The sequence below is a fragment of the Rattus rattus genome, chromosome 9 (genome assembly GCF_011064425.1).
Source record: "Rattus rattus isolate New Zealand chromosome 9, Rrattus_CSIRO_v1, whole genome shotgun sequence".
Lineage (NCBI taxonomy): Eukaryota > Metazoa > Chordata > Mammalia > Rodentia > Muridae > Rattus > Rattus rattus.
The window spans coordinates 65,702,363-65,763,607 of record NC_046162.1 but is presented as its reverse complement, the minus strand read 5'-3'; the positions used below and the strand labels follow the sequence as shown (position 1 = coordinate 65,763,607).

Sequence of the window (61,245 nt, the reverse complement as noted above, 5' to 3'; positions counted from 1 at the left end):
GGGGGGGTAACTTAGAGTCAGAGTCAGTCGCTCAGTTGGCAGGTAATAAATTCCGTCTCCAGGCTGGGTGGTGGTGGCGCACTCCTTTAATCCCAGCACTCAGGAGGCAGAGGCAGGCAGATCTCTAAATTCAAGGCCAGCCTTGTCTATAGAGTAAGTTCCAGATAGCCAAGGTTACACAGAGAAGCCCTGTCTCAAAAAATAAAATAATTAAAAATAAATAAATTCAATCCCCAGATTACCCCACCAACCCTCTGGCACAGTAGTGTTATAGAAATTTAATGACTTCCCAGTGAGAAATCACTCTCACACTTAGAGATCAGTAAAGAAAATACTTTCACATGCCCAAGGAAGAGATGGTCTCGAACAGAGGAAGGTCTTACTTACCTATAGACATGGTAGGTTTGTGTATTGTGCATACATTGTCGCTCTTAAATCTCTTTTAGGTCCAGACCCCCAGATTACATTGAATAATTTAAATAGAGACGGAAAACTTAAGTCTGACCATTTGGGCAGATGGGAGATTCACTCAGCAAAGACACTGTCAGGATTGATTCCTTCCTTCCTCCCTTCTTTTCTTCCTTCCTTCCTTCCTTTATTCTTTTCATTTTAGTTTTTTTGAGACAGGGTTTTTCTGTGTGATCTTGGCTGTTCTGGAACTCACTCTGTAGCCCAGGCTGGCCTGGAAATCAGAGATCATCAGAAGTACATCGCTGTTGTCAAATAGTTGTTACCAGATTCATCTGGTCCATCTGGCAGAATGAATTATCATTATTATTATTATTATTATTATTATTATTATTATTATTTATTATTACCCAAGGAACCTAATGACAGACCATGTCTTAGTGGGAGCTGTGACCTTGCACTGCCCCCTTGAGCTTCTTGATAAAAACATGTTCTTTGGGGATGGCTGTGATGATTGGTCAATCCTGGTAAACATTTACGTCCAGGCTTAGTCGATTTTGTTTATTTCTTAGTGGTTGCACACTGCTTATCTTTGGAGTGCTTTGGAAGCAGCACAGGCTAGATTCTGCTTTGTGTGACTTAAAGTATCCTGAGCGAATCTATCGGTAAATCCTCTATAACATCAATCTGGATACCTGGAGCTTCTTCTACATATGTACTGTACACTTGTAATGAGGCAGGCAAGACCTCCAGTCCCCATGATCTCCTCCTGCCGTCCTTGGAGAATGGTGTGGGCAGACAGCCAAGGGTATGAATGGGAGCCACTTCACAGTCAATCAGGATTAAAATAAAGACAGATGGCCCACCTGCCACCAACAGTAATCCAGAATGGGGATGGCAAGCAGAGGGAACATCCCTGTGGCTGGCTGTCCAGCCAGCTTAACCTGTGTGTGGTAGGTTCAGGCCATTACAAAACCTTGTCTCTTTCTTTTTGTGGCATTTCTGGGGAATGACACCTGCGCTGATTTCTGGCCTCCACATTTATCCACACCCACACAAACACCAAGATTTGTTACAGTTGCTGAATTTATTATTAAGTAGCAAATACTGCAACCTACAAAAACAAAACTGTTCCGGTTTTTACAAATGAGAAATCCAAAAAGGAGCCCAGCACCAGGGCTGGTGAGGTGGCCTAGTAGGTAAAGGGACCAAACTGAGGCTCTGAGGTCAGAATCTGTTCAAGTAGTTCTGCCTTTCCACCCCACCCCATCTTTCAAACTTGGGCCAGTAACTGCCAAACTGGGTAGCTCGCCTTGAAAGCTCCCCTGAGCAGCTCAAACTTAACCATCTCCACCTTCTCTGAAGAGGCCATTCTGCCCTGTTGCTCATTTCAACTGCTGGGGCAACAGTGGTGAAATCTGCCCAGTTCCTTCAGCTGGTCTTCAGCTAGGTGAGGCGGTACCTCTATTATCCTTCCTCTCCCCTCTGGGGTCTAGCAGTGGCCGTGGCCACCGGTGGGTCTTCTCCTTAGACTCTAACACACCTGCCTCGATTCTCTCCCTCCAACTGAGACAGTGCTAATTTCCTGCTGTAGCTAGTTTCTGGGTTGTCCACTGTTCCCTAGCTGGCATCTCTGGCGTTCTTAGAGGGGACACGACCAGTTCCTGTGGTGATTATGTTTTGAAGGCTGATCACAGAGATGTTCTGGTTATTTTAATTGAGACCATACCGTTACAACCCTATACCTGCTACGGGCCCATGTCCTGAGCCTTCTTTCTCAGGTAAATCACCAGCCTGGTGTGAGCCAGCTCAGTTGATAGAGTGCTTGCCTAGCTTGCACAAAAGCTTGCATTTTGTCTTAGGGTTTCCGTTGCTGTGAAGAGACATGGCAACTCTTGCAAAGGAAAACATTTAATTGTGGCCAGCTTACCATCTTCACCAACATCAGTAGAGCTGCCAAACACATTGCTCAAGTGCCAAACAGAATCCCATATTTAAGCAGGGTGTGGTGGTTACAGATGACTTAATCCCAGCACTCAGGTCAAAGCGGGAGGATCAGGAGTTCAGGGTCGTCCTCAACTACATAGCTAATCCAAGGCCAGCCTGGTCTACACGAGACTCAATCTATGATAATAATAGCATTGATAGCTCACCCTTGACTGCATAGCCCCCCTGACTGAAACTGCTTCCTGCCCCTGGTGCTGACTAAGAAGCTGAGAGAGGGGGGCTGGAGAGATGGCTCAGTGGTTAAGAGCACTGACTGCTCTTCCTGAGGTCCTGAGTTCAAATCCCAGCAACCACATGGCGGCTCACAACCATCTGTAATAAGGATCTGGTGTGTCTGAAGACAGCTACAGTGTACTCGTATAAATAAAATAAATAAAACTTAAAAAAAAAAAAAAAGAAAAGAAAAGAAAAAGAAAAACAAGAAAACAACCCAAAACTTAAAAAAAAAAAAAAAAGAAGAAGAAGCTGAGAGTTTCTCATCTGCCCCCCCACACACACTCTCCTCCCCCCGCCTTGCAAGTTGACCTCAGCCTCAATCCAATTCTGGATTCTTCACAGCCAAATCCAAACTCTCCATCTTCGCCCCAGTCAGACATCCCTGCTCCAGGATCAAGCTGGTCTTTGACCAGGAATCCCCTTTCCCACCTGCTTCTCAACCCTCGACCCAGGCACTGCCCACTCCTAGAAGTCACCCTGAATTCTTTACTTCCTGGCCATTCTTTTGGAATATTCCATGGACTTCTCTTCTGTCCCTACCATGACTTGCAAGAGCCAAAAAGCACTGTGTCTCTGGAACTAGTGTGTTTCGGGAACACTGTGGATAAAATGTTTCGGAAGAGACAGAATTCAAAGCAAGATATTTCTAGGGGAGACAACTGAACACTCTATGAATCATAAAAGAAAGAACAGGAGAGATTTTGTAAAGGAAGGAACTAGCTTCGTCATCGTTGTTTTTCTCATCATGTAGCCCTGGCTGTCCTGGAACTTCTTCTGCAGACCAGGCTGGCCTCAAACTCACAGAGATCTGCCTGCTGGGATTGTAGCTGTAAGCCACCATGCCCAGGGGGACACGTTTGTTTTAAAGCTATACTCTGAATTTATGGAATTAGATTCAACTTGGGAAAAAGTTGAATTGATGGAGTAGTAATATTGCCATTATTTGGTCTCCTCCCTGCCTTGAAGGTCAGGTTGAAATGGACTCAGTCCCTCTCTCCAAATTCATGCACCCCGGATGTTGGAAGATGTCTCCAAACACCAAGACGGACTGGGGCAATGGCTTAGTGGATAAAGTCCCTGTTGGGTTAGCATGAGAACCTCATTGTAGATCCCCAAACCCCCATAGAAAAGCTAGATTCTGTGGAACACGTCTGTAACCCCAGCACTGGGGGAGGTGAAAGATCCCAGGTCTAACTGAAATGCAAGCCCCAGGTTCAGAGAGAGCCCTGGTCTCAAAATATAAGATAAACTACTAAGGAAGACAACCAGATGTCAACCTCTGGCCTTTACACACACATACACACACACACACACACACACACACACAAACACACACACACACACACCCCACAGAACACACACAGAGAGAGACCACACACACACAGACTACACACATACAGAGACTACACTCACAAAGTATATACATATACAGACACACACACAAAGTACACACACACACAGACCACACACACACAGAGACAACACACACACACACACACAGAGACCACACACATGCACATACACACACCATATCACACAAACCACACACACACACAAACACACACAAACACACACCACTCCACACCACACCAAAATAAATAAAAAATGCAAAACCTAGCACTCCCTGTGGTGGTTTTTAATGAGAATGACCCCTGTGGGCTCACATACTTGAAAGCCACAGCTCCATCCAGTTGGTAGAACTCTTTGGGAAAGTTTGGGAGGTGTGACTTTGTGTTGGAGACCTCAGAAGGCCATGCCATTCCCAGTTAGTGCTCTCTCTGCCTCCTGCTTGTGGACTAGATATAAACTCTCAGCTGCAGCCCCAGTACCATGCCTGCTTGCCTTGCAGCCATACACGGTAATGTATGTTTAGCCCCCGAGAACTGTGAGTTTCCAAATTAAATGCTTGCTTTTATAAGTTGCCTTGATTGTGGTGTCTCTTCATGGCAATAGAAAAGTAACTAAGACCCTCCCACCATCATAAACACTGCTGGTGTCTCTGCATGTGAGACGGCTGTGCCAAATTACATTAGCTCTGCCAGTTTAGCTTTAGACTCCCTGCAGCCCTAGCAAGCTAAGGGGTCACCTTGTCCCTGAGTTGCCATAGCAACTGACCCTCCCCTCAAGCAGAATCATCCGTGAGACCTTCCACTGCCTTGAAGTTTTCATTCATGGGCAATGGTACCAACCAGGCACAATGGCACAATGCATTCTGTGCTAAGAGTGGAACTCACCTCGCCTGAACCTGTGTTCCACCTGGAGTGCCACCCAAGCCCCACCCCATTCAGATGGGGTTTACAGCCCAGAGCCTTTTCCCTGTAGCACACATGCATCAGAGGGCATGGCATGTGCTGACAGCCTTGGCCCCTGGGCTCTGACCTAGAGCATCCTCACTGTCCTTAGGGACAACAGTGGTACATACCATCTTCCTTACCATTGTAGACAGGACCAGTGCAGGCGCAGACAGTAACAGGTTCCGGGTGGTGGTTGCCTATTAGTATTGTTCCAGAGACCTGTGGAAGGCAAATAAAAGCCCATACTGCTAGCTTCCATCACTCTGGGGAAAATGTTTCTTGTGCTACTGTTACTGATTGGGACCTGAAGTGGATACTTCACCCAGGCATTTGGCAATCTTGTAACAACCACCACCACCACCAACACCAACAACAAAGTACAGTAAACCTACTTTCCTAAATGGTAGTGTTTCTCAGCAAGGCAGGCAGAGGTCCTGGGCCCCTGAGGGCCTCAGCAAGCTCAAGGACTGCCGTGGAACTCTTCCACACAGCCAGGACAAAGTTCGTAGTTTTACATTATGCTAGCAATGTGTATTTATTTAATGTCTTCCCACCAGGGGGGTGGGAATCGAGCTTCATTCATTTGGGGCTCCCTTTCTCCTTGAGATACATCAGTGCACCTCTAGGGCTGAGTGAGGGTTCAAGCTGCTGATTCATTAGACAGGAACCCCCGGGGCTCCTAGATCCTTACATTTTGTCCCTTGGGACTCCCTCCCCCCACCCGCCTCTCCCCCTACCCACCCCGCACCCCCTGGCCAGCTTGGGCCCAGGCTGGTAGGGCCCTTTTCCCAAATGTGGCTGAGTAGGACCCACTCTCTCCGTAAGTAGCTGTCCCTAGGGATTGCTGACCTACACATGCACACCCCCGGACAGATGTCTGTACACATGCCGCACATCCACACAGTCTTCACTGCCATGTATTCCCTGCACTTGTTTAACTCAAGTCCATGCTCACACACACTCATGCCCACTCACACACTCACACACATTTCATCTCTCACGTGTTCAGCAACCTTTCTCATCATGGATATCATACAACCCAGTGACACTCATCTCCTTGTGCCCTCATATCTACCCTTTGCCCCTGCAACCTCCCCCCCAAATAACACACACACACACACATACACACACACACACACACACACACACACACACACACACGGAGGGGGGGAGAGAGAGACAGAGAGAGAGAGAGAGAGAGAGAGAGATAGAGAGAGAGAGAGTATATAGAAAAGTACTTATCATGGAAGCTGCAGTATGTCACACTGTGTCCCACAGCCTATTCCTCTGTCCATACATCTCACATCTTCACTTGCAAATGTTCGTTGCAATGAGTCATTGGTCTGGTTCGAGATCTCTGGCTTCTGTGACACCATCAATATTGGATCGTCACGAGGCCTCCTCTGGTTGTTCTGCTGTTGTCCAGTGTCATGGAGATCCTGCAGCTTCAAATCGGCAAAACAGGCTCTTCATGCTTCCCAACCATTTGCAGACGATAAAGATGTTGCGGTGGTCCAGTTCAGAGCCCGGGGTCTGGGTCTGGGTGATAGCTGAGCTGGTCAGTGTGCCGGCTCCCCGCTAATCCACAGCACCAGGGCAAGGCCCCCAGCTTTATTCTGGCTAGGCTACGCAAAGCCGCCATGGGAAGGAGGCAGGGTCAGCTCTCATGCTCATCCGCACACAGTGCTGCCCAGTCAAGATGTGTGGTCCATTCTTCCAGGAGCTGGAGCCTGGGAGGGGCGGGGCCAGCTCTCCCGCTCCCAACCCCCTCATAACCTCATAACCTCGGGGCTGGCTCACCTGTGCCTTAGCTCTCAGGGCCAGCTCCACTGTGTTCGCTAGGCGAGGTTCAGGGCCTGCTACAACCAGTGAGAAGGCAGGCCTAGCTCTTCTGCTCTCATGCCCTGGGTGCTAGCTGCCCCAACTACCAAAAGTGGCAAGAGGAGGGCACCAACCCCCACACCCAAGCTACCTCACGGCATATGCGACCAACTCTCCCACGATTCCACCCTCAGGCAGGCTCACCTGCGCCCCCACCAGGAGGGTCAGCTCTGCTGTGCTCTGCTGTGCTGTCCAGGTGAAGTGTAGGGTCGGCTCTCACTACACCTCTGTAGCTGGTGAGGGAGGGGTAGCTCTCTCGTACTCATGACCCTGTAGGCGGCTTTCCCAACCACCTAAGATGGTGTGGAGCAGGGATTAGCAGAGGGGCATCGTCTCTGCACACATACCACCCCACAACAGACAAGTGTGTGTGTGGGGGTCAGTTCTCATACAGCCTCAGAGCCAGCTCACCCATACCCTGCCACCAGGGCCAGCTCCACTGTGTTGCCTGAGTGAGGCTCAAGGCCCAATTGCTTGCTCTCCTGAATGCTGTTGCCTGTGAGAGGTGGGGACCGCTCTCCAGAGCACCAAAGCCAATGAGGGGCGGGGCCAGTCCTGCACAGCCCCTGAACATCCGCATGATACCCAGAGGCTGCCATGACCAGGGACATCCCCATGTTCTATAGTGCCAAGATGAGCCATGGACATCGACACCGAACGCTGCCATTGCATAGCATTGGACCCAGGCATGGCCCGCGGGGACAGCTCAGGCTAAGACATCTCCATGACCCCACGTAGCAGGGCTGGCCACTCACAACAGGCTAGCCCTCTCCAGCCTCCAGTCCCATCTCTCTTCATACTCATCCGGCTGCGTCATTTCTCTTTCTCTCCCATCTGTCCACCATATACTCACACACTGTGGTAGCTCCCACTGCAGGTTGGCCACACTGCTGGCAGACCCCTCGGTGACATCCTCCCGCAAGCGGGTGACTATGGCCCTCCTGTGCCATGTACTGGAGGCAGGTGTCTGTCTTCCTCTCCCCCTGAGCTGCTTGGTGGTAGGCAAGGCTCTGTGGGTTCTATGGCCCGCCCATGCTGTGGGGTGGAGGGCAGATCTGCGGGTGGTTTTCCCTGCCTGAATCATGTGGCATGGCAGAAACTAGGTCTCTCTCTGTCTTCCTTCTCTCATGCTGTGCTGCCTAGATTTGATTCCATTGGATTTTTATGTGTCCTAGGTATAAGACAGCTCTAGCCACACCATTAAGCGAGGATGAACAAAGGTACAAGAGCAACAACACCAACAAAGTATCTCTTTGCCCATTGCCGGTGGGTGTGGGGTGAGCATGGGGTGGGGATGTGGAGGGGAGGTGTGGGAGGGAGGTTGTATCACTCTTTCAGATAGAGTCTTGCTAGGTTGCACAGGTCAGTTTTGATTTTTTTTTTTTTTTAAGATTTGTTCATTTATAATATATAAGTACACTGTAGCTATCTTCAGATACACCAGAAGAGGGCATCGGATCTCTTTACAGATGGTTGTGAGCCACCATGTGGTTGCTGGGAATTGAACTCATGACCTCTGGACATGACCTCTGGAAGAGCAGTCGGGTGCTCTTAACCGCTGAGCCATCTCTCCAGCCCCGATTTTTTTTTTTTTATCCTTTTGCCTTTGCCTCCCAAATAGCTAGGGTTACATTCCTAGCCCAAGCCCTGTGCTCTTTAGCTCTTATACACCTGCAATATTCATCCTCAGTCGGACCTACAGACGCTATGGAAAGCTTGCTGAGAGGATCCCAACCCAGAGCTCAGGAGCCTCTGACATTAGCTTTCCCACTGTTCTGAGGTCACACCCCTTCCACCCATGGCCCTGCCCACCGCACTAAGCCTCACCTCTTCCAATAGCCCCACACACAGCACTAAGCCATACCCCTCCAAATGACCTCACCCACAGCACTAAGCCACACCCCCTCCAGTGGCCCCACCCACAACGCTAAGCCACAATCCTTCTAATGGCCCCACCCATGACACTTAGCCACACCCCTCCCAATAGCTCCACCCACAGCACTAAGCCACAGTCTTCCATTGGTTCCACTCACACCACTAATCACCTTTTTTTAATTTTCCACATTCCACGCCTGGTCACTCCTTCACCCTCCCCCACAGGACTTAAATGTATTCTAGCAACATGGGATGATTCAGGGCTCATAATGAGGTTTACAGGTGACAGCCACACCCCAGTCACCTCCTACAAGTGTGACACTTACCTTAAGAACCAGGTCAGGAATGTGAAGAGCAAGGGCCAGGAGTAGGAGAACAGGGAAGAGGGCTCCAGAAGGAGGCTGAATAGAGGACTACGGTCCAGGACAGGAGGGGCTAGCTCTTTCCAGGACTCGAAGTAAAGGTTATCTGGACATCAGCCAGCTAAGGCCGGTGTGTCTCCGCAGCTTGCTTGAGGTCCCCAGAATCCTTGACAAATGTGTATGGGAGACAGTCATGATTCATAACTTTTGATCTGATTCAGGTGTCTTGTATGTGTATGTGACATAGGTGCCGTGTGTGCATAAATGCTCACACCCGTGTCAGGGGCACCCTCTATCACTCTCTGCCTTCTTCCTTTAAAAAACACTTTATTTTTATTACCTATTTTACTTACATGTGTGCATCTTTGTAAGTGTGTGAGATGTGTATGCGGGCATCCATGGAGGCCAGAAGTTGTCCAATCCCCGGAGCTGGTCATGAGCCACGGTGTCTGTGCTGGACACTGAATCCAGGTCCCCTGGAAGAGCTGTGAGTGCTCTTAACTGCTGAGCCATCTCTCTAGCTACTGCATACGCCTCACTTATTTGAGGTAAAGCCTCCTCTGGATCTGGAGCTAGAGGGGTTTTTGTTTATTTGTTTGTTTGTTTGGTTGGCTTTTTGTTTTGTTTTTGTTTTTGTTTGTTTTTTGCTTTTTGCTACACTGGCAGCTAGCAAGCCACAGAGAGAGCATCCTGTCTCTTCCTGTGCAGCCCTGGGGTTACAGGGCTACACACAAGATCCCACCGGTTGTAAAATGAGTGTTGAGCGGTCCCCAGCTCCGAAAAAAAAATGAAAAAAAAATGAGTGTTGGGGTTTGAACTCATGTCCTTGCGGTTATGGAGTAAGTAAGCCCTTTCAACCACTGAGCCACTCTTGACTCTGGGTTTTGTTTGTTTTCTGGTTTCGAGACAGGATTTCATTATGCAGTCTTGGCTCGCTGGAACCTATTACACAAGCCAGGCTGGTCTTAAACTCAGAAATTCACCTGCCTCTGCCTCCTGAGTGCTGGGATTAAAGCATGGAATTAAACCACTGTAACCCAGTGGGTTTATTGTCTGAAGATAACTTCAAGATGAACTTATAACTGAATTTAGAAAGTAGGAGATATTTGCCGCACACTCTGGACAGCAGCTTTCCTGGCAGATGTATTACCTGCCAGGGTTTTGCAGGAGTGGGGGGGCTGTACATAGCTCATTGCTGGAGCACCAAGAATATACCACTGACTCCGTACAGGTATTTGCTCCGACAGACATATTCTGTCCTAGAGTTAGCAGGAGGCTTGGAAGCTTCAGTCACAAGATTCACAAGACCCCTCCGTCTTCGAGTTATATAAGAAGTAACCAATAGCTGGTGAGAAGAGAATCTGATGGTCCTGCCTTCAAACCAAGCAGGGATTTCTAAGGGTGTAGCATCAGCTAGGGTAGAGCACCCTTTCTGGTGATACAGCTGCCTTTGAGTCACCCACAATCCTGTAGATGACCTCAATAAACTCATTGGCTCATCCAGGAAGAGTGCTGGGTCACAGAGTCTTGAGTAGCCCAGGCTATCCCTAGGTAGCTGAGGATGGCTCTGAACTCCCGATCCTCATGCCAGGGTTGCGGTCATGCAGCACCACGCCCAGTGGATTCAGTCCTAGAGATCCTGTCCAGGGCTTCACACCTGCCCTGCGGGGCAAGCATTCTGCGGACTGAGGAGCACCTTCGGCTTCTGACTCCCCTGGTAGAGACTCCGCCCCCAATCCCTCAGCTTTAAAAAAAGAAAACAAAACACAACTGAAGAAAGAGCCAGGGAGTCAACCTTGTCTTTGATAATATGATTTATTGTCCATTGACAGAGCAAACTCATAAAAATAAAAGTAAAGGCTGACACAGAGCATCAGGCGCACTCGGCTTGTTGACTTTCAACAACTCTCATGTACGTATCGCCGGCGTGGGGCGTGGGGTGAGGGGGGTGGGGTTACGTCTCGGACTTCATATTCCAGCACAGACATGGTGTTCCACCCCCTCCCCTCCCCCCCAACCCCCGTAACCGAAAGTTCAAACAGAAACAAGATCAACAAAGCTTTAAATTAAGCAGCAAGCCCACAGATGTGTCTTAATACGCGTCAAGCAGCGGTTTGGAAACAACGACCGTGTAAACGTCATCTGAAATATCTCGAGTCGCTGGCGGGAGGGGAGTAAGGGCGGGAAACCCAGGGCTTAGAATGCAACAGGAGTGAAGCAACGCCTTAAACTGTATATGGCGACTGGTTTGCTCGCGAAGGCTTTTGAGTGGCTGTTGCTTAGCTGCCACCTGGCGCTTTGTCCCAATCGTTTGTTTGCTCGCTCTTCTGCCTGGTAAGGCTAGAGAACCCAGCAGGGGTGGGAAACAGAAAGGCCGTCTTTTCGAACTGACACACTCAGAGATATATACACTCTCCCTCATAATGATTTCGAACCAGACACAAAAGACAGGAGGCTGGAAAGGCAGATATTCAAAGAACTCAAAAAAAGACTAGAAAGGGTCCCTCGGTCCCAGGCCAGCTACCGTGTCATGGTTTCCACTCTGGGTCCAATGCTCCCTCAATGCCGAAACGATCTTTTTATTTCTGTTTTTTTTTTTTTTTTTTTTAAAGTGCAAAGTCTAATGCTACAAAAGGCATAAACACAGCACAAGAATGCTCACGCAAACATCAGAAACAAACCAGAACATGTCAAGAGGTCAGCAGAAACGGGCACTGTTACATGTGATACCACGGCACAGGAAGCAAACAGGCAGGGTGGAATAGACTGCAGGGTCTTGTGGGCTGGTCCAGGACAGCATCCTAGGGAGAACATCACTGAACAACATGAAAATGCCCTCAGGTGGGGCAGGCTGATTCCTGGGTGTCCTCCCAGTCTGTCTAAAAGGGCTGGCCAGGTCCTGGTGCGTGGGTGTGGGTAGGGAGAGTCTGAGGGGGGCGGTCCTTAACAGTTTCTTTGGGGTTTCTGATGGTTAGGACAGGGTTGGAGCGAAGAGGTTTTTGGAAGCATCTCACAAAAGGGCCATTCACAGGCCGCGCAGACATCGAGAGTCTGTGTCTGTGTGTGAGCATTTACGTGCATGTTTGGATAATACACACTTGTGTCCTTGGGACGGCTTATTGTTTTTAAGACACAGGCAGAAGGAAGAGTGACTGTCTCTATTGTAGGTGATAAAGTTCTGCCTGGCTTAACCCCCATCCTATTAGCATCAGGGAAAAAAAATCGTTTTAGGGAGCAAGTAGATGCCCCAGTTCTCTACAAGGGCCTTAAGTGACGTTAAGACACAGAAGCAGAGCTGTATACACATGCCCCTAAGCCATGGGTGAGAATTCACCTTTAGGGAAACAGGCCGCAGCATCCGTGGGGGCTTGGTAGGAAGAGCTGCCCGCCTCAAAGTCTCCCCTGCCACATGCTTAGTTAGTGACGCTTTACAGAAACCCACACGTCGTCGTAAGGACTGCCACGCTAGCAGGGAGCATTCACTAGACTTTCTCTAGGGGCCTAGGACTGGCCTTTTACCTCTTCAGTTTGTGCAACAAGAGGGGGTGCCGGAAGCAGCACCCCAACAGCGGGAGGGCATAACGCGACAGAGAGATGAGCTGTGCTGCTCACCCCGGGTGCCTGAAGCTTGGAAGGGGGTGAAGAAGCTTGGGAACCTTGAGAGTGATTACGAGGACAGCCAAGCACCCCTCACCACAGGTTCCTGCCCTCAGCATGAGACCTCACAGATCCCCACTGAGGGGGTGTGTAGAGACAGGGGAAGAGAAAGGAAGGAAGAAATATGACTGGGCTGAAGCCAGAAATATGGCTCAGGGAGGGCTTCCATTCACGGACGTCTGTGGGTTCGTGGGGCTGACTGGGACTCCTAGGCAAATGAACCACTGGTTGGAGGGCAATTCTTAGACCTGAGGGAGACCGGGTGCAGGAGGGATGGGTAGCATTTGCAAGGGCCTTGGGCCAGAGGGATGGCCACTGCAGAAAATGAGGGACATGCCCCTCTCAGGATGAAAAGGACCTGGTAGGCCGGCTACACAGTCTTATAACAACCTTCAAGAGTTTCTGCAAAATGCACGTTCCCAGGCTCTGCCCTAACGGTGCTAGGGGACCCTTAATGCTGCCTGTCTGCTGCACGCAACAGGGCCAGAGAGGCCTGGTAAAGCCTGTGCTCTACTCCTGCCTGTACCAAGGATCAAAGACTGAGACACACAGTGCTCAGGCCGGCAGAGGGAGGGGGTATGGCAGGGACCCTGGCCCGCCTGTCCCTCCAGACCCACTACCATGTTTAGGGAAAATGGGGGTGGGGGGGCAGAATCACACTAGCGTGAACCCACTTGGATGATTGATGTTTTATTCATGCTGTTTCCAGGAAGGGATGTCAAAGCTGGACCAGTCTGAACCCTCAGAGGCTTTTCAATTGGCCGCGGGGGCTCTGTCAGCCTGCTTACGGGTCCTCGATGTCAAGAAACTCCTGCTTCGGGGGTGCCGCCCCGCGGTACCACGCGCAAGAACCGTCACTTCTCTTGATGCAGGCAAAGAACTTGGCCTGGTGCCCATTGATGCTCTTCTCTGTGACCCAGTCCATCCAGAGGCACTCATCCGGGGAGGAGATGTAGCATGGGATCATGGGGCAGCGTGTGATCTGGGGGGACACATGCAGGAAGATTAAGTTTGGTCCAAGGAACAGGTGGGGCCGAGGGCACAACCTACTAAAGGTATTCAAGGACAGTAGTCTTGCTGAGTCCCTTGTCCCTGTACTATGGCTGAGGACAGGCCTAGGGGAAACCAGTGTACCTACCAACCTATGTAATTCCAGTATGATAGATGTGCCTCTGCTTTGGGCCATCTGGTCTACCTTATTTTTTTCTTTTTTCTTTTCTTTTTTTTTCAGAGCTGGGGACCGAACCCAGGGCCTTGCGCTTGCTAGGCAAGCGCTCTACCACTGAGCTAAATACCCAACCCCTCTGGTCTACCTTTTTAAATGGTTAGTTTCAGCTTAGGCCCTCCTGAAACTACAGCCACCATAAGGGGCTTACACTGGAGAGAGATTAGAACCAAATAATGCCCATACTTGTTCTAAGGCACCTGCTTGGATCAATGGCTCTAGCTCTAGCTTTTTAACAGAGGATTGTGGAGCTTCAAGAGTGTTCACCTCTAGCCACGCAGAGATGAAGAAAGCAGCTTGGGTTTGCTTTTTTTTGTTTTTTTTTTGTTTTTTTTTTCATGTTCGTTCTTGAGATATAGTCTTTTGTATCCCAGGCTGGCCTGGAAGTTGCTGTGTAGCAAAGGATAACCTGAGATCACCTGCTCTCACCTCCCAAACGTTGAGGTTAAAAGATGGGCCACCACAGCTGGTTTGCGTGGTGCTAGAGAGGGCTTCATGTGTGCTAGAAAGCACTCTGTCAATGGAGCTGCTTCCCAGTCTGTCTTTCTTCTTGTTTTCTAAGAAAGGATTTCACTCTGTAGCCCAATGTGGCAAGGAAATCACTCTATAGTTCAGGTTGGTTACCAACTCAAGCAATCCTTCTGTCTTGGCCTCCCAAATGGGGTGTATAACCATGCCCAACTAGTGTTTGCTTTTGAGGTGACAGGCGCAGTAGAGCCATGCTCACCCTGTACAGGGCTTGGCCACCTGGGCTTGGAGTCACACCTTTGATGACCAAGTGATGGGAAACACCAGCCAGAAAGGGGAGGAGGCACAGTCCTATGGCACAGGCTCTTAGGACACGACTCTACGACCAACTCCCAGTCCCAGACTCACTTCTGGTATCAAAAGGGGATGCTGGCTGTCCAGTGATGCATCCTGCACTGGGGAGGGAAAAAGCATCTGGGCCATGGACACAGTGGCTCCCTGTAGTTGACACAACCCCCAAATCTGGGAATGAATCCCACCCCTTTTTGGTCACATCTAAGCATGTGTGCATCTGCAGCGTTGCTCAGTGCCACCTCTGAGCAGATTCTGAGATGACAGGCAAATGCCCCCAGGATTCTCAACACCACATTTACAGAGTCTCATGAATGGAAGTTTAGAATGTTGGGAACATGCCTATGCTCTTGGACACACAATGTTTATGCCTGTACACGGTAGGAGACTATTTCCAGGACTGAATTCTCCCTCCACCCCACCCCCCCACGCACAAAATCTCCTTTCTCTGGGGTTTTTCTTCTTAGGAGTTTCCAGTCATGTAGACTGATTTATAAGCTCTGTCCCACCCCACAACCCCTTATCTTCCAAATATTCCTTGTCAGGGACAAAATTCAAGGCTCTCTGGGGACCTGGGACAAAAAGCTTTGTCTCTAGACAGATTGCCTCACTCCCTTACCTTCCGAGAGTTGGTTCCAAAACCAGGACTTGCTACCCTGAGGGGCTGGGAAGCCAAGGACCCATCCCCACTCCACTTGGATACCTCATGATGACCAGGGAGGGGTGAGGATGCACGGAAGGACAGGGACGAAGATCTTGCTCACCTTGCACTCGCAGCCCATCTGGTACCTGTGGTTTAGGCTCTTCTTCTGGGTGATGCTAAGCGTGTCCCAGGGCACAATAAAGTCACAGAGGGTAATGTGCATCTTGCCATCTCCTTCCGCCTTCCCTGTGGGGAGAGTCACCAGGTCAAAGTGAGCAACAAGTCTCCCGCTTCTGCCTTCCTCTTGCATCTGGTAAAGCTCCTTGTGTTGAGAATCAGCACTGATAATACCATGGTCAGACTACTCTGAAGTGTTTTTGTGACTGATTTTGGTTGGTTTTGGTTTTTGGAGACAGGGTTTTTCTGTGTGGTCCTGGCTGTCCTGGAACTCACTGGTTGGACTTGAACTCAGAGATCTGCCTGCCTCTGTCTCCCGAGTGCTGGGATTAAAGACTGCATGGCCACCGCCTAGCTACTCTGAGTTTTAAAACAACTCATGTTAGGGCTAGAGAGATGGCCAGTGATTAAAGGTGTTTGCTTTTCTTCCAGAGGACCTGAGTTCAGTTTCTAACACCCATGTGAGGCAGATTACAACTGCCTGTAACTCCAGCTTCAGAAGATATGACAACCTTGTCTAGCCTCTTCTGTGGGCACTGCATCTCCCCAGCATTTAATATTCTCTCTCTCTCTCTCTCCCTCCCCCCCTCTCTCTCTCTCTCTCTCTCTCTCTCTCTCTCTCTCTCTCTCTCTCTCCTCCTCCTCTTCTTCTTCTTCTTCTTCTTCTTTTTTCCTCTTCTTTTCCTTTTCTTCTTCTTCCTCTTCTTTTCCTCCTCCTCTTCCTCTTCCTCTTCCTCCTCCTCTTCCTCCTCCTCCTCTTCCTCTTCCTCTTCCTCCTCCTCCTCCTCCTCCTCCTCCTCCTCTTCTTCTTCTTCTTCTTCTTCTTCTTCTTCTTCTTCTTCTTCTTTTCTTCTTCTCCCTCCCTCACTTTTCTCTCTTTCTCTTATGAACATAAAATAAAACAAAAATACAGCCCCTCTCCTCCTTTTTTTTTTTTGAGGCAGTGTTTCTCTGTGCGACAACCCTAGCTGTACTGGGAAATATTTTGTAGACCAAGTTGTCTTTGAACTCACAGAGATCCACCTGCCTCTGCCTCCCAAGTGCTGAGATTAAGGGTGTACACTATTTTTAAAAAGAAAGAAATAATGCATGTTTGAGCCTAGTGGGGGTGGGGTACAAAGAGGTCCAATCAGGAGGATCATGAATTGAAGGCTAACCTTACCCATTCAGTGAGTTTGAGGCCAGGCTATGTGAATCTCTATCTGAGAAGAACCAAAGGGGGTGGGGGGAAGGGATGGTGTTTAGTATGGTTAGCTTTAATTGCAACTTGACATAACCTAGAATTACTGGGGAAGACAGTCTCAATGAAGAATTATCTGCATTGGGTTGGCAGGTGGGTATGTCTGTGGGAAACTGTCTTAATCCATGTGGAAAGACCCAGCCCATTGTGGGTGTCACCATCCCCTAGGCAGAGATCTTGAACTACATAAGAGTGAAGCTGAGCTCAATACAAGCACTCAAGCAGGTGATCATGCATGTACTGTTTCCCTCTCTGCTCTTGACTAGCTGCTTCAAGTTCCTGCCTTGACTTCCCCACTCTGAGATACTATACGCTGTAGCTGTGAGTTAATCCTTCCTCCTCTGGGTTACTTTTTGTTAGGGTACTTTACCACAGTGACAGAAACGAAACTAAAATAATGCTCAATGGAGGAAACGTAGGAGTCCAACATTGAAGGGCAGGGGCTCCCCGTTTCCTTATCTGCAGCTACCACCACTCTTCCTGGCTTTTTACCTGGGTCCTGGTATTTGAACTCAGGTCCTCATGGTTGCGCAGCAATCACTCTGATCGGCTGAGCCATCACTCCAGCCCCAGATCAAAGTGCACTGTGTACATGTATGAAGATGTCACAATGACTCTGATTTAAATGTTTGCTGTGTGTATGATGTTTATGTGTATGTGAGCACCCCTACACATCACAGTACACATGTGGAAGTCAGTGAACAACTTTCTATTGTCTTCCCTTCTACCTTTAAACGGTTCAGGGGTTGAACTCTAGTTAGGCTTCTTTGACAAGCACTCTTATTGGCTGAGCCATCTTGAGAACCTGCAATTATTTGTATAATTGGTGAACGACAGTACAAAAGGGGGAAAAAAAAAAGAAGCTCCTTTAGCATAACCACACTTGGTTGGGCTCACATGGCGTAATCGTCTGTTGCAACATTCTAACGTGGAAAGAGTCTCGGGTATGTTTATGGTTACGTGTTTACTTTTCCTTTCAGGAGAGAGAAACTTAAAAGAAAATTACAGGGGAAAATCCATACGAGTCCACATGTGGAGCTGAATTACCAGCCTGGAAGGAAGAGGCATCCACAGCCAGCTGGCGGGGCGGTTTGCTGGGCCACGTGATTTCTGGATAGCCCCTGGTTAAAGGGCCTTTCCTGGCTCTAAAGAACGGGAAACATTCTCTGCCTTGCAAAACAAAGGCACGTCCAATCAGGAGTTTCCTGACCAAGCCCCAAGATCTGAAGAAAGATCAGGGAGAGTTTTTTTTTTTTGTACAGTGTGCTTCAGGCCTGGTTCCCCTCGCAAGAGGAGAATGGGACTGAGTTGTCCAAAAAATGGTCCCCAAGGGGATAGACCAAAAGAGGCACAAATGAAAACATCTCTGGCTGTCCTAACCAGCATACGGCTGTCTGTAAATATTCTAAGGATGGCCCTGCGTGGGTGCATGTGTGTGTGTGTGTGTGTGTGTGTGTGTGTGTGTGTGTGTGTGTGTATGTGTGTATGAGTGTATGGTCGGTATATACACATGTGCATGTTCATATGTGTATGTGTATATGGTTTATGCATGAGTGCATGTGTGTGTATTATATGCATGGGTACATATTCATATATGTTTTGAATGGGGTATATGCATGTGTATGTAGAGTGTATATTTGTATGTGCATATGGACATGTTTATGGTTAATGCACATATACATGTTTATAAGTGTTTGTGCATGTGGGGTGTGTGTGTGTGTGTGTGTGTGTGTGTGTGTGTGTGTAGGCTAAATGTTAGATATATTCCTCAGTCACTCACCACAGGGAGCCCCAGGAACCTTCCTGTCTCTAGAGTTACAGGCATGTGCTGCCATGCCCAGCTTTCACGGGGTTCCGGGGATTGAACTTAAGCATGTTACCAGTGGATCCTTCTCCCCAGTCCCCTCCCCACCAGAGTGGCTTTCTTTTCCGAAATAGGGTATCTTTGTGTGGCCCTGGCTGTCCTGGAACACACTCTGTAGACCAGATTGCCCTCCGACTCAGAGATCCACCCGCCTCTGAGTGCTGGGATTAAAGGCGTGCCACACCACTGCCAGTCTTGGGGGTGGCTTTCCACTGAGGTCCTCTGCAGACCCTTCTCCCCTGTTCTGCTGCGAGGCTAACCTGCTCTCAACCCAGCTGCCACATAACCAACGCATTGGCTTCCATTCAGAGCGGCACACACAGGTGCCTGTCACCTGGCACTTATTTATGAAACACACTTATTCCTGGATGCGGACCAGCCCTGATAAAGGGTCCAGCATCCCTGTCGTCTCTTACTTCCATACAACAGCAACGACCCCGCTACTGGTCAAACCCGAGCAGGTGTGTCTTCAGTGTGCACCTGGCACATGTCCCAGCTGCCACCTTTCCACTGTACTCATCTCTGTGTACAAAACACAGAGCCTTCTTGGCATCTTCAATTCTCCTCTACTGGGCCAGTGAAATAGCTCCGTGTATAAGGGCACTTGCTGCCACACTTGCCAATCTGAGTTCAATCCCTGGGACCTGCTCTTAGGAGAGTGCTGACTCCCTCGAGATATCCTCTGACTTCCATTCAGATGCCATCATATGTGTGCATCTGCACATGTATACATCATATGTGCCCATCACATGTGTGTATCTGCACATGTATACATGGAATAAGTAAACAACATGTAATTAATTCCTCTTTGCCATGAAAGTCTTCAATTGCTCAATCTCAGCTGACTTAATGTCTGAATTGGAAAGCTAATGAAAACACCAAAAATAGGAAATTATGGGCTGGAGAGATGGCTCAGCAGTTAACAGCACTGACTGCCTTCCAGAGGTCCTGAGTTGAATTCCCAGCAACCACATGGTGGCTCACAACCATCTGTAATAAGATCTGATGCCCTCTTCAGGTGTGTCTGAAGATGGCTACAGTGTACTTACATACATAATAAATAAATAAATCTTAAAAAACGAAAATAGCTTTTCAAATTCAATGGAAAAAGTATCACAAAAAATTTTATGTATCTGTACAGCACTAGAGCCCCTGGCATAGCATCTCTAAGGTCTTGGATTCCATCCCCAGTACTACAAAATATATGTGTGTATGTATGTATGTGTATATGGTATATACACGTGAATGTATGTGTGTATATGTAAGCGTGTATGCATGTAGATGTATGTTTATATGGTATATAAGTATGTATGTATGCATGTAAGTGTATATGAGCATATATATGTATGTAGGTGTAAATGCGTGTATGTATGTCACCAAACGTGTATATGGGTGTGCACATGTGTTCACATATATGTATGTATATGTATATGGGCATGTATATGTATACATGTATGTGTGCATGCATGTGCATGTGTGTATGTGTATATATTTATGTGTATACATATATATGTATGTTTATGTGAGTATATGTACTTATGTGTGTATGTCTGCATATATGTATGTGTGCACATGCATGTATATGTATGTTTGTGTGTATATATGTGTGTACACATACATATAAAAAGGGAGGCAAGTCATGCATCTGCTAGAACATGAGCAGAACCTGGCATCATGCTCAGTAAAATAAGCTGCCACAGAAAGATTTATGCATGCTCAAACCTTCAGCTGCCTAGAGAGGCAAGTCCACAGAAACTGAAAATAGATGGAAGGGGCCAGGACCCATGCTCTGGGGCAGGACAAGGAATGAGATGCTCTTGGTCAGTGGGACGGAGATGTAATCTGGGAAGATGGCACAGTCCTGGAATAGACGGTGACAGCCGCACACTCTCGTGGCTATGTTTAGTGCCACCAAGTCCTCTGATCAGGCACAGTTATAGTGGCACACTCCAGGTTACGTGTTTCTGCAGGTTTTGTTATTTTCACGTATTTTGTGTGTATGGGCGAGTGTGCACGTGTGTTGCATGTGTATTACATGTGTGTGCATGTGTGTATATATGGGTGAGTGGGTACATGTGCAGTGAGGGCGCCTGCACCTGCATGTGTGTACGTCAGAAGAGAACTTGAGTTGCTTTTCTTCCTCTACCATGCAGGTCCTGCGGATTCAATCCAGGCTTCCTGGCCAGTGTCTTCGCCCAGGCTATCTAACTGGCCTAGATACTGCAGGAGTTTTGTGGTTTTGTTGTTGTTGTTGTTGTTAGTGTTGTTGTTGAAACAAGGTCTCACTGCATACCTAGGACCTGGCCAGCCTTGAGTTCACAGAGACCTGCCTGCTCCTGCCTCCCAAGTGCCAGGACTAAAGACTTGAGCCACCGGGTTGGGGATTTAGCTCAGTGGTAGAGCGCTTGCCTAGCAAGCACAAGGCCCTGGGTTCGGTCCCCAGCTCCAAAAAAAAGAAGACTTGAGCCACCATTACCAACCACACGAGTGCAGTTTTTAAAACAGCACGCAGCCTATTTAAAAGTGTCGTTTATTGACACTATGCTCTGTGGCTTGTCAGGAGACCAAAACGTGCCATGTGTCTGGGGCAGCAAGTGTGATACAGACTAAGATGTCAGGCACCCAGTTACTGAGTGACTTCAGGTACCTTTCGTCTGCATTATACCTGGAGCTACAGCGGAGCTGGGTCTTGGCAGGTCTAGAAGACTTGTGTCATGCTATCTGAGTGACATTCTTCTAAGACGGGGGTAAGAGCAAGTAAGGGTGGTGTACGGACAGGAGAAAACACCTATGTGGGAAACCTCTGATGGCCAATGTGGATGACAGGGATTCAGCATGACAGAAACTGTGACATCCGCACACACAGCCGCTGGAATTATCTGGCCTACCATGTGGACCTGGAGCCTGGCTCTTGCAGAAGGGGAGCAGAGGCATGGAGAGCGCCCTAATGTGCACCCAAGCCTACAATGCATACCCAGCAGTGAAATGCATACCCAGATCATGAAACTGCTGCCCTGCAAGGCTCGCCCCGACCCTGCTTTCCTCAGGCATCCTGCAGCTTCCTCACCCTACTGAGGCACAAGGGAGGAGTGAGGCACGAGTTTGAGCCTGCTTGCAGCAGTCACTGTGTGTCGGGGCTGCTGAGAGCAATGCAGGGCTTACCTCTGTGTGGGCTGCCTGCCCAGAAGCCCCTTAAAAGTCCCAGTGGGCTGGTTTCTCTCTCACGGGGCAGAAAGCAGCGCCCATGCTTGGGATATCCAAGTGATAAGTAGGTCTGGCTGACAGGTCTGGCCCCAGGAGGTAAAAACTACTCCCACTGTTCATGTGCATGGGAGTTGACATGCCCGTCTCCTGAGGTAAGCCCCTCCCAGTATGCACCAACAGCTATCGGTAACTCTGGGCCTTTGTCAGGGAAGGTTCTAGTTAGAAACTGGCTCTTAGCCCTGACCACACATGGATTCTCCAGAGGAGATACTCCAGCCCTAGATTCTCCTTGACTTGGGTACAGCCTGAGTATCCGGCCTTTCGCAGGCTGCAGAGAATCCCGGTGGGTAGTGAAGCAGGCAAAACACGCAGATACATAAAGATACATCGTTGCTTTTAAAGACTGGGTAGAGCCAGCAGGGACGCTACAAGGCTATGCTGAGGAAGCTTTACCTACCGCCTCTCCCAGGAGGAAAAGGCTCTCTCTGCAGTAGCTGATGATTCTATGCCAGAAATGCCACCCCCCCCCACTCTGCCTGTTTTTAAGCTGCTAATATGATCCCAGTATAACCATTGGCTCTTGGCAGGTGTTGCAAAGGGACCCCAGGCTAATCACTACACCTGAGGCAAACCCTCTTCTGCACTGGGGGATCACAGCAACACCTTTATAACATGAAGGCAGAGGACCTGTGCAATCTCTGTCGAGAAATGGGAAAGTGCTTAATCATCCAGCCAGTGCCTACAGAAGGAATGTGGCCTGCAGGCGAGGCTGCTAATACAGACAGCTTCTGTATAGGTGAGGACTTGGTGGGTGCCTCAGGCAAAAGGAGCTGGCAAGACTAAGGGCATCATGTCTCCACGACATGGACTATCAGCCATCCCTGGCCCAACGCAATTTGCCGCTTTCACCACCAGAGGGCAGTGTGTAGGAAGCGTGTTCCTTAGGGATCAGGACACGGGAATTCTCTGCACCACAATTCAGCACTCAGTAGGGAAGGGTGAACTCCCACACACCTGCAATTAGATATTCCTTCTTTCCTCCAACGTCCAGCGAGACCCCGCACACTGCTGAGGAGGGGGCCGTGTAGATAAATTCGATGTCCTTGTCAGGTCCTTTGAACATCTGTGAAACACAGGAGGGCAGGTATAAGAGAGTTATGACTCCCAACCAGAGCATGATAGGAACAGACACACACGGCTACACCCGGGGATGCCCACTCCCTCTAACCAAGATGAACAGAGGGGTAAACAGGTGTGTCCCATGGATTCACAAGCCACCTTTGTGAAGGTGTTCAGAGTCATCTGCTGAGGGAGGTGGAGAGATCTCAGCAGGTGAGTACAGTACTGTCTTTCTCCAAGGACATTTCTGCACACGAAGTCATTTTAGGATCTCCGGGTAAGGCCTAGAGAAGCTCACTGGCTACGGAGGGCGCATCTCTGTTCCCAGGAACTGGGTTAACACATCTGCTGTGGGTTTCCTCTTTTCTTTTGATCTTTATCCCCCACCCCCACCTCCATCCCTCTGCTTCTGGGTTAAACCTAAGCCCAATAATTTATACCCCAGCCCTACTTCAGGATTCTGTTTTACTTTGTAGCCAGCAGGAATTCTCCTGCCTCAGCCAGATGCTGGGCTTAGAGGCTTGTACTACCACACCCTGCTTATTTCCAGGGATTTGGCTACCAGAGGGCAACAAAGGGGAGAAAGGAGCCTCTTGGAACCAGAACAGAGCCTCCAGGTCAGGAGAGGGCTTGATCTCTCAGTGTGTGTGTGTGTGTGTGTGTGTGTGTGTGTGTGTGGTGTGTGTGTGTGTGTGTGTGTGTGTGGTGTGTGTGTGTGAATGTGTGTGTGTGTGTGTGTGTGTGTGTGTGTGTGTGTGTGTGTGTGTGTGTGTGTGTGTGTGTGTGTGTGTGTGTGTGTGTGTGTGTGTGTGTGTGTGTGTGTGTGTGGTGTGTGTGTGTGGTGTGTGTGTGTGAATGTGTGTGTGTATGGTGTGTGTGTGTGTGTGTGTGTGGTGTGTGTGTGTGTGTGAATGTGTGTGGTGTGTGTGTATGTGTGTGTGTGTGATGTGGTGTGTGTGTGGTGTGTGTATATGTGTGTTGCATCTTTGGTATGTAGTGTGTGTATTCGTGTATACATGGTGTGTGTGGTATGTGTAAAGTATGTAGTGTGTTTATGTGGTGTGTGTAAGTGGTGTGTGTGTGAATGTGTGTGTGGTGTGTGTGTGGTGTGTGTGTGGTGTGTGTGGCATCTTTGGTATGTAGTGTGTGTATGCGTGTATACATGGTGTGTGTAAAGTATGTAGTGTGTGTATGTGGTGTAAGTGGTGTGTGTTATGTGTGGTGTATGTGTGTGGTATGTGTGTTGTGTGCATTATGTGTGGTGTGTGCATGTATGGTGTGTGTGTGCATATGTGTGTGTGTGTGTGTGTGTTGTGTGTGGTGTATGTGTGTGGTATGTGTGTTGTGTGCATTTTGTGTGGTGTGTGCATGTATGTGGTGTATTTGTGGATATGTGGTGCATATGTGGTGTGTGTGTGTGTGTGGTGTCCCCACTTTTCCCATTTTACTCCTGTCCTTCCTAACACACTGCAGAGAGAGGCTTTTCTTTTTATCTCTTCCTCCCTTCCTCCTTCCTTCCAGTGTTTAAAGGTTTACTTTATTTCTATTTCATGATGTGTTTGTCTGCGTGTCTGCTGTCATGTGCATGGTGCCCTCGGAAGCCAGAGGAGGGCTCTGGATCTCCTCCAGCGGAAGTGTGGGTGGTTGTGAACTGCATGACGTGGAGGCTGGAACCTGAACTCTGAACCACTGAGGCCCTGACCTGCAGCCCCTCTCCTAGAGAAAGGAGGAAGGATTCAAGGTCTTCTCAGGAATCTCAAATGACGCCACTCCCAGGGGTCAGAGTCACTTCCTTGACGTTAAGCAATGAGGATGTTATGAAAGGGTTCCTGCTTCTCTGCCTCATCAAGAGCCTTTGTCTAGTCATCCCCTTGAGGTGACACAACCGCTATGGTGTGGCAAAGCTGTCCCTAACACCAGAGGAGCCAGCTGTCTTTCTTTGAACTTCAAGTCAATAAATGCCATCAGCAGGTGCCGGCACATCACATTTGCCATGCTGGGGATCGAACTTGGAACTTCAGGTATGCTAAGCAAGCACTCTACCAGTTGAGCCACAACCCCACTCTCTCTCAAATGTGAATCTCTTCCTATCTGTCCCCATTATGGAAACGTTCTGACACCACCATGGCAGCCATGTGCAGTCCCTCTGACCACAGTCCTGTCTACCCGACAGGACACTTTCTCAGTAAATAGCACAGCACAGGAAGGAAAATTACTCCTGAGCATGTCCACCTGCTAGACTCATCCTTTTACAACATGCTACACACCAGAGTACCATCCAGCAAAACCAGGATAGCATGCTTCTGGAACTAGACAGACTTGGTGGTCTGAATGAAAATGGTCCCATAGGCTTGGGTATTTAAATGCTTGGTGCCCAGCTGGTGGGACTGTATGGGAAGGATTAAGGGGTGTGGCCTCATTGGAAGAGGTGTGTCACTAGGGGTGAGCCTTGAAGGTTCAAATACCCATGCTAGGCCCAGTGTGTCTCTCCTTCCACCTGCTGCCTTTGGATGGGGATGCCCCGGCCATGTTCCTGTCTGCATTCCACCATGATGACCATGGACTAAACCCCTGAAACTGTGAGAAAGACTCCATTAAATGCTTTCTTTTACAAGCATTACCTTGGCCCTGGTGTCTCTTCACAGCATAGGACAGTGACTGAACAGTTAGTTGAAAATCTAACATTTCTGCCCGGCTTTTATGCTCTTGTAGATTGACAACTCAGCTTTCTGGCCTCGGGTGGCTGGGTGAGTCCCGGGATCTGCCCCTGCTTCCCCCGTGCAGTCAAGGTACCTTTATCTGCTTGATCTCATATTGAATCCTCTTGATGGGGTTGCCGTAGATGTCATTCCCGGAATCCACCTCCTTCTCGCTCACTGCTTTGGCCCTGATCACTGCAAAGCACAGAGACACGGATGTGAGGAAAGTCCCCGACGACCAGGATCCGGGCTCCACCCATGGGAGTAGGATGTGCTCCCTGTGGGAGGTGTTGGGGGAGGTGAGCCTATTGTACACCTGCTGTAACCGAGGAGTCAGAGGACTCCTGGCTTGTCATAAGTAAGGAGAGGAGGCTCGACGGCTTGTCATGCTGGGGTTATTAGCGAGAGGTCTTCGCTATGACTGGGACATGGTTCAGTTGATAGAGTGCTTGCCTCGTCTGCACCAAGGCCTGTGTTCAATCTCCAGTATGGAGCACCAATAAAACTGGGCACAGTGACACACACCTTACCAGCCCTTGGGGGGTAGAGTTGGGAGGGTCAGAACGTCAAGGCCAGCCTAGGCTAATGAAACCCTGTCTCAAAAGACAAAAACTGAAACCCAAGAAGCTGGACATGGTGACACATGGTGACACATGCCTTTAACTCCAACACTTGGGGTAAGGGGTGAGGAAGCAGAGACAGGTAAATATCTTCCAGTTCAAGGTCAGCCTGCTCTACGTAGTGAGTTCCAGGTCAGCAAGGGCTACAAAGTGAGATCCTGTCTCAAACAAATCAACCAGCCCAAACCAACGAACCCCCCAAATGAACCCTTTGCTAACAAGGACAAAGGCAGAAGCTCGGAGCCCCTGCCCAGGTGCCTGGGACACGGCAGGCTACAGCCTGAGTCTGGTTCTTCCTGCTTATTGGTCAATAGAGAAACAAAAGGGCTCAGCGTACAACCCTGCTCCTGCAGGTAGGGCTGGTGGACAGCCAGTGAGGTGGCTTTGACCTCCCGGCACCTCATCCTCAAATAGGCTTTGAGGGCTAGAGCAGAGGGGCAGTCATCCACCTCAAGGAGCCTGAATTATTCAGATCTGGGGGCTTCACTGGGGATACTGGAGTACATACAGCTCAGGGCAGAGGACCTACCGAGCATGCAAGAGGGCCTGAGTGCCCTCTCAGCAATTCAGAAGGAAGAAGTTTCCAGGTAAAACGTCCTAGGGGCCATGCAAATGAAGGTCAGAGGAGACCTTCATTTCTCAGATGCCAACTGCCTTGTTTGGAGGAGAGGAGTTGATTTATATATTTTTTAAATTTATTGGAGGTGGGCAAGGTTTACATGCAGCAGTCAAGATATCAAAGTCAGAGGGCAACTTGTGGGAGACAGCTCTGTCTACCGTGTGAGTTTACGCACTGAGCCCCCCACTGACTCTCCCCTTGGCTTTTGAGACGAGGTCTCTCGCTGGGCCTGGAGCTCACTGAGTAGGCCTCTGGTGGGCAAGCCGCTGGGTCCATCTCGTCTTTCCCTACCCAGTACTGGGATGACAAGTGCGTGCCACCACACTGGGCTTTCTGTGACACGTGTTGAAGAAGTAGGACAGAGACGCGGGGTGGGAAAGCATTAGTGACGCTGGCGTGGCTCGTAAACCTTAGACATCGACGGTAAGCAAGCAGGTCCTGTAGGAAACGTATCCCAGGCAAAAGCCGTGAGAAGTGGTGGGAGGAAGAGACAGACCAGGAAAGTTCCAGAGTGTTGTGGAGCCTGGTCACGCTTAACAGGACTTTTCTATCAGGGATTAAGCCCTCCCCCCCCCACGCTCCCTCCCTGGAAACCTACCACAGAGGATTGGCAGATGCCGTGACAGACTTGTTACATGGGACATTGCTTATTTTAATGGCTTTAATAGGCTTGACCTTCAGACAGCAGCGGTGTAAGGTCACTCTGGGCAAGCGTTTTGTCACTGGGCACATGAGCTAGACAGAGGCGAGGGGCAGACAGTGTCGGCTCAGAGTCTCTGGCGGTTAGTTTGAGTCTTGGAAACTTCTGGCCAGGACTGTTTCCCAACAGAGGCAGGGAGGTCCAGGCACATGGGAATGCCACCTGCTCCTCAGATCCCAGTGAACTCTGGATCCCTCCCCATGAATCTCACACCACAGTCCAGGCCCCACCCAGCTCCAAGGCCCATTAACACTGGTGCTTTGGTCTTTCTGTGCAGCTGAGTAACCACTGGGCTGGCTGCAGGTTCCTGTTTCCCAGCCTAAAGCAAGCTTCAGTTCAAACAGCCACAACCTGGTAAAAGCCACCTGGCAGGCCACCCCAGAACAAAGGGCCCTCTCTTGGTTCTCTGCCTTCTCCATAAACATTTCCTGCAAAACACCTTCACTTTAACATTTGAGCCAGATGATGCACGCCTCTAATCCCAGCACAGGGAGGCAGAAGCAAGCAGATCTCTGCTAAGTTTGAGGCTAGCCTGGTTTACATTCCAGGACAGCCAGAGCTACACTTTCTGCAACTTCACTTGGCCCTTACTCTTTCCTAATCTATCCTGCTCCCCACATGCTCAGATACCCAGGTATGTCCCACCCCAGAACAGAGAAGCTCTTCTGCCCCAAATGCCACCTCCAGCTCTCTACCTAGAGAACTTTCACTCAGCCCTGAGAAGCAGTCCCTTCCTGGCTTCTCCCTGCAGTGGCTGGTATATTGCTAGCCTCCCGCACACATCCTGCTGTAAACACCAGTGCCCCTGCCTGCCGAGAGGTCCTAGCAGGTGGAGGCCATGCTATAGAACAGCTACCAGATGGAGCTGGGCTGACCCTGACAGCCTCAGGATGGCAGCACAGGTGTGGCTTGTCCTTGGTCCCATCGCTGTGCTTATGCAAATGCGTGCGCATGCCCCGTAACAACTGTCCAGCGTTGCTCTTTGTGTAGCGCTGTCATCAGCTCAGAAATAAGAGGGGACAGGGGTCCCAAAGGAGGGACGCACCTCCTTCTACTTGCCTAGAGAACTTCCTAGCCTTGCTTCTCAGTAGCGGCCCCACTATACTGCACAATGCTTAGTGCTCCAAAGTGTTCACTAAGGGCTGGGGCTGTAGCTCAGTGGGTGGAGGGCTTGTGTAGCTATCCATAAAACCCTTAGCTCAAGTCCCACCACATACAAGTGGACAGGGCGCATGCCTGGAATCTTACCATTCCCTGGAACTACAGAGTTCTAAGCCTAACCTGGGCTACTTGAGACCTTGTCTCAACACAAGACAAACAATAAAAAGTTCGATAAAGGCACCACCCACTTGGCCATCAGAAAGTAAGCCCAGTGACTTCCAGACGGCCGTGACACCTAGGATTCACTTACTGCTGCTTTATGGAAGCCCCAACTTCCCACACGTGCTCGAGTCCCTGACATGATCTAAGCCAAGAGGTTAAGAAGCGATCGGGTGTGCTCGCGTGTGTGTGAGAGGCACGGCAGAGATGAGCTCTGACTGCTGTGATCTTCAGAGACCACTTGACGGTGCAGGTAACACACGTCACCATCTCGTGTCATACTGTGAGGCCCTGAGCAGGGCACAGAGGGATGGGCACACACTGTGGCAGAGAGCACCGGGTAGAGAGCTCTCTGTTCCTGTAAGACAAAGACCTGGAAAGATGCTGGCCCTCGTCCCGTGGCAGCCAGATGGGCTCCAAGCCAGGGCAGCACGCGGCTGTGTGCTCACTTTGCCTCAGGGATGGGGGCCGTCTACTTGCTTTCTTGAAAGTTTCAGATGAGAAGAGACGGAGGAACTGAGAGTCTGGGGTAGACACTGGGTTTTTAGGCTAGAACGTTCACGGGGCAGCGGGGAGCTCTGGGATGTTTGTAGGGAGTGGGGAGGGACAGACATGGCAGAATCTCCATTGACAACTGGGCTGCTTCTGGCCATGGGACCACAGGTGTGGTTTAAACATAGGTGGACACGCCTCTCCTACTTAACAGTCCTGTGGCAAGACAGGACCATCACTGTTGAGTGCAGTAGACACGGGTCTTAGCGTTACCTCATGAGAACAGTGGGTGGAGGAGGAGATTGGGGAGAACTTCCCAGTAAAAGCCTTCACCGCCCTGGCCTTAGATCTAGGCAGCAGGCAGACAGATGGACAGGAAAGGAGAGGAAATAGAGAATTCTCTAGAAGCATAACCCCTATACACAGCAGTGGTCATCACTGCGACCTCTGGGGTGACCTCCGGGGCTGTAGAAAAGGGTGTAACCACACCACGGGATGGGCAGACTTCCTGTCTCCCCGGCCATTGAAGGTCAGGGGAGCGCAGAGACCCAGAGAATCAGGGATCAACCAGAAGCAAGGCATGGCTGTTGATTGGACACTTACATGCTAGGCTGGGGGCAGACACCAGGGTAGGACCAGCTACATCTTGTCCTGTCCCACTACCTATCCATAGAGCAGGACATGTCAGCTAGAGACTCGTGTTGAACGCTTTGTGCCCCAACCACTGCCCCCCCCACCCCCTGCAGCTCAAAATTTGCTTTTTCCTCTTTTCCCTCGGCTAAGCCAACATCTGGGTTTGCCACTGAGAGTGCTACCCTGGCTGACAGATTCGCTGCCAGCTGCTGGCTACTGGAATGCACAAGGGCTGACTTAATTCAAAGCACACGCAACCACAGAGTCCCTACCCCCATCCCTCTGGCTGAGGATACCACATGATGTCACTTCCCCCTAGAGGAGCCTGAAAAAACAATCCCAGTGTACCCAGCAGAAGGGGATGGAAAAGACCTAGGTGGGTGGAGTCGGCATCACTGGTGATGAACCAAAGACAAGGGGCTGTGTTTGCATTTTGACCATCACAATTGCCCTGAGACAGCAACAGAGGTTGGGCTGTCCTGGTACTATCTATCCTCTCTAGGAGGGAAGTTGCTAGAAACTCTGGAGGTGACTGCCATGGCAAAAGGCAACTAGAGGGTTTGACATACTCCACAGATATCAACTATGGCAGAAGAGCCATGGTTCTCCTTCCCGAGGTGCTCCGGTCTGTCCCCTGGGTCACCAACACATGGGCCACTGAGCCCTAAAGGCATGTTCATAAATCCAGTGTGTGTGTGTGTGTGTGTGTGTGTGTGTGTGTGTGTGTGTGTGTAAGGGGGGCTGGAGAGTGGTTATAGCACTGGCTACTCTTCCAGAGGTCCTGAGTTCCAAGCCCAGCAACCACATGGTGGCTTACAACCATCTGTAATGAGATCTGATGCCCTCTTCTGGTGTGTCTGAAGACAGTTACAGTGTACTTACATATAATAAATAAATCATGGGAGGGGGAATCTCACTATGTAGCTACATAGCTTTGGCTAGCCTAGAATTCACTATGTAAACTAGGCTAGCCTTGAACTCACAGAGATCTACCTGCTTCTGCCTCCCAAGTGCAGGGATTAAAGGTGTACACCACCACATCCAGCTTGTCAACAACTTTAGATTTTGATGGTGTCCTTAGCAACATCATCGTGGAAGTCCCTTGAGAATCTAAAGACATACTATGCCTGTAGTCCATTGAAGGGTCATAACCGGAAAGAAAGCTGCCTACAAGAGTCTTCTTGTTGGAGTCTTGTGGGCCACCTGCTCTTGGAATGCTCCCATATGCTGTGTGAATATTTAAGCCCTACGGACAGGCTCCCACTTAGCTCCCTCTCTGGGGTGTGAGCTTCCCACACTGAGCACAGATGGCTCTGTAGCTATCAACACCTGTCTTCTGAGGCTGGAAAGATTCACTCAGGATCACCAGAGGGTCACAAGGAGGCCACCCCATCCTTTGGGGGTCCTTCTGTGACACGGGGCCAGCAAGGTCCTAGAGAAAACCTGTCAGTTTAACTCAGGGTGGTTCTTCCTTCTTGGAGAGGTGGAATGGAAGCCTTGCCGAGCTTCTGTCTCTGCCAAGACGCAGCCAGCCAGAATCTCCATGGCTTGCGGGACTCCCTGATGCTACAATAGATTGGGGTGAACCGAAGACAGAAGACAGAAGACGGTGATACATTGTTTTAAGGCTACTGGCCTTGAGGTGGGAGAATCCAGCATGGAAAGACCTCCCTCATCCCATCGGATACAAATGCGGTAACTTTAGGCCCAGCTGCAGATGTCCCACTAAGGTCAGCCGCTCCACTTCTTTGTTTCTTGGGAGAGTTCTTGCCAATCAGTTCAGGGGGATTAGAAAAGAAACATCTCTCTCTCCCAGAGTAAACAAGACCTTGTGAGGTTCTAGTGGCTTTCTTCAGTCTGTTTGGGGTGGGGGTGGGGCATAAGGTCTCTTTATTAAGCTACCCCAGAAAACAGTGTGTCATGGTCTTTTCCTTTACATACTCACTTCAGCTAGCAAAGTGCCAATTCCACCCATAACTAGACCCTGAGGCTGCCCCTTGGGATCAGTTTCTTGTCCCTTTAGGGAGGGCCTCACAGTACCTATAATTGGTTAGCCAGGCTGCCTGACCATTGAATTTGTCTTGAACTATGAAAATCAGTCTGGAACTTCTGTCCCAATTCTATACCCTCAGCTGGGGACATAGGACCAGACACACCATTCCTGTCACAGGAATTCCTATGACAGCTGCCATCAGATGGTTACAGTGTTCAGGATGCTGTCTTTGAATTGCTGTGGGACCTGCGTGGGGCTATGGAGGGCATGGGGAAGACCGCTCCCCAACAAGGGATGGCCCTCCCTTGTTCCTCAGAGTGGGCTGACTTCACTGGCTGGAGGAACCACTGGGGGATAGGGATGGGGAATAGAGGGGCTGTGTCCTGGGGCCCTAAGACCTACTCTGGCTCCCAGGTCAGCATGAGGAGGTAAAGTTATGGGTGACTTGCCAGGTGTCCCAAGGGATGAAAGGCAGGTTTGGCGCTCACAAGTCCTCAGGTACCAAGGATTCCAGCTCTACCTGCTGTCTCCGGCCTTATGGTGACCACCCTTCCCACTGCTGTGACCTCATGGTGACCCTCCACAGATGGCTGAGATCGTCCACTGAACTCTGCCCTGCCCTGTCTGCTCCACACCCAGTCACTCTGGTTAGTGAAAGGAAAAAAAAAAAAAAAGACCTTCCCCAAATCCCTTTTGTCTCATTTCCCTAAAAGGGAAAAGGGGGCTGTCATCCAGTAATTAGAAACAGACCCGTGCTGGTGAGCAGGATTCCGCACTGCCTCCCTGCATCAGCAGCCGAGACCAGCCCCTCCCACAGAAACCCCCAAATCTGATCATCTGTCCCCTCATGGGCAGCAACTGCGCTTCTTGGGGAGTGTGAAACCGAACAGGGCTCCAGCCTTGGGGTAGGGTTGAGCCTACTCAGGATGAGGTCAAGACCTGTTCATCCACAACAACCCAGGCCGAGGAGAGCCCATGGGTGTGGCTGAGGGTGAGGGAGGAGGGGGATGGGGTTCCAAGGCTCTGACCAAAGGACTGCGGGGCACTCAGCTCTGGGCCACACCACCCATGGACTGGTGCCTGGGAATGTGCCAGGCTTGCCTAGCAGCAGGCTCCCTGCCCACCGCTCAGATTCTAGCACGCTCACACGCACAGGAGGGTGGCTGTCCGCTAGATGCCCGTCTCCATGGAGACCAGCTTTCCCATCTCCATTTCCTGCCCATTCCTCTGCCTCTTTTCAGGGAGGGCGATGGCACATCTATACGAGCGAGCGAGTGAGCAGAAGCAAGCTACAAGCATTCTCGGCCCAGCCCACCAGCTGCCTCGTGACCCCCACCCCCACCCCCAGGACCCTGGCTCTATGCTAGGCCTGGTGGAACCAAGCCTCCGCCCTGCAACCCTTCCTTTCCAGCTGTGGGCCAGCAGGATCCTATGCCAAGGCCTTAAGTGCGGCCCTTCCCATTCACGTGCCGCTGAATCATTTGAAAAAAATTCATCCCGCTCCTCCTGGGAGGGTTCGCTGAGAACAGTGTGGCTTTGTGGAGGAGGCTGCTGCTCGGCAAATTTCTCCGCCAAGAAGCCAAGGGCCTCACGGGAGCCAAGCTCAGCCCTGTAAATTTCGAAGCCGGGGAAGCTGGGCAGTACAGAGCACTGCAGAGAAAGCCTAGAAAGATCCCTCTGCCGACCCCTGTAAGCCGTCTGTCTTCCCACAGCACTGAGGAAAAGGGGTTGAGTGACGACAGCAGAGGCAGATAGGGATCTTCACTGGGTGGCTATGGACAGACGGATGGACAGACAGATGGATGATGGACGGGCAGAGAGAGCAGTCATCTTTCTCTGTTCGCTCCTTTCCCAGGAACAAACCTGGGATTGACCAGACCTTTGGCCCTCTGCTTTAGTGCTCAGTGCTGACGATCCTGGGCCTATGAGTGGGACATAAAGGCATGGGGCTGAGCAGAGCCAACGTGCCATGTCTGAGGGGACACAGCAGGATGCAGGTTCCCATTCCCCAGGCCCTCATCAGTAGAGCCTCACCCCAAGCCACCGAGTATGGAAGGACATTCAGGAGAGCTCTCAAGAGTCCACACAGGTGGTCTAGGGGAGCAGCTTTCCCAGCCTGGATCTCTGAAGACTGGTTGGAGGCCGGACCCTGTCTGGTCTCAGAGTCTGAACTGACCTCTTGCCATTATCTACTTGTTGGAGGGGACAATACAAGTTAGAGAGGGTCCCCATCTCACCCCCAAACTCACGCCCCTTTTCTAAACACATCCTCTCCCTGGTATGGAGTCCTGGGTGCTGCTGTTGGTATGTGTGTGCGCGCTAGCCATGCAGGTGGTTAGGTGGGGAGAGGGGACTGAGCCAAGTGTGCCTCAGTGGATCGTCCTGGTCTGGTTCAGCCAGTGTGGCGGTGAGCAGTGCCAGCACCTGCGTCTCTCACCCTGTGGACATTCTGGGCATGCTCCAACCTGTGGACAGTGACATTGCTGTTGTCCCACAAACCTCTTGGGCACATAGAGTTCCTGTCCACCATTTGGTCAGCCCTAGAGACTTTTCCGAGGACATGTATGTTGGAGAAAATGTACAGGGCAGACACACAGGAGAGAGCTTGATGAAAAGGATTCTGAGGAGAATGGAGGCAGAATGGCCAGAATGAAGGTTCTGTCCCCCGCCCTGTGTGGTACAGAGACACAAAGCCAGGGAGCAGCTCTGGTATACACAGTGCTCTGAGGAGGTGCAGGGCAAGAACCTAAGGGTGCTTCAGGAGACTTCATGGAGAATAGGCTGCCTGGGCTCTCCTGCAACCAGACAGAGCTCTGTACGAACCCATAAACTGCACACTGGCCCTTATTACCCCACTTCAGTCAACTGGAGGTTAGGCCTTATGGGTCTGGAGTGTAAATATGGACTGCCCCAATCCTGGCCAGCACTGCCATCTATGCAAACCAATGCCTCAGGATTTGAGAGGTATCAAGCAGGAGCCAAACGTGTCCTCTCTGAATACCCATCAAGAATGAAGGTGCTGGTGACAGAGATGGCTGAAGTTTGGGCATGCGGGAAGAGACGGACTGTCGAGACTGGGGAGTCAGCGCGTTGGCCTCTTTCCTGGCTCCCCCGAGCGGCAGAGCCTTTACTCTAGTCACTATGGCACACAAGGCTGATGTGTGAGGAGGGGAGAAGGTACCGCAGAGGTTCCAGGTTACACCAGAGGACTTTGTGTTGCCACTCAGATGTCTCAGTGTAACCAAGAGGGTGAAATGGGGTCCACAGCAACTCCTGACCCTCTGGAGATGAGTGAGATGGGAAAGCAGCCATGACGTCTCCTTAGGGAATCTCTGAAGTCATTGTTTTAGCAGGAGGAGATCCTAGGGGGTTGGAGGTACAACCTACACCACTGGCCTGAGCCGAGGCTAGCCCATCCCCCTTTAGTCTTGTATAAGACAAGTGGGAGAAGGCAGGGTTTCTCCTCATGCTCCTGCCAAGGGACGGTGTAGGTGTTACTGTCCAGGCAGAGGTGACTCATGTCTCAGTACCCATCTCTACACCTACTTTTAGCTCAGTGTAGCCGAGGAGGGGCAATTCCTTACTCAGAACACCGGCCACAAATACCGTCTTTGTAAATGGAAACAAAAACAATGTGCTCCGGGAAGATGGGTCTGCTCCTCGGGCTGCGGCTTCCAACTAAGTCGGGAGGTTCAGTGACGCAATGTGAGGTCCAGTTGTGACCGCAGCTTTAGGCCGAGGGACACCGCAACACCCACTCGACTCCTCTGGATGGAGGTGGTGCTGCAGGGCGACCTGTGTCGTGCAACACTGAGCGTCAACCGACGGTCAGGCAGGGACAAGGTCTGATGACCGAGAAACAAAAGCAAATTTCAAAGCCCTGCCGGATGCTATTCGGGTCCAGCCAGATGAGCATGGTGGTAGGAGGCCTCAGGTTGCTCAGAACTACACACAGGGCCCAGTATGTCCCATCATGCTGTAGGCCTAACTCCTGGGCAACACTGGTCACACGGGCTACTCATTGCTTGTGTCTCCTGCTATGTACAAGTTGCATGGACCTCATAGGCCGCTCGCAGCTTACCTGCTGGGACAGAGTTGGGGAAAGGGTCGGGGACAGGATTTGGCACTCAGTATAAATGAAAACTATCGGGAAAGCAGAGGAAGCTCCTTCAGTAGAAATGGTGCAAACGGGAAACCGAGGGGCGGTAAACGGAGCCCTCCCACCTACGCCCCAGCTGCACGCTTTCGTTTGCAGCTTCCAAAAGCGTTTTAAACAAGAGTCGGTGCCAAAGCTGGGGTTAGACTCTGAAAGCGCTTCTCAGCACCAGGCCTCCTGATCTGGAAGGCACTGGCTGCATAGCGCTCTTCTCAGAAAGAGGTGCAAAAACAGCTGGGGGATCCTGAAAGGCAGCTCCGAAAAGTCCCATGGGGATGTCATGCCAAGGTGAATGTGTGGAGGTTCCTGGCTTGGGGGAGGGTCAGGATCGAGGCTGAGACAACAGCAGGGAAGAGGAACTTCAACCCCAAGGAACATGGACCCACCATGTTCAGTATGCATGTATGTGCTGAGGGGCTGGCTCAGTGGGTGCATGTCTGAGGAAGCAGGGGGTTAAGATAAAATCGAAACATGTCAGAGAACCTCCTCTAGGTCATGGATCTAACTGGCATGAAGTCGTCCATTATGTGGCCTACAAAACACATATAAGAGATAAATATGGCCGACTACAGACTAATAGCACTAATGCGGTCATGAGCAAATATGACCAATCGAGCTACCTAGAAGTCAGTGAGAGGAAGACGGGACGGGGAGGGGAGGGAAGGAAGGAGAGAAGGTTCAAAACTAAAGAGGAGGCGTAGCCAGCAGCCACTGCCTAAGTCAGTCAGGACCCACCATACTTGGCCATGCCCACTCATGGCTACATCCACCTCACGCCCACCCCACCGCTAACGGCAACTGCCATTGTAGTGTTAGGGATTGAACCTAGGGCCTCATGCATCCTCGTGTAGCTTACGGAGCAGTCTGCACTCCTCTAGGCTGCAGCCTAGCCCTTCCACTGCATCCCTGGGGCTGCAAAAGTCGAGCTGAATGGTGGCCAGATGCAGGCTGGCAAAAGGAAGGCAGTCACCCTCTGGGCTCTTCAGAGAAAGTCTGTTGCTTCCCTCCAATCTGCCTGGCATGTGCTCCCCATAGCCTGGTAGCTGCTGGTTTAGAGTCTGGATAGCTAAGGAGCAGGAATCTAAACGTCCAGATCTCCCCTCTGCCACCAACAACCCACAGCAGCTCTGGCCCCCGGATGGGTCACCCAGCTGGGTTGGGCTTGCCTGTCCCCCACCCGTAAGGGTGCGAATATTGTTAAACACTGTTGTCTTTGTCCCCCATCCCCCACCCCGTCTTCTAAAGGAGAGATTTTTAGCTAATGGCACTGACATTGTCTCAGCCAGAGGCCAAGCGACCGATGACGTAGCTTTTGAAACTGTGCCCGTCTAACCCTGAGTGCCCCCAGAAAGTCCAGTGTTTGGCTAAACCATCTTTTTTTTTTTTTTTTTTTGGTTCTTTTTTTTTTTTTCCGGAGCTGGGGACCGAACCCAGGGCCTTGCGCTTCCTAGGCAAGCGCACTACCACTGAGCTAAATCCCCAACCCCTGGCTAAACCATCTTAAGAGTCTATTTTACCTGGGGTTTCCATGGGTCCCTGCAGCCCATGAAAACAGACTCTCTGTAGAACACCAGCTAGGTTCTCTCTCTGGACCCCACGAGAATCCTGCTTCTGCAGGATGGCATTTGCTGGGACGGGAAACAAAGAGACTTAAGAGACACGAGCATGGTACAGGCAAAGCAGCCATCAGGGATGTATTTATCATGGGTGGGTCTGCTTTTAAAATGTTTTCTGAAACTCTTGCAAGCGTTTCCTGGCTTTTTCCAAAAACTCCTGGTGTATCTTGTTTTGCTCTAAGATCTGCTGTTGAAGGTCACGGATCATCTGGTTCTGTTTGTCCTCATCGAGAAGACCGTTGTCCAGAGAAATATTTCGTTCAACAGGCGGGGCCTGGATCCCTGTGGGATACGATTTAAGGAGAGCCAAACGCATCCGTCTACGCTCCCTGCGTTCTTCCTCCAGCTCAGCCTTGTAATGGATCTCCAAGCTCATGTTGGGGTGTTCTGTCAGCTCCAAAAGTGTCTTTTGCCTTCTCTGCTCCAACTCTGCCTTCTGCTTTTGCCTCAAAGCCATCCAGCTTGATACACAGTCTGCCTGTTTCTGCAGGTAAGGCTTGAGACTATCGTCGTCGTCCACCACAGGTGATGTGGGTGTCTCCTGTACCGACTCTGGACTGAGTGAGAACAAGTCGTCTTGTTCTCTAGATGTTCCTGCCTTAACAGGCACTAGGCTTTCATTCTTTAATGGGCACTTTGCCATTTGTTGGTACCTGGGGTACTCCGTGTCACTCAGTATCTGTTTCAGATTGACTTTGGACCACATCTCAGAAGTCTCAACCTCTGTTGGGCTCTCAGGCTCCTTGGTGGTTTCTGGCTCCTCCGTATTCTCCTCCTCTCTCAGGATGCCAAAGTTCTCACTCCGAATCTCTGAGTAGCTCTGTTGCTCATCTGGATTCTGGTCCGCCTTGAGCCTCTGTTCAAGGTGCAAATTCAGATGTTTCTTCAGCTTCCTATTTGTGTTAAACAATTCCTCGAAGGTAGATTCAATTTCTTTGTGCCACTGATTCCTGTTGTTGTACTTGCTTGGGTGCCCCTGGGCTTCAGCCCCTTGTTTGAAGGTATGGTCAAGGGGCAAGGACTCTTCTAGGACTGTTGCTTTGCCTTGCAGACTCTGGTCCCTGAGGTTGTGAGCAAGTCGAGTCCCCTTTGGTGAGGGCCGCCTCCCCTCCCGGAAGAATTCCTTCTGTACTTCTTCCCCGAATTCAGTTTCTCTAATACCATCAAAGAATGGGTTGAACTTCCCCATGTCTGCCCTTCTGGTCACCCGAGGGCCCAAGGGCTGGTATCCACCACGGCCCTTACTTGAAGACACCCGTCTCCCTTTACCCTTCTCAACAGGGTTTGGGCCACGGGCTTTGGTAGAAGTCCGTCTCTCCGTGCACGATGCCTTTTTCCGGGACTTGGGGTGATGTCTGGAGTGCTCCTCCCTGCGGCCCTTCTCCTCTCTGTAGGCTGCTCGGTTTCTCTCCTTAGCCCTTGTGTGTTTTGGTGTTCCTCTCTGGTTCTGTTCATCCAAGCCAGAGTCGCTTCCCACGGCCCGCTCTGCTGCCTCGTCCAACAGGTGGGCCAAGTAGAGGCGTTCGGCTTGTCGGACCTGCTGCAGCCGGGCCTCATGCCACTCTGCCTTCAACTCCTCAGCCAGGCGCTGCAGCTGCCGCGCCTTCCACTGCTGCAGAGTGACAGTGTCCTCCTCTGGGGATTGCGTCTCTGAAGGCTTCTGCCTCAAAACCAAGGCTTCATCTTCGGAAGAGGGGCTCAGCTGAGCTGCTCGCTCTGTGTCTCTCTGCATTTCTGTGAGTTTTGCAGACATACTTGTAAGGAAAGGCGGCTGTGGCCGGAAGCAGAGGTTGCAGGTGCGGGTGCCTGGGCACCCACAGAAACCACAAGAGATTCACAGCAAACCTACAAGGTCAGGAGGGCACAGGCCGCTCCGAACAGCTGGAGGAGAGTGTGCAAAGCCCTGGAGACAAGTGTACACGGGGTTTTCAGTACAGGATACACTCAAAACCACGATCACCAGATTTCTTCCCAACCTCTGCCCACTGGCATCCCCTCCTTGACCCTTGGTTTCCGTCCTGAACACCTTGGATGTTGTGGGTACGCTGTGGGGGTTTTCTTGTGGGGGTATGCGTGTCAAAGTATGACTGCAGAGGGCATCTGGTAAGGTCTGGAGATGATTTTTTGTCATCACAACTAAATAGAAGAGGTGCTACCCATCTGCAGCTGGGGACAAGCCAGGGATGTCACTAAAGATCACTAAATGCACAGACAGGGTGGACCCAGGACAAAGGGCAATAGCAGGTAACACTCCACCCCGGGAGGGAGGCAAGGTTAGGACGCAGGTGTGGGGGGAGGTTGCAGAAAAGAGCAGCTGAGAACAAAGGGGGAGGAGGGGGTCCCCTGCCAGTGCATGAAAAGCAACAGTGTAGCCTGACCCGAGGTGAGAGCTGCAACAATGTAGCTTGCTGCTCACAGGTGATGAGATGAAAGAGAGCTGCATGGAACTGTGTTCATACATCTGTGTTTCAAGACTGTATGCACAAGAGCAGGGGTGTGCGTGAAGGAGTAACGTGTACACACATGCTTATTACGTGGATGGAGTAAAAACCAGAGAGAGATGCAGGCACACACGGATCTGTGTGCATGTCTATAAGAACAGAGTGTATGCAGGCATGTGTATGGGAGAGCACATGCTTGCTACATGGATCTAATACAAACCAGACAGAGAGGAGGAGACATGCACATTATGTCATGATGCTCGGCCTGGGACTGTGAGGTCGTTGGGGAACTGTTGTGTGTCCTTGTGGCACCAAAAGAGCCCATCTTTGCCAGACCTTTCTAGAAAAGCTGTGCTTCTCAAGGGGACAGCATCACGCCTGTTACCATTTGGTCACTATGGTCACATGAAGAGCCCCCAACCGCCCTTTCTTTCAGTCCCTATAGGAGCAGGTTGACCCGACCCACTTAAGCCATTGTCAGTCACAACCATCAGAAAGCAGCTGTGCATGGCCATTACTGATAATGTCACAGTCCAGGCTCCTCTGTGCATTAAGCAGCCATCGTGAAGGCTTCCCTTTTGGAGATGGGGATCTCCCTATATATGGTTGGCGTGGAACGTGTGATCTTCCCATCTCAACCCCCCAAGTAAGTGCTGAGCTTATAGGCACACACTGCCACACACAGCACAGATCACTTTTGTCTAGCAGCCCTGGGAGGTAAAGCCCTGTTACCACCTGAGATTCACAGATGGGGAAGATGAGGCAGGGAGCCAGGGGACACTGGAGCCATATCACATCCTAGAAAGGGGTCAACGGGCCCTCTCTGCCTAGGCAGACCACAGGGCCTTTGACCAGCCACAGCCAGTCACACTACACTGACAATGACAAATATGCCTTTGTGATAGCTCCTTTCTCCAGACCAGGCAATTAGACGCATGTTCTTAAAAAACAACAGCTGATATTACTCCCACCAGCCTGACAAGCACCATGGTAGCCAAAAGGAGAAAACTAGAGGAAGATGGAGCCCTCAACTCAGGGACTGAGATTTTCTTTCAAAGCATAGAAAATAATGCTTTTTTTTTTCTTAGTTTTTTTTTTAAAACAACAACAACAACAACAACAACAACAAAACCAAATGGCTTTGACACCGGAGGGTGCCTACACTCAAAGAAGAGGAACCCAGACCCTACCTTATATCGTACAAAAAAATCAACTCACAGTGAAACCTATATAGACCTAATGTCAAGTCTAAAACTATAAACATTTAGAAGAAAACAAGTGTGTGTATGTGTGTATACACACACACATGAATATTTATACATACATACATGAGTATATACACATGTATATACACATGAATATATACATATACATATACATATACATATACATATACATATACATATACATATACATATACATATACATATACATTCAAAGCCCTGGCTTAGGCAAAGATTTCTTAGATGTAACAGGAAAAACCAAGCAGTTAAAGCAGAAATTGACAGGTGAATGGCATCACAAGCTGAGCTTGTACCCCTTCTGCAAACACCAAGGTTTTCAGACCACAGATCCAGAAGGAGACTACAGATCATAATATTTGAACAGCTCCATGAGAAGACAACCTAACAGTATACTTGGCTAAGACATACAACCGGAGGTCAACGGGATGACTCAGCAGGTAAAAGACCTTGCTACACAAGCTTGTCATCTTGAGTTCAAGCCCCAGGATCCCGTGAAGGGGAATCAACAGCTGGAAGTTGCCCTTTCACCTCTACACATGGGCTGGGGCACACGCAGGCACTGCTCACATACAAAAACAATGTAATAGATACGTTTTTAAAAGATACAAATAGAACTGTCAAGATGGCCGAGCACTGTTCTTCCGGAGGACCTGGGTTCAATTTCCAGCACTCATGTGGGGGTGTCTCACAATAGTCTGTAACTCTAGTTCCGAGGGATATGACACCTCTGGCCTCCATGGGCCCCACACTCATGTGCACGCATCACCTGCCCCAACACTCATCCCCTGCACCTCGCTCCCCCTTCTAACCTCACAATCCCATCCCTACCATCCCACCCCACCCCACCCCACAACAACATAATTAAAAATAAATCTCTCTCTCTTTTTTTAAGGAAAAGATACAAAGATACAGATACATTTCCACAAAGAAGACAGATGCATGGCTTAGAGAGAGCATGAAGAACCCCAGTCACCAGAGAGAGGCAGACTGAAGATGCAGTCAGTGGGACTGTCTCACGCCCTCTACAATCGGGAAGAGCTAGGGAAACTGGAACCTGCATCCTGTGGTGGGCGTTTAAAATGGGGCAAGGCACTTCGTCAACAGTCTGGCAGTTTCTCTAAAAGGCGGCCGTAGACGGAGTGGCCTGGAATTACCACATCGAAGTCTGTAGCCAGGAGAAATGGAAGCTCAGAGACACCGGATGATTCAGACCCCGTCTCACACCACACCCTGAGCTTTACCCACGTGGGGAATAGCCTCATCCGTGTTGCCATGGGTGGGGAGGGTCTGTGTTGCTGTGATTATCTCTTCGATGGCGAGAGACCCACCTAAGGTGTAGAGTCTATGTCTGAGCCTGGAGCCGGTGGCTCCCATCTTTCTAGCTGGTGACAATCACTAAGATCTGCTATATTTTGGCCACCCAGAAGTGGCCCCATCTCAGTCAGTGACCCTTACCCTCGAGGAGAAATCTTTGGGACAAAGTTGAGTGAATAGGGGCTGGAGAGATGGCTCAGCGGTTAAGAGCACCTGACTGCTCTTCCAGAGGTCATGAGTTCAATTCCTAGCAACCACATGGTGGCTCACAACCATCTGTAAAGAGATCTGATGCCCTCTTCTGGTATATCTGAAGACAGCTACAGTGTACTTATATATAATAAATAAAATAAATCTTTAAAAAAAAAAAAGTTGAGTGAATAATAGCTAATTCCGGAGTTCAGGAACCCGCGTCCCCATGACGGTTACCTTTTAGCTCTTTCCTGTGCCCTTCCCCCACCTTTCTTGTGACCAGAGGACAGGGTTCCACTAGGGACTCAGGGGGAATCCTTGTTGAGCCTGAGATTGCTAAGGAGAAGCACCTATTCACCTGGTGTCCTCATCAGCAAGTCCCAAATGTCATCCACAGCCACCAGTAACACAGACACCTGAGCCAAAGGGGATCAGCACCAGGCTGCCTTATAAGACCCTGAGGTCCCCCTACACACACCTCAAAGGCAATCCCAATGCCTTTTGCGCATTTGGGTAGAGGAAACGTCCAGTGCCTGCCCCCCCAGAGAAATCAGGAACCAAAGTAATACACTCAGAAGCCGCGTGCGGAGGCAGAGAATGGGCTCACACCAGCCAGGCTGGGTCTCCTGCAGCTGACCTGTGTAGATTCTGTCTCTCTAGTGAGACATCTCTCTAGGGGCGTCATCCTAGTACCTATGCCCCGTGGATGCCCTGGGTCTGCTTTCTGCACATCCACAAGGACAGTCACACAGCTAAACAGTGGCCACCCAGGCCCTCTACTTGCCGGTTTCGTTGTGACCGTGTGCCACACCCTCCTACCAACAGGTTCACAGTGGCCACGGGGATAAACCCACCATCTCATTGTAGCTGACCATCGATGTGGCCTGAACGTTCATCAGATAACGAATACGGCAGATGCCACCACCTTCTTCAGACACGGGGAGACATATCAAGTACCACGACCTCAAGGGAGGCCGGGGGGACTTGGGAGTATGTGTTTTTCTACAGATGCTTAGCCAAGCCAGGGGATACTTGTGACGTCAGGGCCAAGTGGAGCTAGCTGGGTGGACTCAGCATCCATAACCACAAAACCAGGTTGGCCGTAGAGCAGGTGACTTCCTATCACTCCTGGGCTTCACACACATCCCCTAGTCTCTCTGCAGATGCATCATGGGGTAGCCGGAGACTCAGAGAGGTTTAGTAACTTGCCTAAGGCCATCCAGCCCCTACCCAGCATGCACCAAGGTCTCAAAATCTCAGCAGGCAGACCCTGATCCAGGTTCCTAACCTGCAGAGAGGGAGTCAGAACTGGAAGCTACTTCAGGATCAAAGCACATCAGCTTTGTTCGGGGCTGTGTTTCTCCTCCGGTTACTCCTGAGGCCTGAGGTGAGCTCACAGGTGCTTCCTGGGTATTAACCCAGGACCCAACAGTGCCTCTGAGTCTGCCAGACGTTCGCCTGCACGGTTAGCTCTCTCATGCAACAACCTCTGAGTCCCTAGGATTTCTTACAAGCCCTCCTGTCTCCTACTCACCCACCCGCCCGTCACTACAGTGCACAGCACCAACCTACAATGGCCCCCTGTTGTCCTTAGGAGCAAGTCTCCAAATCCCACCCACAGGCAACAGCAAGCATAGCCCTGAACCTCTAGCAAGATCTGGGCTCCGCCTTAGTGAGATCCCACCCCAGCCTGTGGGGCAGCAGCGGGGTCAGGTCACACTGTGCTGCCAGTCACACAGCGGTGCTCAGTGCTGCCCAGCATCTTCACTGTGCCCATGGGGAATCGTCATGGCAAGGACACGCTTCCTCCATTCTCCACCTGTTCTCCCTGGGACATCCCACAACAGGAACTCTTCCACAGCCTGTATACTCAGGACTTGGATACCAGCATACTTTTGAAACACACAGAGATACCTATAGATTAGTGACATCAGCTAGAGGAAGCATTTCTATACAGCTCAGCCTTGCAGTCTCACACATACAGCCTGACACTGCTGTATCTCCCGAGAGTGACTGGCACATGATGTACACCGTTCACCTGTTACACAGCACCACTCTGGGTTTTTAGTTCTTTGGGACAACATAGGGGATCCTCAAGGGCTCTTAGGATATAAACGACCCCCAAATCTAATGTGGGTTTAGTAAATCAACTTTGTATAACCGCCTGCATCCTTCCTGCTGGCTAGAACTGTCCCCTCTTTCCCTGATAGCAACCTGTTCTTCTAACTGCTGTGGCCTGGTGCCACAGGAATAAATGTCCAGCAACAGAATCTGACAGAAAAGAGGACAGGAGTACAGAGGTCAGTGGGCCTTTCCCTGGCTTCAGAGACCCAAGCTTTTGACTCAAGACTCACTCGTCCTAAAATACAACACCCATAGGGCGCTGTTGACCCACAAGGCAGACAGAAAATCAGCCGCAAGGCTCCAGCTTGCACCGCTCTTGTGTGGTTTTTTGATGATACTGGGTCCCACCACAGGCTAGCCTCTGACTTGTGATCCTCCTGCCTCAGCCCCTTCCGTGCTAGGATTACAGGCCTCGTGCCACCAGGCCGACATCACAAGATTCTTCCTACAGTTTGTATCCCTGGTCAAATTTGACAGGACAACATGCAACAGGAATGCACCGAAAAATTTCACCGATTCTGTCAGTCAGAGTGTCGGGGCCTGAGAGACCCAAGCACTGTTTGTGGCAGGGAGCCCCAGGGTGATTTCTATCTGCAGTCGGAGAAGACTCTAACTCTGGGCTGGACATCCTGGGCTCAGACAGAAAGAGGGGCATTGGTTGGGGATTTAGCTCAGCGGTAGAGCACTTGCCTAGCGAGCGCAAGGCCCTGGGTTCAGTCCCCAGCTTCAGGAAAAAAATAAAAGAAAAAAAGAAAGAAAGAGGGGCATTTCCATGATGCGGCTGCCTCGCCCTGTCTCCACCAGGACGTCCTAACGTCAGATGAGACGGCCTCTGTCACTGAGAACGGCACCTGACTTGAAGGGAGCGCAGCCAACATTGAAGGTAAAGACCACATTAACATCCGGGAAGCTAAAGGGCAGACTGGGGTCTGTGATGTCAGAGGGATGAGAAGTGCCTGTGACAAGGTCACAAGATACTCATTTTAAAGGCACAATGAGGGGCTGGCCGAGGAGGTGACTCAGTCAGCAAAGCTCTTGCCTAGTCAGCTTGAGGGCCCGAGCGCAGATCTCCCATGTAAAATACCCGGGTTCAGCAGCTCATGCTTGAGACCTCGCTAAAGGGGAGGCAGGGACTAGGGGACCCCTGGTGCTCACTGGCCAGGCCGCGCATCCAAGCCGGTGAACTCCAGGTTCAGTGTCTCCATATGTGTGGTAGAAAGCAAACGAGGAAGATGCCTGGTGTGGGCCTCTGGTGTCACAAAACCCAACAATCAAATGGAAATCATGAGAGCTAGGCCCAGAGGTGCACACCTTTTAGTCCCAGAACCTGGGAGGCAGAGGCAACGAGAGTTCTGAGTTCGAGACCAGCCTGGTCTACAGAGTGAGTTCCAGGACAGCCAGGGCTACATAGAGAAACCATGTCGGGGGGTGAGGGGGAAGTGGGGGAATGGCTAGGAAAGTACTGGATGACGAGGAATGGACGGGATCTGAGTAACAACAGCTGGACTAAGCGTCCGAAGAGTAAGGGAGAAGCAGACGTACAAAGAGATTCTCCCCAGATGGTTTTGAGAAAGGAGAGAGATCAGGGCAGGAGGAGAAAGGCCAGCAAGGATCTCAGAAGGACAATGCCAAAAATGAGAGGCCTCTGTGGGGGGCTGGTGGGCTCTGGAGGAGTGCAGGTGGTGAACAATGCTATCTCAGTCCCTCATCTGTGAAGTGGGTGACGGCAGCCTCTCCCACCAGATGCTTGGCCAGTTATGTGGGGAGAGGGCGGTACTTACTGTGTGTGTCTCCAGATGACTGAGCCAGGCCAGTGAGGACACATTACAGGGAGGCAAAGGTTGGCCGGGAGAATGGAAGCGCTTTCTATGGAGCTGTCTTGAAATCATTGGGTAGGCAGTGAGACGCCCATCACTGGAGGCATCCAAGCCAAGCCCAGGTGAAATAAATATCAGAAATGTCAGCTTGTCTTCCCACCCCCCACTTCTCTGAGTTCTAGCCTCTAAGACTATACTCTACGACACTCAGTACGCTTCCTTACACCCCCGTACCTGGCCCCTCCTCCCTCAGCTAAGCCCCAGAGAGGGCCTGTTCCTAAAGGCACTGGGCTGCATTTTGTAGACGGGATACCAGAACCTCTTCTGAGGAAGGCGAGGTAAAGTATACGTCCAGGCCAAGCTCATAGCTGGTTTTCACCCAGATCCTGGGGGTGGGGCTACACGCTGACATTTGACCATCTCCCCATGCTCTACTAGAAGAGGGTGGGCTCTACCAGGCCAAAACAGCAGGGCAGCCAGTTGAAGGGGTGGGGGACAAGCTCAGATCCCCAAGGACAGACCTTGTAGCAAGCTGCCCTCTGACCTCAGGGTCCAGGTATCCACCAACCAAGATAGGTCCTTGTGGTTGATCCAGCTGGGGCCTTACTAAATATAGGGGTGATGTTCACCACTTGCTTTTCAAGTCCCTAGCCAGCTCAGGGGCACCCAGCTGCCGTTCTTACTCTGCCGTGACACCTCCCCCTCCTCAGAGCAGCTTGTCTTCCCACCCCCAACCCCCACTGTCAGCACCTATTCTTGCTGGTAAGACGGACTTTTAAATCTGCATCAGTTCACGTGGCCTGGTCACACGTTCTCCCCCAACAGCCGGGCACAAAAAGAACCCCCCCTCCCAGAGGAGAAGAGGCAGACACCGAAATCTTGTCCTAAGGTGGTCCACGTGGGGTCTCGGGGGTCACTGACCCAGGTTAGGTGGAATCACCACTCCCCACCTCTGCCAACAGCCCCCCGTGTCTGCCCTGGCTTGTTAATCATGGGAGGCTGTTGCTATGGGAACAGCAGAGCTGTGTTGCTGTGACATCACCTCAGGGGCGAGGTCAGAGACAGAGACAGGCCAGCCAGAGGACAAGCTTTCAGGTGAGAAAAGCAATCAGAGATTTGTCTCAAGTGGCAGGGATCAGCTTTTTGAAGGTGCCTGTTTGAAGAGGTGTTGATGAGCAGAGGCCCGGCAATGTAGAAACCCTCAGTTCACAGCCACAGCCTGGAGGACAGTCCTCCCTCTCCTCAGCCTGGCAGCATCATGACCTCCTCAGGCGGTGCTCTCCCTCCCCAGCTGTCAGAAGATTAAGAGGACAAACTTGAAGGTCACAAGGACAGGCACTTCCCATCCCTTCTCCTGCAGAGAAAGCAGCTGGCTGGACTGGGGCAGAGGGTATGGGCTACTTCCCAACAGCTCTGAGAATCTGAGGTGGGAGAAGAATCCTAACCCGGGCTCCAGGCCTGGCCCCGGCTCCTCTTTCCCTCATAAACCTACCTAGACCTCAAAGCCAGACATCCGTGACTGTGATTGTAGTGCGGGACCATCCTCTGAGGGCTTAGTTTGGGGAAGGTGTGTTTGTAAAGAGTTGGAGCTTAAAGTTTCTACCTAGGAAAAGGGAAGGGCAGGGCAGGCTGATCTGTGGAGAGCACAGGATGAGGCGAGCCGAGCCTGGAACCACAGGCTTTGGCTGGATGGAGTGAGCCCTGGGAAAGACCACTGCCCACGGACTGGGGGCGGCATAGGCGTTATCCACACAGGAGGAACTTGCTCTGTTTTTCTGGTCTCACACTCTTGTGATGGTTTCTTTTCTATGTCAACTTGACTGAACGGAGGAATACCCAAGCTAGTTAATGAACTAAGGGACACCCAGCGAGCTGGTTAATTTGGAGCTGTTTGTCTCTGTACAGGATTAGCTTTGAATCGTATGTCTCGGTCTACAGTGTCCACGCTTGAGACCCCAGAAGATGTGAACATCTTCTCTGCTCAGGCGTGGACATAGATCTGTTGTCTCCGGCCGTCAGGGCTCCTGGTCCCCTGTCCTTTCCACTCTAGACACTATCCGCCCCCATTCACAGATGAAATCACACCACTGATCTCAGGTCTGCAGGTGGCAGCTTGGGCTCTTTCAGCCTGTGGGAGCCCATTCCCACACCAAACCCTGGGTCTTCTCTCTGTGTTGTTTCTCTGGAGAACTCACAAACAGAGCCCTGGGATTGATCTTTCTGCCTCTTTCTCCTCCTTCCTGGTCTTACATCAACCCTTCAGCAAGAGAAACGTTCCTGGAGAGAGGTTTCTAGAATATGCTGGCCCTTTTGACAGGTGGCTCTTTCAGCCTGCCCCAGCAGGCTCACTGCTCTCAGTTCCCACACCTGGTGCTGTCCCACTTGGCTCTCACAACACCTCCCTGGTTGCTCCTAGAGTCCTAAGCTCTGTGTTAATCCAACCAGCAAGCTGGGGAGATGCTGGCTCAATTTGACAAAGTGCTCGCTGGGTTGGCATGAGGACCTAAGTTTGATCTCCTGTATCAAACTGGGGTGGGTTGGAGACACATTCTTATAATCCCTGTGCTGAGGAGATTTAGACAAGAAGTGAATCCCACGGGGGTCACTAGACAGCCAGTCTTGCCTAACTGATGAGCCTCAGGTCTACACACACACACACACACACACACACAGAGAGAGAGAGAGAGAGAGAGAGACAGAGAGAGAAAGAGACAGAGACAGAGACAGAGACAGAGACACAGAGAAAGACAGAGAGACAGAGAGGGAGAGGGGAAGGGAGAGGAGGAGGGGGAGAGGGGGAGAGGGAGAGGGAGAGAGATGGGGTAGCTAGGAATAGTGGAGAGCTCTTGTAATCCCAGCACTAGACAGAGGGAGACCAGGGATCCCCAGGGGACTCGATAGCCAGCTAGACTAGCCTATTCCATAATGTCCAGTGAGAGATATTGTCTCAAAAAACAATGTGTAGGACTCCTAGGGCCTGATAATTATAGATTAATTGCTGGCTCCTATACATACGCACATCGGCACACACATGTGCACCCATGCAAACACGCACATATGTAAAAACCATCCACATAGCCACACTAGGTAGTACATGTCTGTAATCCCAGCACTCAGGAGATGGAGGCCGGAGAATCAAGGCCAGCCTGGGCTACACGACACCCTGTCCCGAAAAACAACAAAACAAAACAAAACAAACAAAACCCCTGAACATGTACTGTGCTAGAAGGCAGAGGCTTCGCTGGCTGCGGCAGCCAAGGCTAGAGGGGACGAGGCTGATGGCTGCCTGTTATTAGACAATCCTAGCAAGTACTAACTCGAAAAACACATGTATAATTCAAATCCATTTCAGTAAAAACAAAAAGGAGTGCACTTGCACACAGGAGTCCGATTCCCTCGTTTGCCCTCATTGTTACATTTTAGTTAAAAACACCCAAGCCAGGCTGGGGGAGGATGCTCGGTGTTGGAGTGCTACAGTATCGGAGGTCCTGAGTTTATCCCAGCACCACAGCAGTGAACAAATGACTTCATACCTGCAGGCTCCCAGCAGTATTTCCTTATGACCCCCAGGCACTGTGTGCAGCTGCTTTTAGCCTGCCTCCCACCCCACCGGGTAGGGCAAGACTGAATAAATGTGTGGCCAAATGCTGGCTGGTGTCTGTTACCAATTCTCTTGGGGGAAAAACAAAATTCCTGGATACAGGTTTATTTTTCTAATCCTGATTGCTTCTGCCTGCATGCCCATGGGAGACTCCAGAAGACATACGTTGAGACACATACCACATCTTTGCCACCAAGTCTCCTGCCCCATGGAACAAGCACCCTCCAAAACCAGGAAGCCTGCCCCTGTTTGAGTCTCCAGGGACTCCCGACACTGCCCTTGTACTGGGGACCTTAGGCGAGTCACAGACCTTCCCACCTTCCCCGTCTGGAGGAGTAGAGGAAAGCTGATCTGAGTCCACATGTCCCTGAAGGGAAGGGTGCCTCCTTTCCATCCACAGTGTCACAGTATGAAGGGCTGGGGGAGATAGCCTCTTCTGCCCCCTGGGCTTTTGTCCCTGTAGCTCCCAGGCATAGGTCACAGGTTTCCCGGGTGTCTAGACTTCTAGAAGGAGACAGTGGGACTGTCACCTGCGCAGCTCCTTGGGACATCTTAGCCTGTGATGAGAACTTCACAACAGCTTCTCTACTACACTACCAGAGTCTGTTAGTCAGGCACCAACCGGTTGCTAGAGAAGAGGAAACAGCTAGGAAGGCTCATAGTAGGGCCTCAATTAACCCACGAGGCTCTGAAGCCGGGGCTCCTGTCCAGATAGCTCTCCTCCTTCATTGCCTAAGAGCCAGCTGGCCAGTGTCCTAACCAGGTCTCTGTCATAAACAGAGGTGCCTGGCAAAGGCTAGGCCTGCGGCAGCAAGTTCTGCCATGTCTCTAGAAAGTGCTTGAACTGCGCCGGGGTGCCAGGAAAGCCAGAGCCCCCTGCAACCACAGCTAGGAAAGGGACAAGGTGTCCAAACCACACGCTGACACCCCCCCCCAAGACACACTGACAAGACCTCTGGGCTCTCTCAGAGGGAAATTCACACAAAGAACCATGCTCTGACCACAAAGCACCTAGTTCTCTCCTAGGAGCCCAGGGCAGTTTGGAGGGGACTGACTGTAGCTCCAGGGTCAGCTTGGAGAATGGCTCCAAGGAATCCTTTCTCAAGTCCTCCTGCTTGCTTCTAGAAATTACAGATGAAAATTACCATACCAAACACAAACCAGAAAGTGCACCAAGGCCAAGGACAGAGAAGACTTGACTACAAGGAATGGACTATTGAGGGCTCATGCCTCAGGGTCTAAATAGTCTCTGCTATATTCATTCAGTCCCCACCGTTGTAGCATAATATAGCCACAGATGACGCCCAATCTCAATAAAACTTTATTTACAACGGGCCATCTGTCCAGCAATGAGAGTAATTTTGCCAACCATGGAAAGAGGCCAGGAAAATATTGGGATGTTAGCTGCCTTCTGTGGGGCGAAGTCACACAATGAGATGGCACATGTGTCCTGATGCAGCATGCCTGGCATACACAGGAAAGGGCCGGTTCCTCTGGGGAAAGGAACAACCCGAGGCTGCCCTGGAAGCCTCCGATGACGTCACTCGTGCTCTGAGTGCTGTGAACTAGACAGGCCATCTTGGAAGGGTCTTGTGGTCCAGTGAAAAACACTAAGCCACATGCTTTAAACACGATGTGTATGTCTGTGTGCACATATGTGTGTGCATGTCAGTGCAGTGCCTGCAGAGGCCAGAAGAGGACATAGGATCCCCTGGAGCTAGAGTCACGGGCAGCCGTGAGTCCCCTGACATGAGTGCTGTGAACAAAACTGAGATCCTCTGGAAGAGCAGTCAGTGCTCTTAACTCCGGAACCATCTCTCCAGCTCCCATGATTCGTGCATTTTAAGGGGTGATCGGTACGGTGCGTGAGTCATGCCTCAATAATGAATAATACTGACCAGCAGAGCCCTTGTTAGAGATAGAATGCAATACTCCCAAGGCAATGCCCAGAACCTGACCCATGGCAGAAAGAGGAGGGACACACCTCTTGAAAGTCGTCTTCTGACTGGGGTGTCTGTACACGCATGCACACACGCGTTTAAGAACAAAAGCCTGGAAGGAGACTTGTCAGCAAATTTACCACGATGGTGGCTGCCCACCCGACTGATGGGGTCCCACCCTCACGTTTGGTGATAGCTATTGAGGGCTGGGCTGATTCAAGGCTTTCCCTGAGACCCTCCTGTATGGAGAAGGAATATAGTTCCCCATCTAAAACCAGGATTACGCTTGGCAGAGCCAGTAAGGGCCTGTGGCCAGGGCCTTGGAGGAGTTGAGCTTCCCATCCTAAGAACCCAATTCTTCCCACCCTGAGGTTGGACTTATCAGTTCCAAGGCCGCCCTGTACTCGCCTCTGACATCCTGTGCTCCCCTTGTGCAACACTGATTAGCTGTGTCCCGTTATGTGAGAGCTTTGGGCGGACTCCGTCCCATTCCAAGATGCTGTACTTTGTAATAAATTTTCTTGGGAAAGGACACAGCTTGTGCAAGACCTCCGGATACCAGCTTGCAGTGTTTATCTTCTCATCCCCAGCTCCCCCACTTAGGACTCCATACTGAAGAATGACCTGCTAATCCAGGCCAGGCGACAGTACTCTGGCTTCTTGACCTGGGTGTCCACTCCGTACTATTGCTAAAATGGACGCTTGAGGGTGTGCACATAAAAGCCATGGGCTGGGCAAGAATTAGGAATGGCCAAGCTCAATACCCAGGCCACCCCTGGGCTTGTGGAGCCAACTCGCTCCGAACCTGTTTCTGGATCAGCAACGTGAACCTATTTGCAGCAAGCAACGGTTTACTTTTTCACAGAAAGAATGGATTCACAGGAGAAAACCGGCAGACAAGTCTCAGCAGCCGCAGCTGCCACTAGTACTTCGTACCTCCTTCAGGGTGCTACACGTCACTCCTGGACCCTCAGCCTGCTTCCCAGGGGACCACTCCAAGTCCATGTGGGTACGAAGTGGCACCAACCAAGAATCACTCCTCTTCCTTAAAGACCTCCTTCCTACGCACAGGGCCAAAGCATCCTCGGGGCCACGAGCACCCTCCTTTGTCAGTCTGGGCCTTGGGATGTTTTTTGCTTTTTTTTTTTTAAATCTTTATTACTGTGTGCGCGTGACTGCATGCGTGGTACACAGGTGGAGGTCAGTTACTTTCCTCCTACTGTTCTGTGGATCCTGGGGCTTGAACTCCACAGGTTTGTGTGACGAGGGAGAGCCGTTTTGCTAGCCCTGGGCTTAGACTTTATCTTATGCAAAATGGAGGAGCCAAGCAAAATGGAAGTTGAGGAGCAGCAGGAAGTGAGGGTGTGGTTCCTCCAGCACCTGCTGCTTCAAGGAGGCTGCCATGATGGCTGCCGGTACCTCCCAGGACCCTGGCTGTCACCTGTTCCCTGAGGGGGCAGAGACATCAAATCTCTCTCTCCATCGCTCTAAGGACCTGGTGATACCTGCATCTCAGCCGGTGATAATGTTGACTAGGGTAAGGCAGGTCCGGCTCAGGGTCGGCACAAAAGAAGCTGACGGGCCTGGCTGCTGTCACCAATAGGTTCTGCTCCTGAGCCGTTGGCCTCTGTCCTTCCGCCTTCACCCTCAGTCTAAGAGGGACATGACTGAGCTACTGTCTCCATTTCACAGATGGGACTGGAGGCAGGGAGTCAAGGTCACTGTGCTGGTCTCTGGCCATCACTCTGGGCAGAGCCAGACTCTGGCCACACTTGGCTGTAAATGTGGGCGCCCCGCCCTTACTGGCTCCTCCCCCATTTCCTGTTCTCTGCACAGCCCCCTTCCCCCTACATTTTCCACAGTTTGCTAAAGAGCTGACTGGGCACTTCCTCACCCAGACCCACAGAACTCACAAAGCCCTGTCCCGCCTAACCAGCTGGCCAGGCAGGGACACACCTGCTGCCTACTCTGGTGTGTGGGTGTTTAGTTGTAAGGCCCCATTGTCCTTAATTAGTCCTAGCTCAGGTGCTGGCGCTGCCCCATAGTCACTAGATTGTCTACATAGGGCCCCTGACTCTGAATCGCTCCCAGAAAGCCTCCCCGGGTTCCACTGACCATACCCCAGGCCCTGAAGCTCTACCAGCTCAGCCTCAACCACATTGGCTCCTTTCTCCTTTAATCATCCCAGGCCTTTCTGGCCTTGTTTCCAGGTCCCTTGACCTCCCGGGTTATCTGACCTGATAAACTCCACACCACATGATCGCCCAAGGCTCTAGTATAATCTCTCCATCCAACAGAGCCTTGTCAAGGCCATAGACAAGATCACCCAGGAGCTAAATCCCATCCTACATGTCCCTCGTCCCTCAAGACAGGTGCTGGGGGTGACTCATTCTTTACAAATTCCTTGGAGCACCTGTCAGAGAATTTAGCAATCCAAATGCAACTATTCAATTGTGCATGCGTAGAATAAACCACAAGAGAAGCGGGTGTCTAAGTCAGTGCCACATTGGGCCCACATTGGGTGTCTAAGCCACACAGTCACGCCGAGCCCTCCGTGCCCAGGGGTATCACGCAGCTCTGATTAATACTTGAGCAGCTGACGGAGGATGAGTTTCCTCCCCAAGACTACAAAGAATCCCTCTTTATAAAAGTCAGCCCTCAATTTGCATGGCAGCATACTCTCCCAATCTGCCTTGTCAGGACTCCAAAGCTTTAACATGCTTGTCTGACACAGCCCCATCAGGGAGCAGCTCACTGTGTGGGAACCCCCCAGACTAACCCTCTCCATCCCCACACATGGGAACAATGGCAGAGACGCATCAGGCTGGGACCACAGACTGTGGATTCCAGCCATCTTAGACTTGGGGTGGAGGGGCATTCAGATGAGTGGGTTCCACGGGGTTTAGGACTGCAGGTGCTGGCTCTACACCACAGACTCTCCTCACATGCTAAGCATCTTGGCCACCCTTGGTTTAGAAGTCTGCCTTCTTCCTTATCCTTTGACCACCTCTCCTCCCCACATCTTCAACACCTCATCCGCCATACCTGGGGACACTCACAGCCCTGGCTGAGCACTCTCGACAACTATGTAGCCATTAAACATTGTATCATTATCTTATACAGACCCAGCAACCAAACCAAGACCCTGGCTCAGCACTCTCAACAACTATGTAGCCATTAAACATAGTCTCTGACTCTGCTGTCGCCACATTGTAGAACAGCTGCAGGATTGCTTGGACCACCTTAAAAATCTCCATGATCTCAAGGCTCCCAGTGTCCATGATTCAGGCCACCAATCTATAAAGTGAGTGTCGTCAGGGACTTGCTGTGGGTCCACTGTGGGATGCAATGCACCATGTGACTATCCAGAGGGATGATGATTGACCCCAATCTACACCAGCACCTGAGCCCTCTTCCTCAGTAACTGGGCACCTACACCTCTCTCTCTCCATCCAGCCTGTCTACCCAAATGATGCTCGCTCTGGACGCCAACAAGGTACACTTAGCAATGTCTGTGGCATTCTTTCCCAGCCTGCGTCCTCTACGCTGCCCATCCTACACATCTTTCTTCTGCCCTCTGGAGAAAGAGCATCCTAGTCTCGGGATGCTTAGTCCCAGGCTTGTGTGTGTGCATGCTAATAGCATGTGTGCATATAACCAGAGGCAGAAGAAACATCCTGTGCAAGTGTTTGAGCCCAGCTCAGGGTGTGTGTGAGGGGGTGTTCCTGCATGACCCCTCCTCCATTGCCTGAACCTTCCTCCTTCCCTTTGCTTCTTTGCTGCTATTTTTCTCATTCCTCAAGATTCCTGGGGGCCTAGAGTGTATCTCTCAAGTATGTTCCAATGCAAGCGCTCTTCCCTACCTACAGCCCTAAGCATTAGGCATCATGGTCCCCTACCAGATCCAGTTCTAATCTAAAGAGCCATCTTGTTCAAAGCTACGTGGAGGTCTGGCTGAAGGAAGGCTGTTCAGGAAGCAGCCTGGGGAACTGACCCCCCCTCTCACCAGAAGAGGCCTAGGCAGGTCCTAGACTGGCACTGAACACAGTATGTGGGAGAGTCCACACCTCCCTGCTTTATTGGTGCTCCATTCCTCCTTAGCTCCAACCCTGAGAGCTGTTCAACCCTGGGAGGGTTGGATTCCAGAGCCCCACCCCCACCCCCAGGAGAACATACTCATCGGAACACTAGTCAAAGGGTTCACGAGCCCCCTCCTCAATGGCCAGCAGAGTCTTTACCTTTGTAACCTGCAAATCCGTTCCAAGTTGCTACATGCTTACCCCTAAATTTGGCATGTTTGTCACTTAGAGTAATCATGTTCATGAGCTGCACAAAGTCTGACTCTCTTTTAAACCTGCCAGTGACAAGTGCTGCCACTCGGCAAGGGTCTACGTGTGCCTCCTAACCTTGACCATCCATCCACCCTGGTTGTAAGTCTCCCTCCCTAGTGGCTCATTTCTCCCTCGCATCCCTGTAAGGCAGAGCCAGCCGTTCTGGACTTGTGCATTGGAACAGACGCCTGAAGACCAGGAAGAAAACATTTCTTCAGAGAGCCACTGCCCACCAAAGCCCTGCAAAGCTCACAGGGCCTGGTGGTGCCTTGTTTTGCTTTTTACCCTAAACAAAGACAGACTCCTTACTGAGTGTGTGCTGCACACTTTCTGGAGTGGCCACTCCTACCTCTATGGTCTCTGTCACCGCACACACACATTCAAACAGACCCCATAGAAAGCCAGTATGTCCTCACCCTGGTCACCCTGGGACCTAGTACCTGGCCCTTTGGGTCTTGGCTTTGGCTTCGGGTCTCACTTCCTGGGTAGAAGGGGTGGGGTTTTGTTTGTTTGTTTGTTCTGTTCCCCAACCCCCTTTATTGAATACCCTGATGCCAGAGAGCAAAGTAGCCAGGGTGTGTGCCAAGTAGCTGAGAGGACTTGGTCACTCCAGCTCTCCCATGTGGTGCTGCCGAGGCTTGCAGTAGGCGGTGCAAGACTCCATTAGGTGAGAGAATCAGACCGGCAGCGTGCCTGAGCAGTGCCAGGACACGGACACATGTTTCCAGTCTGTCCTGACCTGAAAATGCCTTCCAGGAGTGGGCCAGGCCATCTCTTATCCCTTCTATCGAAGGGTCACATTCTCTTTGCCCACACAGCTCCAGACCTGTACTGGCAGAGAGATCCCTCCCAGGAATCCAGTCCTGGGCAGGTGATGCACCAGTCAATAAAGCTGCATACTGACCACAGCTGCAGGGAAAGCCACCCTGAGTCATGGTTCTGGGTACACAAAATCTGAGGCGCCCTGAAAAACTTCAGCAGCTGAAGTCTGGCCTGGGCCTTCTGTGTCCGCTCGGGAACCCAAGACGAGAGAGCAATGGGCATTTCTGATCCTGGCCAGACCAGGATGCCCTGCTGAGCAAGTCACAAATCTGTACCACTTCCGGGAGAACAGACCCTGGGGAGGCTGCTGCTGACATGGCGGGATCACTGCTGTTCCCCACTCTCGGTTGTCAGCCCCTTTTTTAGTCCAAGCTGGTCATTCCTGGAAGGGGTGAGTGAGGCTAAAACAGAACACCTAGCTGTGCTGAGTTCAGCAGTGCCCCCTCCACAAATTAATGGCCACCCAGAACTTGTGAATACAACCCTATTTGGAAATCTCTGCCGATGTAAACAAGTCAAAATGGGTTCTAGCAGACACTGAGTCCAATGGCTGGTGTCCTTATAAGAGGGGATTGAGCACAGCTGTATGTAGACAAGGAGAAGTAAAAGGGCTTCGCCCACCATGCCCCCCAAGAACACTAAGGTGTACCAGCAGTGTCCCCCTCCTAACTGGGCCAGACTCCAAAAAGGAGCCAGTCCTGCCAGCATCTGGATTGCAGACTTCTGAAGCCCAGAACCACGAAACAGTCGGTCCATTGCTTTGGGGCACCCATTTGTGAACATCTGTCACAGCAGCCACGGGGGACGCTCCCCTATGGGATAGGGTCTCTGTGCTGGGAGGAGTTCGAAGTCTTGGCTTCATGGTGACTTAGATTCAATGCTTTGGACACCAGTGCTGGGAAACCTTGGCAGAGGAGATCAATGTGCGAGCAGAAAAGGACCTCTAGGCATTGACGAGAGTCTCAGACCTCTGTTCCAGACCAGACCAGTGCAGTTCCCACCCTGGCACTGCCTTGGCTGGGCAAAGACAGAAGAGTCTTTCTGAGCAGCCCCCCAACCTGCAGCTATCAGTGTGGCTATCCCAAGCTAGCTCTTTCCCACCCTGTAGACCAGGCTCTCAAGGCCTGCGTGCTGCCTTTCTCTGAGTTCTTCACAACTTGCTGGTCAGACCTGTCGTCTAATACCCTTGCACTCTCAAATGTTCTGGTACTCACTCCCAAAGGATGTCCCTGGAGGAAAAACACCAAGCATTCCCTCGTTGGAGAGGGCCACTTCCTCAGACCCAAATTTTGCTGACCGTTACAGAGCCAAACCGCACAAAGACTCCCATTTACCCCAAATCAGACTGCGTTTGCAAACTTCTCCACACACATGCACCATGCCCTGTGCCCAAGTGGTCAGAGTTAGGCAGCTCCACAGATAGGATCGGCTAAAACCCTCCAAAAAGCTAACCAGGGTGGGGCTAGGAGCCACCGGAAAGGGCACCAAGAGGACATTTCTGACACCTGGAGAAACAGGAACCGTGGCTTCTGTCTGTGTGGAAGAGGGGCATAGGATACTCAGAAGAGATGTAAAAGCCAAACCAAAGGGAAGGTGGGCTGGGAGTCTCACCTGCTGAATACCTGAGTAGTGTGGGAGAGGCCTTCAGGGGCTCAATTCCAAGTGGAGCCTTCTACTTCTGCCAGCTTTTTCAGGTCCACATAACTATATATAATCCCCCTACCTGGGTCGATAGTACCCATCCTTTGGGTAAAGGAGTCCTAAGGGTAGCATACGCCAGGCAATCTAGGCAGCCACACAATCCCATGACCTATAGTCAGCATCGTCGTGCCCCCCACACCACCCCCGTTTGTGTGTGTGTGTGCATTCTGAATAAAAAAAAAAAAATCAACAGCAGCAAATACTAAGGTTCCTGGACCCTCCTGGCCCTGTTGGTGGGGCCTTCTAGGGGACACGCAGCGGGGAAGTAGACTCTAGCAGTCTTCCTCTGTCCCTCTGAGCTCATGGGATCTGCGTAGGGGGCTTCCATTCTGCCCTGTCAAGCAAAAACCCCCAAATGGCTGCAGAGGAACCCTCCTCACCCAGCCAGCACCTCACCTGTGGAAGTTTCTTCCTGGGGTTCCCAGTCCTTTAGCCACCGCACCCCCCGCGTGTCCCCCACTCCCCCACCCCCAGCGCTGGCATCCCAGGGAGGCGGCCTGCCAACACCCAAGCGTTCCCTGGCTCCCTTTCCTGGGGCCGGAGCTGCTGCGGAATTTCGGTGGAATTTTGAGGTCGCCAAGCATCTTCCAGCTCAGAAGGGAAAAGAAAAGAGAGGAACGGGGGAGGGCGGGGGTACGGGGGAGGGAAAAAGTGTGCTTGGGGCGTTCAGTTTCAGGATGGCAGAGGGAGCCCCAGCGGGCTGCACGGGCAGGGAGGTGGGCCGCGCGAACCCGGCTGCTTACCTACGTCTGCATTGCAAAACGCCTGTTGCGGGTGCACCGGGGAGCAGCTGCAGGCGTCGGCCGGGCGCAGCAGCGTGGCCAGCAGCAGGAGGCCGAGCGCCAGCCGGAGGCTGCGGGCCGCGGCGCCCATGGCGGGCGCGCTGGGGGCCTGGGTCCGGCTGCTGGGGCGCGGGCTGGGGCGCCGGGCACGCCCCTCCTCACCTGGCCCGCTCCCCCGCGCAAACTTTCTGTCCTCTTTGTCAAGGGGCGAAGAGGCGAGGGGACAGCGCAGGGCAGTGCACCCGGCGGAGAAGAAAGAGGCTAGGGGGCGGCGAGCGAGCGCAGCCCGGCTCGGCTCCTCCGCTGCCTTCTATGGCTGTGTTTGCTGCGGGCTCGGGCCGAGCCGCCGTTTTATTGCGCTCCGAGGATCCTCTGCTCCTCCTCTCGGTGGCTGACGGCCAGTGCAGGCCGGGCGCTCCCAGCAGCCCTCCTCCCGCGCCGCGCCGCGCCGCGCAGCCCAGCCCTCCCCAGAACCCCGGCTTTTGTTGTGTGCCCAGCCTGGCACAGGCTGCGGGCTTCCCGCACCACCTGGCACGCTGCGCCGCAGGGCCACGCGCGCTGTGTACCTGATTGCGGGCCGGGGTGGCACCCACACACTTCTGGTTCCCCCAAACGGCCAGCTGTGCGACGGGTTATTCCTGATGGGCCCCTGATTCTGGGTGGAACTCAGGCCTTGTCCCTGAAGGCCACCAGGCCGCTGTCCCCCTCGCCCGCCCTGTCCATCCCCACGACCCCCCCCCCAACTTTTTCCTCTGGCCAGGCCCCAAGGTCTTCTTTACTTCTCTTTCCCAGGATAAATTCCAAATTCCCTCTGGGGCCAGTGTCACTCCCCATCCCCCCTCCCATGGGGGAGGGTGGAGTGCTTGGAGGCCTTAGAATTTCCAGCGCCTTTGGCTACTTGTTAAAGAGAGGCTGGGATGTAGTTACGGTGAACAAAAGAGCAAAAAACTGGCCAGATTTTGGACCGGTAGAAGGAGCAAGGAGGGGCCCAGAGGCCAGTAAGCATTCCGGAGCCACCTTTGCTCTGACGGACCACTCTTTGCCCATAGACTCAGGCCAAAGCGCTTCTGTGTTCTTGAAAAGACCAAGGAGCCGAA

General features: G+C 51.3%; 2 protein-coding genes across 2 annotated transcripts; both read right to left on the bottom strand.

Annotated features, from left to right (window-relative positions):
- Positions 1-10,839: 10,839 nt before the first annotated feature.
- Timp2 (TIMP metallopeptidase inhibitor 2) lies at positions 10,840-60,491 on the bottom strand. Its single transcript, XM_032912084.1, has 5 exons — positions 60,110-60,491; positions 25,785-25,885; positions 22,887-22,995; positions 15,509-15,633; positions 10,840-13,682 (listed from the first exon to the last, which is right to left on the bottom strand). The coding sequence occupies exons 1-5, from the start codon at positions 60,237-60,239 to the stop codon at positions 13,485-13,487; spliced, it is 663 nt and encodes a 220-aa protein (XP_032767975.1). The 5' UTR covers positions 60,240-60,491; the 3' UTR covers positions 10,840-13,484.
- Positions 37,888-41,000, bottom strand: Cep295nl (CEP295 N-terminal like). Its single transcript, XM_032912083.1, has one exon. The coding sequence runs from the start codon at positions 39,590-39,592 to the stop codon at positions 37,943-37,945; it is 1,650 nt and encodes a 549-aa protein (XP_032767974.1). The 5' UTR covers positions 39,593-41,000; the 3' UTR covers positions 37,888-37,942.
- Positions 60,492-61,245: the final 754 nt, after the last annotated feature.

Bases quoted from the DNA above. Each gene is read 5' to 3' on its own strand.
- Cep295nl (XM_032912083.1), bottom strand. From the start codon at position 39,592: ATGTCTGCAAAACTCACAGAAATGCAGAGAGACACAGAGCGAGCAGCT.
- Timp2 (XM_032912084.1), bottom strand. From the start codon at position 60,239: ATGGGCGCCGCGGCCCGCAGCCTCCGGCTGGCGCTCGGCCTCCTGCTG. The intron at 25,886-60,109 runs GTAAGCAGCCGG...TGTGCTTTGCAG, and splicing joins GTTTTGCAATGCAGACGTAG to TGATCAGGGCCAAAGCAGTG. The intron at 22,996-25,784 runs GTACCTTGACTG...TGTGTTTCACAG, and splicing joins ATGAGATCAAGCAGATAAAG to ATGTTCAAAGGACCTGACAA.